We start from the raw sequence: 53,811 nt of genomic DNA, 5'->3' as shown, positions 1-53,811 counted from the left end.
CCACTCCCACCCTATGGGTGACCTGGCAACCCTAGCACACTTTGCTTAACTTGAGCATGTGTCTGGATAGGAAGCTTGGCAACCTTGTATTTGTAGCCTTGAGTTGCATACTGGAAGAAAGGCAGTGAATAAATGTCACTTTCTACTTCTGGAGGATTATGCTAAGTCATAATGAAATGAGTCAGAGCCTGGCAAGCAAATGCACGATGGATTTGTGGTGGATTTTGCTCACTATATGTTGTGTGGTTTGGGGAATGGCCTTTGCTTTAAAATATTACACAACAAGCTAGGAAAATCATAGGGGAGGAAAATCATGTTCCTCCACACTGATCCCCACCATGTCGCTTTTTCAGCTCCCCTTTCCTTTCTACCCTCCCCCTGTTTTTCCCTCTTTGTTTGAGCCCCCTCATTTCCTCATTCTTTGCAGCTGTTTCTCTACACCTGTTTTTCTCCCGCTCTGTTTTTTTAGCAGGTTTTCTTCCCTCTTACAATTTTTTTACACACTGTGTCTGTCTTCCTAGGCTTTTCAGTCTTTTGCTGTACTTAGGGTTGCCAATCCCTGGTTGAGAAATTCCTTGAGATTTGGAGGCAGAGCTTGCAGTGGGCAGACAGGAGGAGGAGAGGGCTCATCACTGCAGTAGGGTTGCCAAACATGGCCTGGCAACTAGCAGGAGGTGGGGGAAACAGGGACTTATGGTGAGCACACAACTGGCATCCCTGGCATGATGACATCACTTTTGGCACAATCTGGATGTGATGTCATCATGTTGGCCTGACACTCTAGCATTCGCCCCCAAACTCTATGGTTTAACCATAAAATTTTGGGCAAATGGTGGTGCATCACCCAAAATGATAATGTCACTTCTGGGTTGCACTGCAAGTGACACTATCACACTAGGTATGCTGGTCATGCACCGTCCATTTCACTTGCTATTTTCCTCTTGCCGCTCAGCTGAACAGCAATGGGCAGAGGCTGTGGTGTGTGTGTGTGTGTATGCATGTGGGTGGTAGATCTCCTGCCACCAGCAAGCAGCTTGCAATGCTACTTAGCAGGGATGTGATGCCATAGAATCTACCCTCCAAAGTAATCTTCTCTTTATTGTTCCAATTTTAGCATATGTGCCCTCCAAAACTGCCATTTTCTTCAGGGAAAACAGTTCCACTTGTCTAGAGATCAGTTGTAATTCTGGGACATCTCCAGGCTCCACCTGGAGATTGGCAACTATCACTGTGGCAGAGACTGCCCAGAAATCTTTTCTGTTAGCCATTGGTGTCTCAGAGGTCAAGGGGTACTGGGGGAAATGGGAGGCAGCATTACACTGGTGTAAGCTGTGTTCAAATTGGAAGTGATGTCATAATATTGGGGGCATTCCTCTAGGATTTGCCAAAAACTCCATGGTGTAAACTAGAGCATAGCCCCCAACATCATGACACTACTTTCAGATGTCCAGAAGCGACATCTCACACTGGCATGATGCTGTTGCACCTGTCCCTGCCCCCCAATCCTCCCAAGGATGCCAGGTTGCAGACTGGCATCTCTATCTACTCACCTCTTCATGTTCCCATCCAAGCCAAGCAGCTGCTTCTGGGATCTCCTAGGCCAAGGCTCTATGGTGGTGGACTGTGATCTCATGAGATTTCATGAAATCTCAGTTGGCATTGTCCAGTTCAGGGGAATTTCAGCCCTCCTCGTCTTTTTTTAACTTTCTGTATTTTTCTGCAGGGGGTTCCCCAGAACTGTAGAAAGATGCCACTTCTGTACATGGCATAAGTATATGGATTTTTGTCATGTGTGGATGGTTTTTGCACTTTGCACTATGTTCTAACAATGGTGTGAGTTGGAAAACAGTTGCCAGTTGCCAACCTCCCAACTGCTTGCCACGGTCATTTTTAAAATTGCCAATTATTAGACCACTGGAATTTGGTATCATTTTTATTTTCGCCATTAGGTAATTATCCTCGTGTCATGACATAACAACATTGATCAGCTAAAATTAGGGTGGAAATTATGGAGGTATAGCTCCTCCAGCATCAGTAAACAGAAGGGCAAGATGATCATAACTAGGGCTTTTTTTCAGCTGGAACGCAGTGGAACGGAGTTCCGGCACCTCTTGAAAATGGTCACATGGCTGGTGGCCCCACCCTCAGCAGCACAGAGGGCAATCTAAACTCCCCTCTGTCTGGAAATCAGGGGGCAGGGCCACCAGCCATGCGATCATTTTCACCTAGGGCATTTTAAACTTTAAAAAACTCCCCCCTTGTTCCAGCTGACCCAAAGTGACATCATTGTGCGATCCTGGGAGTGTGCGCACACTTTGCGCATGCACATGTGGTACCAGGAACACTACCTCTCGCCAAGAGTTGCCCCCTGTGCTGGCAACCCACTGAGTTCCACCACATCTTTTCCCAGAAAAAAAGTCCTGATCATAACCAGTGTTTTTTTCTCTTTAAAAAAAGATGTGCCCAGTACTTACGATGTTCTCCTTTCTCAGCCCAAGTCCTGAATGCCCAACAGGAGTTAGTACTCCATACTGGCTTATACTCCCTGAAAAAGAACTCTTATCATAAGAGAACTCTGTATAGATGGGAAAATCCTGGAAGTAAATTATTTCAAAACCACAATAATTCACCAATGTGTGACTCTTGTATTGTAGTTCTGCACGCAGCTAATGGTGGAACAGCTGATAACAGAACAGCAATGACTTAATGCTAGAAAATGGTCCCAGAAAATGGAACAACCTTGTTATTGGAAAAATACTTCAGCCAGTTCAAAACTGATCACAAACTCAAAATGTGCTATTAATCCAGAATGTAATTAGAATACTAAACAAGTATTATGGAATCGTTGGTTCCCTGACCTGGATAGCTCAGGCAAGTCTGCTAAGCAGGGTTGGCCTTGGTTAATAATTGGATGGGAGACCTCCAAAAAAGACCAGGGTTGCTGTGCAGAGGCAGGAAATGGCCTTGAAAACCCTAGAAGGGATAGCCATAAGTCAGCTATAACTTCACAGCATTTCCCACCAATAGGTAAAACAGCAGTATGTACATGGGAAGCTCTCATGTGCATGCCATTTTGAAATAGATGGAACTTGATCAAAAGCATAACATTGTTCCTGTGCGAGTCCTATTAATTTTGATGGGACTTGGTCAGAAGATAGTGCATGATTAGCATTGCTTAACCCTAAATCTTGATCCTCCTTTTCTTTTTTTCTTAGCTGATTTCAGCAAGCCTGTCATACATGCTGAGATACCACCTAACGCCTGTGGCTCAACATTATTGACACTGAGATGCTCTTCTCATGGAGGATATCCAAAAGCTAACATGTCTGGGCTTCTAAATAATGAGACAGTGGAATGGATTCCTATTTTCATACCTGACAACCAAACAGAACTCTTCAATATTACCAGCAATTTGCAGCAGAACTTGACTGGAGATATATTGTTCCAATGCTCAGTTTCGTATCCAGGTTTCCAAACATCCACCAGCTACAATTTCAGTAGGTTTCCCTCATTTTTATATAGTTGGTGTTATTCATTTGCAGAATGCAGTGATGCAGGAGAATTTAAAGAAAGCATATATGTCTTATATCAGCTTTCAAACAGAAAATCCTTACTTGCAAGGTAGAGGCAAACTTTTTTTTATTACAGTGTAAATTATTAATAAAATGTATCCTTTTCATGTTAATAATACTTTGATGCCGTTTTAGCATTACAAATCAAAATATTTGGTCTGATAACAATATAACATTCTCCATTTTACAAGTCCTATGTTTAGAATTAGCAGGAAAATACTAGCAAAACATAGGAAGATGTGTCAGTATTGAACTGAAACAGTGAGAAAGGTTTACAAAACAAAATAATTATGTAGGCTAGTTTGTATGTTACCTTATTCTCAGATATAGCTGGTATTTGTCCTCCTCGGCTCAGAACAAGGTATTCATTCTTTCATCACTAGAAAATCAGGAAGTGGTACTCATGTTTAGAGACAAAGGGAACTTTTAAAACATTGGGTAGCATAGTCAGTGTAAGGAGCAGGGCTGACATTAAGGGATAGGATTCCTCAGGAAGCTAAAGTCATCAGAGCCCTGGAAGGGCCCACTGTCGGGCAGTAGGCCTGTCTCACTTATCCGCCCACTGGTAGAATGGTGAATGGCAGAACTGCTCCTCCACCACGTCCTCATCAATCAGTCTATCTAATTCTCAACTGTGGCCCATCTGTGGACCATGGAGACAGAAGAGAGATTCTTTCAGCAAACTTGAAAGGACCCCACGCCCTTCCCCCCACCAAGGTTGGTGAAAAATCTGAAAAGTTTAAAAGATGTACACAATCTGTGAAAGCACACGTGTCAACTTAGCAACCCTGGGAGAGAAAGAGGAACCAGGCAACCCTGCCTGTCCTCTGGAGGCCAGCTGGTGGGTGGAGAAGAAGAGTGGGAGACATTTCCTCTGCATCAATGAGGGGATGGTGCTACAGGTGGGCATGGAAGAGTAGGCACCACTGTGGCCCCTCCCACTTCAGGTGGACAAGCAAGGGAGCCCAGGAGTTGCTGCCACTCCCATTCCCAATGAAGCAGCAAAACGAAGGACAAACAAGTGGGTGATTAGACCAGCAGCCAGCCAGCCTCCTTGGAGGCAAGCAGGTGGGCAAGGAGGAAGGGGAAGCCTCTGCCTGCCTCCATCCCCTCCTCAATAACTGCCACTGAGGTGGCTGTGTTGGAAGAGGGCAGGTGGGGAAGGAAGGGAATCTTCTGCTGCTTGGCCCAGGGAGGGTGATTGGCAGGCAGGGAGGGAAGGAGAAGAAGAAGCCTAAGTGAAATCCTCCCCACAAGACACTTGGTGGGTATGAGGAGGGGAGAACAGTGGTCAACTGCTTGGAAAGCTGATGGGATTCCTCCCCCACTCCTCCCCACGAGTATTGTGGTCCTCACTTGTGTATCTAATTCCTAACACAGCCAGATCTGTGGATAATTAAATCTGGACAGTGAAGCCATGAACTGACAAGATAAGAGAGATAAGGCAAAGAAGGTGGTGTATCTGGCTTGGCCCACGCAAGGAGAGGCAAGGGAGGTGGTAAAGCCTGGATTGGCCTATGCAAGGTGAGGCAGGAGGCTCTTGACCTGCCCCAGCCACACATAGGCTGTCACCCAGTCTGCCTGAACCTTGCCTGAGGTGCGGAAGGCAGTGCCTGGCTTGCCTGACTCTGCGTAAGATGAAGTAAGCAGCGGTATCCATCCCTCCTAAGCCCTATGTGAGGTGAGAGAATCAGCCCATGGCCCAGCCAAGAGGAGGGAAGTGGAGCAGGGTTGCCAGGTCCCCCTAATGGCAAACTGTGTGTGTGGAGGGGTCAGTTTGGGGGCAATGAATACTTTCCTCCTGCACACATTTCAGAGACTTGGCCTGGGTGCAACTCATTGCTTCTTTGTCATGCCAGAAATGACATCATTTTCCAGATACACGGGAGGGTGCTGGCCCATACTGACTGCATGCTTCCCCGGCAGAACACATCTTTCCCACTGCCAGTCAGCTGTATGGGGGGCTGGCAACCCTAAGGGGAACCCAGCCATCTGAGCCCCTCATGAAGCAAGAAAATCAATTGGGTTATGTAGGCTGCCAATTCTTTCCTCACTCCTTCTCACTTTTGGGATGGCAGACTGCCTCTCTCTGTTTCCCTTCCTCCTTTGAGGCGTAAGGCCACGGCATGCTGGGGTGGGGTCCAGTCCGGGGTCCTTTTCTAGGGTTTTTCATTCCCAGTCAACCCTGCTCACAAGATTGTTGTGAGGATATGGAAGTGAAAATAATGATGAAAGCTGTTTCGGCTTCCCATTGGGGAGAAAGGCAGAGTATAAATGAAGTAAATAAAAATAATAAATATAACTGAAGATGTGGGGCAGATAAAGGGCAGGTTGAGTGGTGGGTGAGAAGAGAAAGATGCAGGGAAGGGTAGGGATATGAGAGTTACCAGGAAGAGGGAAAGTGGTAATAGTATGGGGAGGGGGATATAGGGGGAAATGAGGTGCTCCTCCTGACACATCCTGACAGGTTTACCATCAAAAAAACTGGGTCCTGCCTGGCAACTAGCAATGTACAACTAGGCCATAGGTTCTGACAGAAGTTGCTAGGAGTAGGGAAGGAGCATATACTGAAGAAAGGATGGGGAGAATAAAGGCAGGTTGATTGGTGGGTAGGAAGGATAGAAGTCAAGAAAAGGGGCAAGGCTATAGGAGCTTTCAGGAAAGGGAAAGAGGAAATAGTCAGGAAAATGAGGTGCCCCCTGCAAGTCTTTGTGGGTTCCCACTTGTTAGTGTCTTATCTGTTGCTCACTCATCCACCAATTCTCATGGTAAGAGAATTGGGTAAGAGCAGCAATACTGAGGAGCAGAAACTGCTTTCCTAGGGAACAATGGCAACCAGTTGACCAAAAACTGGAATTGGCACTGTTAAGGATCAGCTAATGTGTCAACACCTAGGTAGGTTTGAGGCTTAAGGGAAAGGAAGGCAACCCACTTTATGTACACATTAATTATGTTTCTGCACAAGAAGCATTCAGGGACCACTTTCAGTGGGGCCCCATTCTTCATTATTGGCCTGGATTATTTTGTAACATTTCTATTCTTTCCCTTCAGCAATACCAAAGGAGTGTTCTGTGGTAAATCCTCTACCACACTGGATTGTGATTGCTTCAAGCGTGATCCTTGTCTGCCTTGTAGTTGTGGCAGCACTAGCAAACATCCAATGTAAGTACCTTTTTGATCAGTATTTATAAAGCTGTTGGATCTTCTTCAAAGGAATGGAATCAAAAGTGTTACATTTTGTTCCTTTGCATTGTTCTCTATTTCCTATGTCCTATATCCCTATCCATTAGAGATGTTTATGCATTTCCCAGTGAATGAAAAAATAAAATAAAAATGGTTTCACGTGTGAGTGATAAAGACAAAGATGGGTACCATTTGTTCATACACTGCCTTGCCCTGGAGCCTTCCTCCTTCTCTGCCACCTCTACCCTCTTTTCCTCCTTCTCCTCCTCCTCCTCTCAGCTTGCGCTTACTATATTGTAGGTTGAGACTGCTGCTGGAAGTGCCAGAGCCAGTCAGAGAAGGAGTCAATGAGTGGATGGGAGAATCTCTCACTCTCTTTCCCTGCCTCCTTTGAACAGTTTTCTGAAGAGCATCTCAGTGCATCCTGGGACATGTAGTCCTCTGAGCACCTGACAGAAAAACAGATACTTACTTCTCATCTGCTTGCCTCCTTGAATGCCTCCCCTGACCCCACAAGCTTGGCCACTGAATGAATACTGAATTGTATTCATTCAAAACATCTCTTCTCTTGCCCCTTGAAAATGTTCTACAATTACTGACCCACCTTCCTGGGCGGGAGGTCAATTTCCAAAATGAGTGACAAGGGTCAGTCCACCTCAAAGCCTTTACTTGAATCACAGATGTGTGTGAGTACGATACGTTTACCTCAGTGCTGAATTATTTGTTAACATGTAAAGATGTGCTCTGGTAATCTAACTGCACTTAGTAAACAAGAAAACCACCATGGGAAAGGTTCCCCACACCAACCTGTATCTCTCTCCAGTGGTTTTCCCCCTTCTGGGGTTTTTAAATTTGTGTCTCCTTGCAGAACATGCACTTCCCTTAGTGACAAGGAAAATGTACTTTTGCTGTTGCTCAAAGACCATCTCGTTACTATTTTATGTGCTCCCGAGCCAAGCACCAGCATTGTAAGGGAAAGTGTTCCTGGCAATGAAGTCCTGTTTATGGAAGGAAATGAATTATCAACATAGCACTGGAGAGATCTTTCTGAAGTATATTCATTCATTGCATCTGAAGAAGTGGGCTCTAGCCCACAAAAGCTTGTGCCGGCATAAAATTTAAGATTCATGTTTATTTTTGCTGCAAGCAATTAACACTGTCTACCCCAAGCCACCCCACCCCCCCAGAATTATCATCCTTTACATATTAATCTAATTTACAAGAACAGGAATGAAGTTGCGAATTACAAATGGAAATGATAAATTAAGCCATGCTTAATTGCTGCACCTCATAAGTGGTGGACTACTTGTATGGCCTTGCATATTATGCTTGCTTAGAAATTAGGCTCCATGCAGTACCTTGGTTTTTCTGGCCAACACTGGGCTCATGAAATTGTGTCCAGGCAGAAATTTAACAGGTGCAGCACTTTCAAATACTTGCTACATAGATCTCTAATTAACTTTTACCTGATTCTCACCCCTACCCCCCCCCCCCAGCCACCAATAAACATAAATGACGTCAAGTGTAGAATAAGGGAAGTTATGTTGAGTAACAGTATTAACATTTCAAGTATGTGTGGGAGGGTGAGGTTGGGTAGAATTTCCAAGGGTGGAACATAAGCAGAGTTCACAATATATTCTTGCTGAGGACTGGACAGGGGAAAACAGCATGATAGACTACCTGTTGCCTGTGTCAGTAAGGAGAATAAAAGGAAACTGAACATTATGGCAAAGGAGCTGGTTAAATGAGCGTTTGTACCTTAGGAATGATGGAAGCTGATGAGGTTAAATTGGACAAACCTGTTCATGACAATATCAAATCAAAAATTATATAAATAGACTGGAACAAGCTTTGAAATATCACAGGTGTTCTATTTGATTGGCAAGCAAACCTTTAATTTCTTTGATCATTCTCCCAACAATATTTACTAACTGTCACTCAAGCATTTATCTACAACTGATTGGTATTTCAAACTTATAAAACTCTCTCTTTATACTAGGCTGCAAAAGGCAGAGGTCTTGTTGCCACACCACCTCCCATCAGTCAATGGAAATAAGTGAAATCAATGCGGGTGCTGCTCTGACACCCCTGCAGCTCTCCAGTCACACATCAGAAGACTGACCTTCCTGAACATTCAAGGCTTAGAAGGTAGGGTGGGGTGAGATGCCTTTATAGTAAGGGACACCACCTGCCCCATATGTGTATGAGGGGCTCCTGGGAAGGACATGGAGAGCACCCTCCCTCCTCAGGTTGCAGGACACCTGAGCATTCTGCTCTTCCCAGCTCTGTTCTGCTCATAAGTAAGCCCCTGGGCTTAAGAGACCTAGTAGGGACTGAAAATACAGGAACCTGCACATCTGCATCGACATATCTTTCCCTCACACTGTAGCAACTTCTTCACACATTACAGAGAACTCAGCCTGGATCTGGGGATCTCACTCCATGTCCAACGTAACACAATCACATGTGAGTTGCAGTCTCCTGAATTCCCACATAATGGCGCTGGATTAGAATCTAGACCATAGCAAATGTGAGGAAGGGGCTTCAGTCCCCCACACCACCTTATTTCCACAACCTGAAACAGTCCCAGAGACCACTATTTGGAGAAACCTACATGTTCCCTCTGGTTGTACATGGGGTTTCCCCAACATGTCCAATGGCACCTCCAACTGTTTGAAGATGGCAGTCAGTCTGAAGCCTCTTCTCCACATGCCCCTCAGTTCGGATCCTAACTGGGCAGCCAACAAGCAGGAATTGGGGAGAACCTACAAGACGTGATGACAGAGAGTGGAGACCGAATCCCAACTTGTGTGCTTAATAATGTATAAAGAGGCCTCTCCCGTTTGTTTCTAATGACAGGCAATCATATGCACTCCTTGTTATGGTCCCTATGCTGTTTCTTGTGTAGCTCATTTAGGCAATGACCAATGCAGGAATTATTTGCAGCACATATCCCAGCATGCAGTTTCAAACAAAAGGTTGGCTTGCTTACTTCCAGCATGCTGCTTATATGGAAGACTGGCAAGGAACACTTCTGGAAAAGCTGATCTGCACAAGCAGAAGTTTTCCAGTGCATTTAGCTTCAAACTCAAGGGACTGAATTTTTTTTCTACCTCCCCCTTTTTTAAAAATGTAGTGAAACAGCCACAAACTGCTTGTGTGGTTCTGTATACCAGAAGTATCCCCTAGAGAACACTGTCTAGAGCAGATACTGTGGCTTGGATGGCTCCTACCACTTTATTACATGAAAGAGCAGCCTGTGCTACCCTTATCAACAGACACTAATTGGTGGTTTCAAGCAACACACTTGCTGGGAGCTGCTTTTTCACACCTTCTGTTATGCTGGAACTTTGCCACTTACTAGGCTGAAGATATTAAGACTGTAGGTTTCTTGTGAGTGGCTTTCTGTATAGTATATTTTACACTGTTTGTTTGTCCTCAGATCACCTCTTCTGGATTGGGCTCCAGCATTTGCTCTACAGACTCATTGGTACCTTGAGATTTTGCTGATGGAACCTGAAGGAAAGGTGTTCAACTAGATTTAGAAGGACTTGGGGTGGGGGAGAAGATGCCTTACAGTGGCAATTCAGTAGTGGTTGTAAACCACAAGGCACATCTTTATAAAATTTCTCTTTGTGTAGAATGTGAAGAAACAGTGCTGAGGATGCCAGCACTGAATACTGCATCCTTGACTCTGCAGTGTATCAGCACACTCCAGGGGAATGTGCCATTAGCCCGAAGCCATCTTGATCTTTTCTGAACTAGCCCTTAGTCTCATGGTAAAGTCCCTCAGTAAGAGGATGTGTTGAGTGAAGAGTTATTCTCATATTCATAGCCATTCCATGCCATCAACAGCAAAATGGAATATACCAGTACAGCTCTGAAGTTGGTTAGGAAAATATTATTGCCTGCTATGTAGGGGAAAGTCATTCTTTTTTAAACTCCTAGGCAGTTCCTGTAATGCAACTTGCCTATGATTTATTCTTATGTCTGTCTTTAGGTAGAACTGAGGGGTTGGAGCCTGTGCATAAAATTCAGTGTGAGAATTTGTCAGTGGAGCAGGATGTCCCTGCCTCCCCTAAAATGTTGTTCCTGGGGGAAAGGGAACATCCAGGAACAGTGTCCTGAAATCTGCTGGAGCTGAACCATCTGGCTCCTTCAGTCATAGGAAACTTTTGCTGGTTCTGAACTAATAAAAGAAAAATTCTATTGCTTTTGTAATATTTCAGCTGGTCCCTTCAAAAGGGATCAGTATAGAGATGTAATTTACAAGTCACAGTAGTTAGGAGATACTGCTTCTACATGGTTATATTTTTTTGATAGTGTGGGGAGGGGGGTGTTAGGATTGCTGTAGTTTTAAGCACACCTAACTGTGCTGAATTGTGCTCTCTGGATTAAACATGATACTAGTGTGATACACAACAGGAGGAAAAGCAAAACCTGAAGACCGAGGAGGTGGAACTGGAAGGAGTTAAATGTGGTAGCAAAATAGAGAGGAAAAGCTCAAAACAAACATGGAGCTTTACAACAGTCTGGTCACCCAGTGATTCTCACATGTAATGTAGCACATCACCAAATGTTCACACCAATGAATTTTACACCACAAGTTGCCTCACAATCTACTACCACGTGTAGTTTGGAGTGGAAGGTTTAGTGGCTGCCGCCATGGGTATTTGTTATTCTATACTCTATTAAACCTTTTATATATAAATTGTTCTCTGTAGACAAACAACAAAACAATACCTGAAATACTAATGCTTCTCTGCACAAGCCAAGGAATGCCACTAAATTTAACCAACCCACCCACATTTGTCCTGAGACAACTGACAAATCAATGTATTTCTCTAGCAAACAATTTCTTTATCCACACCTTCATACCAGACACTGTTTACATGACCAAGCATCCTAGATTTGGGAGAGACTCAAAACTGAAGCCATATTTCTAGGAATTGTTGACTTACATTCATATTCTCTTCATTTATTGAACGTAAGAGTATAGTCAGAGGCTGAGCAAGCAATCTTGTATAAAGATTTAAGCCATACTATTTGATTTGACAAAGGGCTGTGTCACTTACTGAGGAACAGAATTTCCCTGCCATGCAGCATTACCACCTTGGATTTCACAGCTGAAGTCCTCTTGGAAAGTGACTATGTGAAAATTCTACTCCCTCTTCAAAACTTACCTCTGAGATGGCGATCCTTGACATGGGTTGCAATTTTCTTGTAGGGATGTTTCCCAAGATAAAATACCCTTCCCCCTCTAACCTCTTGGGAACCGTTTCTGATCAGTTCTGGTTAGATTTGAAGGAGCACAAAATTTTCTTACAAGTTTCCAAAAGCATGTTTATTTTCTGACCAACATACATTCTAAAATAACTGAAATTGAGAGTATCATGAGCAGAGTGCAGAACGGATCTTTACTAGTCCTCTTCTTACTGCAGTTCCCCATGTCTCCTCAGAAGGAGCTCTTGGGGACTCCCAGGAACAACATGGGAGTACAGCATGAAAAGATACAGTGAGAAGGGGGCCTTGGCAGAAATTATCCCAAACAAACACCTGCAAGGGCAAGACGGGAGTTGTTTTGCCAGTTCCCTCTCCAAACAGTCTTTCCATCACCCAATCCAAAACAAGCACTGCAAGCTGTTTCCAAGGATGTCCAACTCAGAGAAAGAGTACTGAGAAGGGAGAAAGAACATCCATTCTCTGCATTCAGGCTCGCGTTTCCCAATTTCATGGTATGTATATTGATTAAGCAGCACTCTTCAATAAAAACTGTAATTATGCCAAGACACAACATACACTAACAACAGTGTTCTTCATTGAATATTTGCATAATTGTATGTCTTCAGGCTGCGGCTGCTGCTGCTGCTGCTGTTGCTTTATATTTTTACGTAGACATAACTATAAATGAAGGTTAAGTTTTGATCTTGTAAAGCATGTTTATGCCTGTTCTTGCTTTTCAGGGAAATGTATGCAGTTAGTCTCCACAAAGCTTTTCAAGCCTACTTAAGATGTGAACCTAAGTTATAAGTGAATTGTTTTCAATTTAACAGTTTTATTTTGGATTGATACAATTAAAGAAGAAAAGCTTAATCATGGTTTTTTTTTTTACTTTTCCCGAGATAGCACATGTGAGCAAGGGAAGCATAAACAATGGCGAAAAGCTCCAAAGTTCTCTAAGGAGTCCTTAGTAAGGACCAATTCACACAACCTGTAATTGCATGTGGTGGATTTGTTTCCCCTCACACACACACGTCCATTCCTCTCAATGTTTGTGGTGAATGGATCATGAGCACTATCCACCAAACCTTTCTATGCTGTCACACAATCTATGCCAGAAATATTTACACTTGGTCAAATGAGCAGTTTAGGATAGGGATAAGATAGAGTCAGGTGAACACCCCCCCCCCCCAAACAGCCACTTGTGGTTATTTGCGGTAAGAGAAGATTACATGGTAGAATTGTCTAGTTTTCCAACTACACACATGGCTAAATATTGTTCTTCTCAGAGTTACCAGATTGTACCACAAAAACAAATCCTTTCACATCTCATAGAAATCTCGGCGTCTCAGGCCAAAGAGAGAGTAACATTCACAGAGGACGTTATCCAGTAAAGTGTGCCTTAGAAATTCAGAGCTGTGTAGTGATTTATAGAATGAACACAAAACATCCCCATAAGAACAGTTGTGATACTTACAACAGACTTGGGTTCCTGAGGATATGTGGCCTTGAAAAAGAAAGCTTTAAGATTTTTTTGGCAGTGAAGCTGGAAGATGGACAGCAATGAAAAGGAGCATCTTGCAAACTTTCATCCTGCTACACTATTATTATGCAGGACTACCACCATCCCAACCTTATACACTACCTATTAATGGATTTGTTTTTATTTTCCTTCTTTTAGATGCTATCTTTCTCCCCAACAGGGACACAAGATGGCTTACATAATTCTCCTTTCCATTTCATCCTCATAACCACCCTGTGAGGTAGGTTAGGCTGAGAGAGTATGAGTGACTCAAGGTCACTCAGCAAGATTCCACAGCAGAGTGGGGATTCGAACCTGGTTCTCCCAGATCTTAGTTCAACACTCTAACCACTAAAATTCACTGGGTCTCTGGATCTGTAACTTGCCCCACAGTTCAACAGCCTTGTTAAGGTAATTAGTGTTCCAAATAGCCACAGCTTTCCGTGTCCAGCCTATATAAAGAAATTTCATACTATGAAATCTGAATATAGATATAAAACTATACAGAGTAAAGGAAATATGCAAGTTTTCTTGATCTGCCCAATTCAGAATTTGAATTACTGTTCTGTAAGCGTTGGATTTTCCAGGATTTCCCCTGTATTTATTTAACCATTTTTCATCAAAAATACCAGGTAATGCGTTGCTGAAAGTTAGTTTACTTTATTAACTTTGTGTGTTGATCAGCGTCCTTAATTTTTTGCAAGATGTTCTTCTGATCTACAGTATTCAGATGGATAAAGGGTACTGTATTCCCAAGTTATTGCTGGCTTTAGAGGGTGTTTCCACTTGAAATGAACACTTTCTGAAAATCACTCTATGCTTCAAAAAGAACCCAAATCTCTTTCTGCTAATTACGAAGACCACATCAATTTATCCATCATCATACTTACAACTTGCCCCAGTAAGACTTGAATTTTTCACTCCATTTGTCCACTGAGGCATTTCAAGCATTCCCCTCTCTAATCATTTCAAGTTGGACATTCTGAAGTGTAACTGAGCAAATGTGTGAGTTCCTTTCCCCCCAGAAGAATGCACTTTGACCAGGAAAACAGGGCAGAGGGAGAATTTTAGCTCAAGATTCTTTGACACCGATGTTAGGAGTCCAGTTTCTGCCACAGATCCCATTGCAGTTCAGTCAAGATTCAACTTTGAGACAAGATTTATTCATTTCTGTATCTTTTCATCATGTCTCTTCTCAGCTCCTTCCTGAATGTAATCGTCTATTTCTTTCGAGATTTTCTCAGTGATGCCAAGGCTGTTGTTCCTGAAGTAAGAAAAAAAGGATTAGGGGCGGGGGGGGGCACTGCTATCATCTCATTCTTCAACTATAAAACGACTAACACAGGTGTCTAAAGCCAACCCTCTATGCCATCATTTCCTGGTCTACAGTCCATCTTAGAAAAAGACAATTCCTTCAAAGAGACCTTGACAGAAAGCCAGACCCTCCAGTCAAAAATGCCTACTGGTCATCCGTAGTAATTTATCCAGACACAATGACATAGGAACCAAGCCTTTTAAATAACCATCTATGTCTTTTCATCTCTTCTTGTTAAACAATAGGGCTGGAAGGCACCAGCAATATCACATAGTGCTTAGACTCTTGCATATTCTCAAACATGATATACGTCCTCAATCAGCCCACAATACTGTTGTTTAGTTAGCAAAGAACAAACATTTGCTGCACAGAAGAATGAAATGGATAAAACATCACCTTTGAAAGGACAATAGACAAAAAGCCAATGGGTGAATGTTTTAATATCCCAGAATATTGATCAGACACTAAGGATAAGCATGAGATTTTAGGGACCAGACATAATGCAAAACTGCTGAATCAAGTGTTCATTAATATTGTTATGTATTTCTTGGTTTGAATAAAAACAACTGGTGCTTCTCACCATAAAGAGCAATTATCCCACTAGTGTTAACCAGCTTTAACACAAATATACATAAATGCATTTGGCTATCCGAGTTCCCTTAACATTAATGCATTCCTTGACTACAGCCAATTGGATCACTTACTAGATCTTCACTACTGGCAGGTATATTTTAATCTCATCTTGAAGATGATTTAGGGCCAGTGTGAAGAAAACAGGCAAGACAGCTAGAACACTCAGTTATATCACCAATGAGGAAATACAGCTAGAAACACTATCTGGTAAACATACCTGGCCCAGGTATTGGGAATGGAATTTCTGGAGACAGATTGAGACCCAGCTCTGTATTTTCATCTGTTAGAAACTCTTCTCAGTAAATTAAGACTTGCAATCATTGGATGAGGTTCATCCTGTCTCAGTGCCAGAGCTACCAGTTGAAACAGAATAGCATGGGTTCCTTACCACTCTATCAGCTGCTGTTCATATCGCTCCCTTCGCTCCTGTTTTCTTCCCTCATGCAAGGTTTCACCAGAAAGATTTTGCATTGCCATCATCAATCCTCCTGCAGGGACTCTGTTGGAGATGTTACAGGAAGCAGGAATAACCATGTGGAGACCACTAACAGCCAAAGCAATTAAGAACTCTAAGAGACCCAAACACATGATCACCCACGTACCACTCTGCTAGTGCTTTTGTCTCTTCACTGAACAAGCCCATTTTCTTTTTAAAAACAATTATAAAATGGAGCTCAATTCTGTAGACATCCAGTCAACTATAACTTGTATAAGGTATCCACACTCCTATATATACTTTTTTGAATAAAACATTAGGCACATATAATTCATCACATTAAAATCTGAACACTTGTGTAATCTGGAGAGATCCCACTGTGTTCTCTCAACCATGTAAATACGATGAAGGGTGACATAACAGAGGAGGCTCTGAACCAAGACCATGGAATTTCCTTCCCCCTGAAACCCATTTTGCTCCACCCATTTTGACATTTAAAGTGCCAAATAAAATATGGTATGAGGGTTTTTAGATTAAGGTAGTTTTTGAAGTGAAATATGATTTTGTTGACTGATTCTCTGATTGGCTGTATTTCAGTTACTGAAAAGTATTTAATATGTATTTCGATGCTTTTAAACTTTTTTGTGAGCCAGTCCTGGCTAAAAATACATTATGCAGTAGCATAGTGGTTAAGTGGTATGGCTGCAAATCAGCACTCTACTTGTTCAAATCCCACTACTGCCACGAGTTCAGTAGGTGACCTTGGGTAAGCCACTCCTCTCAGCCCCAGCTCCCCAGCTGTATTGTGGGGATAATAACAACACTAACTTGTTCACTGCTCTGGGTGAGGCTCTAATCTGTCCAGAAGAGCGGTATATAAGTGCTGTTGTTGTTGTTAGGTTAAAAATAATTGAATGAATAGATAAATAAATGTCAATCACATAGAGAAATGGTTCCAGATCTGAAAAAGGATAAAGTCGGGTTTTTAGTTTCCTATCCACACCTTAGCGTACAGGCTTCTTCAAGTGGACATTTTATCATTTTCCCCTAAAACTGATGCCTTAAATTCAGACATCACCACCACTATTAAACATTTAATTTAGAGCTGACTGGACACCTGATTGAGAAAAAAAGCAATTATTTTGAAAAATTTTAATTCTACCTTTTTACTACAGGGCTGGATCCAACGTTTAGTTTTCAATAATGAAAGGCATTCTTTCAGCAGACCAGAACTTTTATGCCTCCCTGTCCTCTTGTAGCCCACTGAGCTCCCCAAAACAGCCTCCTATCCCCCAGGAGTAGTATTTTAGGGGAGCTCAGTGGGCTGATGCAGGAGAGAAGCAGAACATTCCCATTCCAGTGTCAGATGTGCCTTCCATTCCCAGAAAAATTAGTCTGAATCCAATCCATAATACATAAGGTAAAAAAGAACAGTGCACTTTCTTGACTAACAACAGCTCCATCATAGAAAGTATCAGTTTTAAAACAATGCAGCCTCTCTGCTTCTTTAAACATTAGGATCCAAAGAAGACGAATAATAAAGAGAACAAAATCTGTATAGAAGACTGGAGTAGGGGCAACAGCTATACTCTCCAAGCAAGAAAACTTATTTGGAATAACATGGATGCTAACATGCCTAGTACAAACCGGTAATTTTGACCTTGACTGCATTGATGTGCATGAGTGTATGCATATGTGCAAACATATGAGTCAACCTACCCCAACAATGCTCCAAAAATACTGCCTGCAGCAAAACCTCCCAAGCCCAAGTGAAATCTGAACAGGCCTCCTGTAAAAGCTGAAAATAAAAGGTCACGAAAGGAGATTTGCAAGAAGTCTCAACCACAATGCATCGTGACAACTGCTCTTATCATTCCCATCTGATTTTGGTAGTCCCATATATTCCTGCGAGAAATACAAGTGTTGCTTTGTTGTTTCCTGCTGAAAATATCCAAAGTTTTGGCATCACACGCACAGGAACATGCTCATATTTGCTGTGAGAAACACCAGTGTAACACTATGTTCTCACGGGTCAGAAGTGCCACCCACTGAATAGGCATATGTTTTGCCTATTAACAGAACTGGGCACTACAAGCAATAGCCTTGCTGATTTATGTGTCTGACTGTGATGAACCGTAGTTGGATATGAGCAAGTATCTCCTACAGGTCAAAATAACTAACACTCTGCTGACACTTTTAAAGAACAATTAATTTACTGTGAGACAAGCCTTCACCTTGCCACTTCATGCATCTGAAAAAATGGGTTCTGCTTCACAAAAATGTATACCACAATAAATGTGCTAGTCTTTAAAGTGCCACACTTTACTATTTTAGCTGCAGAAGACTTAACATGGCTACACCTCTAAAAGTGGTCCCCTATAGCACATTCAAGTAAGAACGCTGGGTGGTTTTTGTTTTGTGTAAAGTTGAGGTTGCATTTCCTGCATGTTTACACTGAAAGAGCAGCTGCTATTCATACATACAAAGTACAGGTAATTATCAGACTCTCATTTTTAGAACTAAAAACAGGCAAAAACTAGAAAAGTCAACTCACCATAAACTACAGCTAGCTTCAGTAATGTATAGGAGTAATTCAAAAAACATCACATTTGAGGAAGGGCTATGGTTCAGTGGTAAAATATCTGCTTGGCACGCAGAAAGTACCAGGTTCAATCCCCCAGCTATAAAAGGATAAGGTAGCAGGGGATGTGAAAGATCTCTGCGTGAGACACAAGAATGGTTGCCAGCCTGAATAGACACTACTGACTTTGTTTCAGCACAAGGCATGTATTCATAACTAAAGGGAAATATGTTGGGCTATGAAAGCTCTTTTTACAAGGGGAATTCTACCTGCCATGAGGTTATTTTCCTAAATATATGCAGGCAAATATCTAGATTATGTCCTAAGAATTTTCGTTATGTCATGTTAACTTTTAAAACAAAGACATTGATGGATGCACACAACTGAGAACACAACATCCAAGAGAATCTGTAAAAACTCCAGTGGCTCTCTCTCCCTCTAAAAGATTACTTGGGCTTTTAGAGCAACATTCATTCATTTCAGTGGAAGATGTGTAGGACTTCTGTGCAATCCCCACTGCAACCAAACATTTCAGGCAAGCACTTGGTGAACTGTGTCCTTTGACAAATCAGCTTTGACGGTGCAATCAGGCTTACAGCCTTCTAAGACCATTGAAATAACTGTTTAGGATTGCATTGTTAAAAATTCTCACACCACTTTAAACATTCTAGCTTAGCCTCTGTTGAAGCAGGAGTTCAGCTGAGCTATTTCTATGGTGGAGATACACAGCTATTTAACAACAGCCAATATACAACAAGAGAAGATTTAGAACAGAGACTTAACTATTTTTTAAAAATGTATCTGGCTAAAAGATTTCATTTCAGATATTCTTTGCTAGAACCCAATGCTCTGTTCACATTTAACACATGAAGCTCATGCCAGGACAGACCCATGTCCTATCAAGGTCAGTGCTCTCTATTCTAACTGGCAGCAGCTTTCCAAGGTTTCAGGCAGGGATGTTTCAACTACAAACTGTACAATATTAATACTATAAACACAAGCACACAATTGGAAGGGAACTTTTTCTAAACTCAACAGACCTTTCAAGTAAATGCACTTAAGATAGATATAACCATCTCCTCAGTTTAAAAACAATATTATTTCTCATTTCAAATGTTATTGAATCAGGGTGAAAGGCTGAAACCTGGACAAACAAGATGCAAAACCAGGGAGTGCCCACACTCAGATGACCTCAAATTGGAAATAATAATCATTCAAAATAAACCAATCTCACCTCCTGCAGCCACAAAATTACTGAGTGAGTTTTTATCACGATATGCAGACAAACTAGTGCTCACAGTGCTGCAAAAGGAGCAAAAACAAGGGTTAGCAGGTAACGGGCAACTAGAGGGAACAGCACCAATTCCTGAAGGTCCCAATTGGTAGCCTGCAAGTCCCAACTCCTAAATTTTGCACAATATCATTTTTCAAGCAGCAAGAGAGAGCAAGACCATTTGGCTAGTAAAAACAACATTTAACGTGAATCGTTCCATACACAATACAGCTCACATATATCATGTAGGAAAAATTTCTGATTCCATGAATGTGTGGCAAAATGAACATCCATGCCACACAAGTGACAGCATCTCTGCAAAGTGATTAAACATAGAATGCCTATGAATCTGGCTTCATAAGTATTGATAATGGCTATGTTTTTTCACAGAGTTAGAATGACTAATGAATCAAGCCAACAGATTTCAACGATCAAGGTTTTAATACTAATTGATAGATTTCAAAATTTTATAAATGCTTACTTGTGAATCTTAGGCAAACAACTTTGGCATCTCAGAAATGCAAAGTATCTCCAATAGTTTGCATACAAACTGTTGTTGCATTAACTGATAAAAAAACACTAGGTCAGAAGTGAGGGAAATTCTCTGCAAATGCAATAGGAACATGGATGATGTTTTAATACCCTGAATATATTAATAGCCCATTTTTAGTTTATAACTGAGTTCCAAGTAGCTGGATTGCTGTGAATGAATATAATTGCTGAAGAACTACATACATTCAGAGAAAGCCACAATCTCAACCATCAAAATATTAGCTAACAATGTAGCTCTTGTGAACTACAAAACAGGTTGATTTGGCTACGGAAAGCCTCATATGGCAGGGGGGTGGGGGGAGCTGTTTGCAGGTCAAGAGCAGGATACAGCATCACCAGAAATAGAGAAAGGGGCAGACTGCAGTTAATTTAGACTTCAAGGAACTATTCAAGTAAGTGAAAATGACAACATTCTCTCCCCTATAACATATCAATGCCAAGGTACACAACAAGCGTCCCACAACTAACGGTAGGCACACTTACTTGAATATTGCTACAAAGGCAGCAATCCTCCAGCTCCAACGCCAGCCGTAACGGATGAAGCCCCGTACTGCTGCACGGTGTGCAGATTGCTATGGAGAAATTAATATTTTTTTTCATTTTGGAAGACATTCGGAGACTACAGCAAATATTTGCAGTGCAAATATGACATTGTGAATATAATAAGTAAAATAAACAGGTGTAAGACAACATTCCATATGCACCATTTCTGATGTTAATGGGAAACCCAAGTATGCATCTGATTGCGGAGAAAAAACAAAAGAGCTGAACCAGACACCAAGAAGAAAACATAGGTAAAAAGCCAATGGTGCAATAGAAGAGAGCAGATACTTATTTAACAGATTATACATTTCACATTAGCTTCATCAGGGGTCTAATATGAAACTCATAGGGATTATTGTTGAAATAAAATATCTGCTCTCTTCTACTGCCCAATTGGCTTTCTGTCTACTTTTCCACTGCTTGTGATTGTATCTCAAGCAGAGTTATCATCAGGTCTTACAGTTTTACCTAGGAGTGAAAGGAAGCCGCCATATGTCAAGCTGTACATCCATTATACAAGTTTGTACTCATCCTGTCACAAATCTGCTTGCTTTGTGTAAGCACTGCCCCAGACCACATCTATGTCTTTTGAACAAACAAAGAAACATAGATTTTACCCATTCCCAGGAAACAATTCAAATGGCTTTGATTTTGCCAAAACTAAACTTTTTTTCAAACATGCGCACACAGAACTTATGGTATTACTTGACTGCTCAACACTTGCTGGCTCATAGCTGAATATGTAAAATGCCTGCAGCAAAAAAGTATGGTTTATGGTGGTTCTGTTCTGGGTACTCAATCTATGATGCTCTTTCAGAAGCAAGTAATCAAGCAAACAGGATCTGAAAAGATTCAAAGAGCTATAGAATCAAGCACTTTAAAGGTTCTGATATTATGCATACCGCAGCATCCAGGCGACTGTGGTACATCTCTGCACCACTCTGCTCAATGTATCGTTCTTTGGCATATACAAAGCCAGGAATGCCTCCATATACAAAGCCAACAACACCTGCCGTAAATGTTGCTTTACAGATACTGACGGTTTCTTCCGGATATCGATTTAGTTCACTGCAAACAAGAAAAACTTCATGAAAATTAAATCTTTAGGAGCTGTCCAACATAAAAGATATTCTTAGACTCGCAACTTCAGTGTGACTGCATCTATTGCTGAGCATCTGGATGAAATGAAGTGTGATAAGACCCCATTGATGCTTAAATAGCTGATACTGTCTAGCAAATTTCCCATAAATAGCATATATCTCTAGCACCAACATACAATTACTACTAATTGTCAGCAGCTTTTTAAAAAGCTCTTAGCAACCATCCTCAACTTCTAACTAAAAGTGTCATTTCAGAGTAAGAGAAGCTATATTGATTTCCAGGAACTGTAACATCCTCTACAAGCAGGATTGCCTAATTTCAGACCGTCAGAGATGCACTGGATCCAGAACCCCATGCACACATTTTTAAAAATTAAATTTCTCTCTTTCGGTTGCCGACTGGTCGTTCGCTACAGGTGGGGCAGACGCCTATTTGGGTGCTCTTAAAGAGGACACCGAGGGGTTGGGAGTGCGTGACCTCAGTGCCGGCGAGTTCGGGCCCGGCCCCAGCTTTTCAGCAGCCCTGAAATCAACGAAGCAGCAGCCACCAAAAACGCAGCGCCCCTAAACGGGTCGAGGACAGGGTTGCCAACTCCAGGCTGAGCAATTCCTAGAGATTTGGGGGTGGAGCCTGGCGGAAAGAGGAGGGGCTTCAGCACTGGACCACGACTGCCGACGAGCTGCGGAGGCGCCCGCCTGCAGGCCCTCCCTTCTCCCTCGACCTAACGGGGCTCCCCTGGCGCGCCTTCGCTCACTCTTTGCGGAAGAGCTCCAAAATTCGCTCCCAGCCGGACTCCGGCGGCTGAGGCCTGCCCGCGAACCAGGGCTTGGAGCCCGGCTGCCCCCCAAAGACCGCCGAAGAGGCGGCAGGGCCTGGCGGTGGCTCCATAGCAGCCGATGGAGCACGGCGAGAGGCGCTCAAGGCCCGCCGCCCCGCACGTTGAGCCGCGCCGGAAAAGGGCGAGAGAAGAGAGCGCCGCCCTGGCGCTGTGGAGGACGCCTAGCGGCGGTGGCACCCCTGCCCAGCCTGGCCGCTTCGTTGGGCTGAGCGGGGCGCGGCGGGCGTAGGGCGAGGCCGGCGGCGCGGGGGTGGCGTGCCTCGCGACCCTTCGAAGCGCCTCCGGAGCAACCTCGCAAGGCCTCGAGGAGAGTCTTTTCTTAGTGACGCGGTTTATGGTGCTCTTGAAAGGCAGATTTACAGCCTGCCTCCCTGTGCCATAATTTCTTAAATGTTTTCACATACGCGGTCATTTAAACGTTTTAAACTGCCAGACAAGGGTTTTCCCCACCTCTTAGCCAAATCGAAGACGACAGCGGGCGTTTGTGAAAAACTAGGAATACTTTTCGGTACCCGCTCAGGTTTTATAGATGGAACTTGGAGATGCGTTACGTGTAGTGCAGAGGCCTCCACCAGACCATGAACAGCATGAATGTGGAAGTCACAATTTGATTGATCCCACCCTCTTGTTTCAGTCACATTTGAATTAATCGTTTCCCAGTTGTTGAGCCACCCCTCAATTAATACTGCAAAAGCCCGGCCTGAAGGGGCTCACAATTCACTAGCTCCTCTAATCTGCAGTCGCCATTGATTATTTCGTGGCCCACTTTGCCCTCAGTCTTCAGTGACTTGGGGACAATCTTTCCAGTAAGTGGAGTAAGGCAGATTTTTGGGGAGCAACCAAGTGACACGATCCACATTCTTGGTTTGATAAAACCTTTCCCAAACTTGGTTTCATATGATCTTTTTGGAAAGATAAGTCAAAGTACCTTCACACACCATGCAGACATGAGGGTGCATTTTTGAAGGTCCCAATGCCATGGCCACCATTTTCCCCATGCCACCAGAGAGGGCATCCACCCCTCTCCCAACTGCTGAATCTACAACACAATAACATTGGTCAATCATCAATATATGTAATTAACATAAACAAACCTCTGGTTTCTTAGAACTGGAAATGAGCTATGAACAGACAAGACAAATATTTCCACAAACCTGCGAAAGCCTCAACTTTTCAGAAAAATTTGAAAGCTTAAAAAAAATGACTGCTAACTGCTCCCTAAAATAATGGAAGCACTGCCTGTAGCTTTAAGAAACAAATGTCCTCTTAATGGCCACAGTACTTTTAAATAAACTCATTTTGGTTGTGGGAGTTACTAGGCAACAATAACAATCCCAGCATTTAAACCTTGGTCTTTATATGGTTTTTGTCAGTAAAAGGCTGGAGGAGGGGACAGGGCACTTTCCAGGGCTGTTGCAGCTTTTGAGGGATGACTCATTGGAGCCAGCCCTGGCAACCACCACCAGCCACTTGCATGACTCACCCAGGCTCAGCTACGTGCTGCTTTTTAACAGCCACCACCCCATGAGTGCCACTTTTGAGTCTAGTTCAAGTTTCGTATTAGGATTGGGGAGAAACAAGTTTGAATCACTACTTTGCCATGGTATTCACTGGGTGACCTTGGGTCAGTTATACACAGCTTAATTTACCTCACAGGATGCAAGGGTAAAATGGAGGAAAGAAGAATGATGTGAGCTGCTTTGGGTCCCCATTATGTAGAATGGCAGGGTATAGAAGTGACTCCTCTAAATTCACAACTTTCATTTCAAAAGATTATATAGCTCTTCTTGTGAATATAAGAAGTGCTCCTTTCCCCTTCTACCTTTGCAACAAGGGCTGAAGCTTTTATAAAAAATTAAAGCTGGGAATTCAGAGGAGCAAGATCCTGGCAATAAACTACCAATATTAACACGCTGTAATCAAGTAATTATTGATTTTCTTAAAATAAAAGGTGTGAAAGCAGCAAGGGGCTGAGGCAAGGAAATGGCAAAGAAAAATGCCATGCAAAGAGAATTGTTGCTACACTAGTGGCCAAGATTGTGGAAACCTTTTGGAAAAAGTGCATTTTTGAGGTTTGGTGGCTCATAACACTTAAAAAAAAATTATATATCAATGGAAAGATATTTTAATCAAGAATGTAATGCAACAAATTTTGTTCAGTTATCTGTATTCTATCAAATGTTATAGCCAAATAACCAGGAAAAGGAAGCACAGCTTGCTTAGGTTGATATGAAACTTTCCTTCATTTGAATATAGCCAATGAGCATGAGTCTTTAGAGAGCCAATCAGGTGTCATCTTGTTTTGGCAATGAGCCAATCAGGTCACAGTAGGATTCAGCTATTGATGTCATGTATTGGAGCTGAGAGGAGGCCATTTGTCAGTGTGTTATGTGATTGCTATCAAGTTGGTTGGTTTTTTGTGTTCTTTCATTTAGTGAGCTTGTAAAATGTAATAAAATTAAAGAAATGGCACAAAGAGTTGACTGGTCACCCAGAAAGCGATGTAAAATAGTACTATTAAGTGAACAAGGCTACTGTCATGAAGTAATTAGAAGAAAAATTGGTAGAAACTTAACCAAAGATGGCATTTCTAACAGGGTGGATAAAAATCAATGATTTTTTTAAAAAAATCAAAAAATCGGATTTTGATTTAAATCGGATTTTTTTGATTTAAATCGGATTTTTTAAATTTAAATTGGATTTTTTTAAAATAAAATGCTTTTTGAGGAAAATATATTACCATCCAAAGGTTATTCCATCATGAAATAAAGATTAGTTTTTAATTATGTAGAATAAGGCTGTATATGTTTAATTTTTTTCGTAAATAAATTCCATTAATCCATTCACAATGTCATGCTCTTCCAGAGGTTTTTGTAAGATTATTGGGCAGTTTCTCTGCCTACAAGATATTATTACAGATGCTTGGTTTTGCAGTTCTCAAAACTGAATTTGTGTCAGCTCAGCAGAGATCACATGCCTCTTCTTCACAGCAAAAATGTTATAACATGAACAGAGTTGAGAAAAAGACCTTAATCCTATTGTTCTACAAACCTATGAAGACAGAATCAACCCCTTCAGTGCTAAGTTTCAAGAAGTTCAGTGAATAGAAACAATATTTTTCTGATTGGAGTGGAATAGATCTGCACAAGAAGAAACTAAGTGTGAGGAGGGAGGGGCAAGCAGTACAAAATGAAAGTGAAACTTTTTGAGCACAATACTGCACAAGTCTTTGGATCTTTTGTGTGTATGACCTGAGGTTTATCACATGCTTTCCTTGGAGGAAAAAACCTATAATGGCAGCAGGCCATAAAAGAGACCCAGTTTGGGAATACTTTAATGAAGTTCCTTTACCTATCGGTAAGGCAGGCATGCGTGCAAAATGCAAACACTGCAACAAAGAAATGCGAGGCCTGGTGGCCCAAATGAGGCAACATCATGAGAAGTGCTGTGATGAAGATGACCAAAGAAACACATTTGAACAGGCAGGATCTTCAGGTTGGTAAACATTTTTATTGAATCATATTTCTAAAGACTGCCTTGAACTGTCATGTTTGAGCAAAATTATAGTTCTTATTATTACTGCATGTTACTGTCATTTGGTACAGTTATGAAGAAAAGCAAATATTCCTTTTGGGGCAGTGCTGTACAATAAGCAGAAATTGTATAAACAATAAAATAACAGCATTGACTTTTTTGTTTAGGGGAATTCATCGTCAACATTAAGGATTCTGGAAACTATCCACCTTCAAGATCACCATCCTCCTGTTCTACAGCTTCAGAGTTATCCATCCCGGATAGTGCTTCATTTGCATCATCATCAGACACCCACAGTATATCACCTAAAAGAAAGAAAAAACCCTTCCCTCCTGGAACCACCATAGATAAGTTTGTGATAAAAACTAGCAGATTAGAAAAAGAGTTAATTGATGAAAAAATTGCCCAGTTTGTTTATGCAACGAACTCTTCTTTCCGTCTGAGAACCCACATTTCATTAATATGGTTCAGTCACTGAGACCAGGATACAGTCCACCCTGCAGAGCAGGTGTTGCAGGGAAACTGCTGGATAAAGTGTATGACAGAGAAATGGAGCAATGTGCAACAGCTCTGGAGGGTAGAATTGTTAACCTAAGTATTGATGGGTGGAGTAATGTCCACAATGATCCTGTTGTATGTGCTTGTATAACAACAGAAGAAGGGAAAGTCTTCCTTGCACAAACAATTGATACATCAGGAAATGCACACACAGCAGAATACTTACAAGAAGTGGCAGTAAAAGCTATAATAACGTGAACAAATATTCAAATGTCTAGTACGCAGTTTGGTCACAGACAATGCTGCAAATGTATCCAAGATGAGAAGAAATTTAGAAGAGCAGGAAGGGAATACAAAGCTAATAACATATGGTTGCAGTGCTCATTTGCTGCACCTCTTAGCCAAAGACTTAAGTGTTCCAGAAATAAAGACTAATGTTGTTGAAATTGCTAAATACTTCTGTAACAATCATTTTGCTGCAGCAGCTCGGAAAAGGATGGGTGGAACCAAGCTAACGCTCCCACAAGATGTTAGATGGAACTCTGTGGTGGACTGTTTTGAGCAGTATATCAAGAACTGGCCTATTCTGATGACAATTTGTGAACAAAATTGAGATAAAATAGATGGCACTGTCACGGCCAAAATCCTCAACATTGGGCTTAAGAGAAATGTTGAACATATGCTGAGCATCCTGAAACCCATCTCTGAAGCTTTAAACAAAATACAGAAAAATAGCTGTTTTATTGCTGATGCTGTTGAAATTTGGAAGGAACTGAGTGAACACTTAAAAACAGAACTACACATGGACAGAATTAAATTACAAGCATTAAAAAAACAAATGGGACAAGCACTGTCTCCAGCTCATTTTTTGGCAAATATTGTCAATATCCAGTACCAGGGTCAAAACTTAAGTGCTGAGGAAGAGGAGTTAGCTATGACATGGGTATCCAGCAATCATCCATCTGTAATGCCAACTATAATAAACTTCAGAGCTAAGGGGGAACCATTCAAGAAATATATGTTTGCTGAAGATATTTTAAAGAAAGTCACACCAGTGAACTGGTGGAAGTCACTTAAGCACTTGGATTTAGAGACTGTTCAAGTAATGATTTCACTTTTAACAGCAGTAGCTTCTTCTGCAGGCGTTGAAAGAATATTCTCTTCCTTTGGACTCATTCATTCTAAATTGAGAAATCGTTTGGGACCCGATAAAGCAGGAAAGCTTGTTTTTCTTTTCCAGATTATGAACAAAGAAGAAGATGAAGATGACGAGTGAGCTACAGAGGACAGTATTTAAGTTTTTCATGTGTAGGCTGGGCTGACAGTCTAAGTTTCTTAAAATATATATATTTTGTTTAGCCAAATTAGTTAACAAACATGGATGTTTGTTTAAGCAAATAACATATGCTGTAATGTTATTGTTTCAATTGAATAAATAAAACTATCTAAATTGTTATTATTAAGGTAATGATTATTTTTCTCCTTCCAATAAAGTACAACAGAAAAGTTGTCCAAATATGAATGATTAACCTAAACTGGGGATAATTCATCTCACAATAAATTAACTATAATGTGTTTCTAATAGTATTAAAATCAATATTTTATACAACTGTAAAACTAATATGAAAAGTTACTCTAAAAATCTTCATCTACTTGCATATTAAAGTTATACCAGCAAGAATTAGTCTTTATGTAGAAAACTATGATTTAAATCAAGCCTTCCTGACTAGTGATTTAAATCGTGATTTAAATCGTGATTTAAATCAGTTTGATTTAAATCAAATCCACCCTGATTTCTAAATTTTTGAAGAGGTATAAGGCAACTCAGTCACTACAAAACCAGACTGGTAAAGGCAGGAAAAGGTGCACACAAGCAAGGGATGATAGAAGAATTGAGAGACTGAGCCTAGGTGACAGAAGAAAATCATAACAGAACGAAATGGCACAATTCAATGTGAAGTTGAGTGCAAGGACTGTTCGGCACAGACTGGAGGAATTTGGTCTTAATGCTAGAATTCCATGAAAAAAACCATTGTTCTCTCTCAAACAAAGGTTGAAAAGATTAAACTGGGCTAAAACCCGTGTTAACTGGACAGTGGAACAATGGGGCAGTGTTATTTGGAGAGATGAGACCAAAATCTCTCTGTTTGGTAGTGATGGCATAAAATACATGAGAAGAAGAGTCGGAGAAGATTTGCATACTGATTGCATTACACCTACCATGAAACACCCAGTTAGTGTTATGATATGGGGTTGTATGACATCAAAAGGTGTGGGCAGAATTTGCATGATAAATAGCAATATAAATGCTCCCAAATACATAAATGAAATACTTGAGCCCAAACTGAAGCCTTCCACACATGATCTTTTCCAAGATAATGAAGCATTTATATTTCAACAAGATTCAGCTCCATGTCATGTTGCTGATGTGTGCAAAAAGTGGTTTCAAGATAATCATATTCCACTGTTGGAATGGCCTGGGAACAGCCCAGACCTTAACCCCATCAAAAATCTATGGAGCCAACTAAAGAAACCGGTTAGTGAGAAGCAACCCAGCAATAAACTGCAATTAATAGAAGCAATAACTCAATTGTGGTTTCACATTACAACAGCTGCAGAACTAAAAAACTTGGTTCACTCCATGGGAAGGCGTTGTAAGGCCGTAATTAAAGCAAAAGGTTACCCAACTAAGTATTAACTGACATGGTGAGAATTGTTGTATAACTCATTTTTTCTATGTGTTTCAATTTTCTTCTTTATAACTACTGTTCTAAAAAAATTTCCTTCATAAAAGTTATTGTATTACATTCTTGATTAAATCTTTCCATTGATATATAATTTTATGGTATTACTCCCCCCCAAAAGTGGTGTTATGAGCCATCAAACCTCAAAAATACACTTTTTCCAAAAGGTTTCCACAATTTTGGCCACTCCAGCAACTGCCTCGAGCGCAGAGGCACTGGACGGGGCACCGGGGAGCGGGTGCACGCACTGTGGAGCAACTGAGCGGGAGGGCTGGGAGGATGCACGTATGCCAAGCATTCCTCCCTATCTCCTGCCTGTCACCTCACAAACTGGAAAAGAGCAGAGGAAAAGTTATGTTTCTTTTGGGGGACTCGGGGTGGGGGGGTGGAATAATGACAGAAGAAGGGAAAGGATTTGTTAAAGATGCAAATCCTTCTTCCAGGCGCACCCAAAGACTGTTCTGGGGTGGGCTGCTGCTCTTCTCTCCCAGGGCATCCTCGCATCGGGGGTGGGGAGGTGGGATTGTGCCTGGAAGGATTTGCATCTTCAGCAGCTCATTCAAAGTGCACACCCTGACGTGCAGCTGTTTCTCTAGGTCCTTCCTGCTTTCTCCTTTCCCTTCCCCTTTGCTTTCTTCTGTCATTATTCTATCCCATTCCTCACCGTCCCCATCCCCCAAAAGAAACTGGTCACTTTTCTTCTGCTCCTTTCCGGTTTGTGAGGCGACAGGCAGGAGATCGGAGGGAAATGCTTTGGGGCTCCACCCCCACACACAAACACACACGTTCAGAGAGGGCAGTGAGCAGCAGTAGAGAGGGGAAGGTGTCTTCTACATTTCCCAAGAAAACTTGTGTGACCCTCGTCTCGTTTGGTGTGGCTCTATGTTGCCCCATGCTGCTGCCGCCGCTGCTAGCACACAGCTGCGGGCCAGGCGCAGCTGGTGGCCGGGGTGGATCTGGGGCAACTGAGCAGTCTGGGTGTGCGTATGCGCAGGCGCGGGCAGGCAGCAACAGCCCTGAAGCTGCCCCTGGCAGCTCTGCCCGAAAACTCTGGCACCGGCCCTGCGAGGGAGACAGCAGAGCTGTTGCAATTATCCAACAGTTGAAGTCAAGACACACACATCTTTGTACACTTTTCCTAAAGACTGTAAAACCTTTTATTCGGGCTGATGTTAGGCCTGGAGTTTTAAACAGTATGCAGTATTAAAAAGAATCAGGAAATTCCCCCTCCCCACCCCCATACCCCTCCCCCATACTGTACAAAGAGGGATGAGGTGAAAACAGACCAGTCTGCACTGCTCTGGTCTGGTTAAGGGCCAGATGAGTAACTTACTATTTATTTGACTCTGTATCTTAGCTGTTAGAACTATAAGGCAATTCCATCATAGTGATGTTCAGGAGCAGGAAACTACTCATGTAACTCCAGCACTGAGCTCTTCTCATGCTATGTGGGCCAGGGGGCTCCCCAACTGTCACACACCCGCATCAGCCTTACTTGAAGGAAAGGAAGTCTATACTATTTATTTAGTTCTGTAGTCTGGGAAAATCTGAACTATAAAATATAAGCTATAGGTCCACAAAACTAAAGTATGTACGTGCACTGTATCTGGAACACCTCATTCCACTTTATGCCTAAATGAAATACTGAGCCCTATCTCAAGTGATTTAAACATAACTCAGGGCAGAAAAGAATGGTGTAACAGAACTGCTTCCACGGTCTAAGTCAGGCCTCACCTGGAGTATTGTATACAGTTCTGGAGGCCTCTGTTCAAAAAGTATATGGACAAATTGGAACAGGTACAGAAGAAAGACTGAGGGATCTGAGAATGTTCGGTTTGGAGAAGAGGTGAGACATGATTGCTCTCTTTAAGTATTTAAGTCTGTCACTCAGAGGAGGGAAGGGAGCTGTTTCTGTTAGAACAGAGGATAGACTCGAAACAATGGGCTTAAACTACAGGACAGATGGTACCAGCTGGATGTTAGGAAAATCTTCTAGGGATGTGGGTTCCCCCTCATAGACAGTCTTCAAGTAGCAGCTGGTTGAATACTTGTGGGGGATGCTTTAGGATATTCCTGCATTCAGCAGGGGGGTGGACTAGATGATCTGTAAGACCCCTTCCAAGTCTATGATTCTATCTCAAATCCAACTGTCTTATTAACTTACAGAGTTAACCACCAGAGCTTTAAAAAGGAATGGACAAATCCATGACCATAGTAACTATGATATCATATTATGACCTCCCTGTTTAGAGACAGGCTCTCTCTGTGTTTGTGCCCTGCTTATAAGGTTCTCAGAAGCAACTTACCGCTCTCTGTTGAAAAAAGATTGCCAGACTATATGGATCTGTGTTCCAAGGATTCTGGACCCATTTACCCACCCATTTCCTTATTCAATCCATGCCTTTTACACCTATGCACTTCATAAGCTCCTCCTGTTCCAAGCTGCTTGTTTGTGGAATGCCATTTTTGGCCTGTCAAATACTGTATTCTGTATTTTAAAATAACAAGTTGTTAGAAATACAGGGCTAAATAGTTATACCATGATGTGTCAGGGGATGATTCACTTACCATTTAGCCAATATAGGTAGGCCACTTGATGTGCAGTAAACTGGTGAGTCAATCAAATCTTCAGAAAACACATGTTCCCTTTTCAAAAGGACAGTAGCCATGTTCAAAAGTTACAGTGAACAATCCCCTCCTACCAGTTTTGGAAACATTTGGGAGGAATGCTGTGTGCGGCTGTGCGTGCATGCATGTGCGTGTGTGGGAGAGAGAGATTGTTCAATCAATGGTTTAGACTAGGAAGGGGACTAATGGTTGGTGCTGGTTTTGGTTAAGGCTAAACCAAGAGCGTTGTTTCCCCACCCCACCCCAGAAAAGACATAGGTGCATTTGCGTCTCCCCACACGCAACGGACTGAAACAAATAAAAAAACACAAAAGTTTGGTTCTGAGCCAGAACCAGCTGACCAAAACAAATCAGTAGTGAAACAGGATGATTCTGGGACTCCAAGAACCCAAACTGAAATAGATACTTTCTCAATGCACACCCCTAACATATATGCAGGTTTTTTGTGTGTTCATTGTAACACGTGAACAGAGCTCATGAAGCAAAGCAATACTGTAACTCAGTAGAACGTAGGCTCCATACACTTAAAATTTTACCCCCCAAAACTGAAAAAAATAAAATTCTGGGTATGATTAATACAGAATGCAATAATAATACATTAAAAAAAATAGATTTGGCAGCATGAAAAACAGCTGCAGATGAACAAAACTATGCAGTTCTCTAGCTTTCTCAACAGAAATCAAGCAGCACCAAGTTTACCAACGGATTTCTGCTTTACTTTGCTACACCAGACTAACTCAGTTACCCTTTTGAAACACCATCCAAGACTTGATCCTGAGATGAAAATGGAACAATGGCTTTTACAGTTCTGTTTTCAGTCGCTTGGGGGAAATCTCACTGTAGTTACTCTTCCGTTTAACTTTGTAAGTCAAGGCTTTGGAATATTCAGTTAGAAGTCTTTCCCAATAGCAAGAGATATCCTTCATCTGCAAATTTTCCACAATAAACTGGCGACCCCTAGAGGCAAGAAAGACCCCTGCATCAATGCTGTCCTATTTCAGAGATTAAGACAATAAAAAAGAGCAAGAATCCAGTAGCACCTATAAGACTAACAAAATGTGTGGTAAAATATGAACTTTCATGAGTCGCAGCTGACTACTTCAGAGATTAAGACAAGACAGTGCCAACACACCGTGGCAATTGGTGTCAGACTAGGACTTTGGGCACTCAGATTTCAAAAACTGCAGTTCGTTAACTTGTTAGTTGTCAGGTTCTCATTCCTTTCCTCTTCCCCTTTTAATCCTGGCTAGGAACTAGAGTTCCGGGATAGAAACAGATGTCTGTTAGTGAAGATGCTCATTTATGCCACTGTAAAATTAGCATCATAGAGTGCTTATATGTTTGTATAGTAGATCAGTTGACCAAAATGCACACATACATGCAAATGGGAGTAGGTCTGTAGTACTTTTAGTGGCAGACTTCTGCACAGAGGCAGACTGCTCAAATTAACACCAAAAAATTACATTAATGAGAAAAGATAGTGATGTTTTATATTTAAAGTACAACGGGCTAAAGTTGAACGAGGACCTTCTTGTACAGTCAATTGATCATGAAGCATTATTTCTTGTCTGCTGGGAACAGTCATCCCTGCTTAAATTTTTTATCACCCATACAGGTCCCTGTTTTGGGGCAAATATAACACATGCCTTCATTCACTGTAATTATGTAAGAAGGTATCTACTGCATACTTATGTGTGACATAACTAGTAATCAGCCATACAACTCTTTTTAGGGCAGCAAAACAGTAGAAGTATCCCCTTTACTCCTCTAACAGCAACACCCCACCATGCTGTGGACTCCGATTAATTTTGCTAATAGTTCTTTGGGGGTATGTACTGCCCTGTTCCCCACACTAGAGCACACTCTATAATTATGTGTGTTTGATTTTAGAGAAGCAAACAATGAAAAAGGGGAGGCGCACCAAGGCAAAACTAAGGAGGAACAGCAAATGGTGTAAAAGGAAGAATTCTTTAATAGTAAGTAACCAAAACACATAGGGGTTAGTTACTATTAAAGAATTCTTCCTTTTGCACCATTTGCTGTTCCTTCTTTGTTTGATTTTAGAGAATGGCAAGCCACAACACAGCAACCCCCCCCCCCCCCCGCCCATTTACTGTGCATGAATGGGGTATCATAAAAACCTAGAAGCAGCCATGCTGGACCAGTTCTTTGGAACTCCCATTACAATTTCCAAATATTCTGTAGGGATATGACCCTCTTTAGCATCCCTTTCATCTACTATTTGACTAATCTCTTTTTAGTTTCCTCTTCTGAAATCAAATGTGGTTATGTTAGACCTTTTGACCAGCTTCCCTTTCAGTCTCCTTTTGACTAATCTCTTCATTTTAGAGACATTTCCTCTTTTTAAATTCACTGTAGGTGTATTGGACTTTTGGGGCAACATTCTAATCACATAAATGCTAAACTGAGTAATATAATGCAAGACCAAGGCCAGGGTCACCCTCACCCACGCCTAGTCAGCTCCATGGCCAACCATAATCCTTTGACAAATGTCACCTCTTTCTCATGACTTGAACACACATTTATCCAGTTAAAGTTAAAGCAGCTGAATTCACCCATCATTACACATATTTCTCTTCTGACTGCTCTCTTTATTTATTTCTTTATTTCAAGATCATTCCTCATGTTTGGGTCAGGTAAACACCAGTATGTACCTAGTAACCTTTCAGGCCCAGTAATTCCACCCTTAGGAACTCTGTGGAGAAATCTATTCCTTGAAGTGTTCTAAGTTTACTTGATGGACCCTGCCCTCTCTGACATAAAGATCCACCTCACCTCAATACAGACTTCCCCATCCTTTCTACGCAGGTTATATTCAGGAACAGCTGTATCCTAAGTGATACTCCTCATCACACTAAGTTTTTGAAATGCCCACTGTATCTATATTTTCATTTTATATAGTAAAAAAATGGAATTTGGGTTAATTAGTATAGCAAATAAAACAACTCAGCACTCACATACAGAACTTACTTCTCTGCGATTTCTTGGGCTATGCCATCATTTTCTTGCACAAACTGCAATAGCTCTCTAAAACAAAGTTGATACGTTATGATGATTGTGGATGATATATATGATTACACCGATAATCAGCTACTGAGCTAAGACTTGACAATTAGGACCAAACTGAGACGATTAGTTCTAGTCCATCTTAAATCCACACTGATTGCTTTCCTCACTACTTAGTGATAAGCCTGAAATAGGAAGGCTCCCCTCTTCAGGCTATCCCCATTTCATTTGAACACATTGTGGTATTTACTTGCTCATATCAACTGGCTCAGCAAACTTTGCAAATACCTCAGTGTAGTAATGTTTTATGTTCACTTCTACCCTGCTCATTGGGTGCAGATCAAGCAGGCAGGTTGAGGGAGACAGAACAGGTGGAGTTAGCACATTCACTTTGATTCAGGTTTGTAGACAGCCAACAAAACTACAGTTGAAGGGGGCTGAACTCTCTTGGTAAAATATTAAACCTTTTTAATTTTAAGAGCTACTTGGGACATTCCAGAAAAAGTGGCAAAAAAAGCAGCAAGAGTTATTTGCTCTTCCTTGCACCTTACTCCTTCACACCTGTCTGAATTTACTGCATCACTCTACCAGTCCAAACATGTTGACTCTTCTTTTGCAGATATTTTGCAGAATACTAGGATCCAGGAGACCCAAGTTTCAATCCCTACCCTGCCAAGGAAGCTTGCTTGGTGATCTTGGGTCAGTCACATGCTCTCAGCCTAATCTGCCTCACAGCGTGTTTGTGAAGATAAAATGGAGAAGACAACAATGTAAGTCACTCAATGGGTATCCATTGAGGAGAAAGGCAGGGTATAAATAAATACATAAATATTGTGATCATCCCTGCGCTAAGACACAAGAGAAGGTACAACGCTACTCAAGTTTTAATTTTTTTTACCTCACATCAGAAAGATCAGACTTGACTGGGACATAGTGAATCCAGGGTTTCAGCTGTGGGTAGAAGAATTCCTGCCAGTCTTCCCCGACATGAAAAACCAGTGAGCCACACAGGAAGAGGTGCTTAAACCGGAAACTGGCTGCTACACCTCGGAAGTTAAAAAGGTATCTGAGTAATACAAAGAGACAGTGTTTTAGAATACTGCCACTCTTCCAGTAATCCGCTTGTATTAATACAAGCCTGTCTGCTTTTCATGATCTACAATGCTGTGATTACAAAAGAAGGTCAAGACTTCCATAGGTCAGTATGTGGGATAGCCTATGTTCTATACTGAGTACTAAGGGAAAGGAATGTACATTCTATTGGAACCTTCCCTCAGAGTAGCCGAAAACAACCACAGTACAAAACGCTTAACTATGAAAACTATGATAAGGGCTTGAACATCCTTTCTGGTTTTAAACTTTATTCCATGAAAGCTTGTATCAAGAAGCTAAAATTAAAGCTAAATCTTTATACATGTTTCAAATAGCTGCCACCAGCACCTGAATGTTTGCAACTACAATATATGTAGCTCCTGTGGAAAGAAGAGAAGTTACAAGAATGTATCATCTGAAGACAATAAGGCAGCATATAACCAATTTTAGTAAGAACTTCCAAGTCTAGGTCCTTAATTTACATTCCAGGTATCATTTTGCTCTTCCCAAAAGACTTCAGGGAAGTCATTTAATGTACTAGCATTTGAATAGTGTTATTTGCATATAGCACAGAAATATGTTACAACGATACCCTAGGGACTTGAGAGATGACAGCATGCCTTAGGTTCATTGCATCAGATGGACTGCAGACACCCCATGGAGCATAGCGTATCAGATACTTAATATCACTGAGCAAAGCCTATGAAATTATGGTGGTTCTCTGCAATTTCTTAAATATCATACACAATGTATGATAAAACTCAGTATTGCTACAGATCTGACTCCTTTTGTAATGGTGGAGAGGATAAATAGGAATGTGATAGATTAAACGATTATTTAAGAAGTTACATTCATCTAGCATTAATTCAGTATATTTCTCTCTGTTAAACAATTCAGGGCAAGAATTGGGTTTTTTTTTTCTTCTGTTACAGAGTCCAAAAGGGGGAGATGGCAGCAATATGAAGCTAAGAACTGTGGAGCAACCAGGCTGGCACCCAGGTTAATGGGGAACCATCACAGCCCAGCCATAACTACAGACCTTCTGAGAGCCCAGTATTTATTTCAGTGTTCCCATCATACAGAATGGAGAGAGGAAAAGTTTCAAATGGATTCTAGACCAAAACGATTACTTACTTGTACTTGCAATGGTCCACTAGAGGAACTTCTTTAGCCGCTGGTTTTCCAAGAGTATCCTTTAAGAGAGAGAGAATATTTCTTCTAAAACCTTTATTATAACGTCTTATTGCTGACTGTACAAAGATGATCTGAAATAGGCACATCTACAATTCTATTCAGATTTGTAATTAATTTTTGGTCGGCCATGACATTCTGTACCACAAAATGCAAATCATGAACATTTTTTGCATCTAAGTAGAAAAGTCTCAGGCCACCTCCATGTATGAACAAGCTACATAATTCCATTTACATTACAAGCACTAGTATAATAAGGAATAGGCAGTATGGACTGTTACCCAGGACCCAGACAACCAGAAAGCAAAATGGAATTGGCATGCTATAAGACTGAACACCTTGAACACAAGAGTGTTTGTTCACTCTTCAAGGTTAACACAGAGTTATGTGCTCATCTGTCGTAAAAGTGGGAGCCCTCTTACTGCTGTTGTCTCTTCTGATACAGAAAACACCCATTTCTAATATAAAGGAAACAGGTGAATTTAACAATAGTTACTCTTTCAGATTTCCAGGCTTGGTTTTTAGTATATTCTGCATCAACAAGGTCTGGATTTTCTCGAGAAAGAAGGATAAGGGGGTCTCGCTCGGGACTTGTCCTGTCAGAAGGGGGGGAAAATCACACACAAATCTATCAACAAACACTATAATCTAAAAAAAAAACATATCCAAACAAAGAAAAGCCTGTATAATTTGAAAAGATGTTACAATTGCATCAGAACACTTCCTGGTAAGATACCAAATAATTTAGGACACTAAAGCAGTACAGCAACGATGAAAGTGTCAGGCTTGGGGATCACGCAGTGTGGCAGACTTTGAACCTTTCCCAGGCACCCTGATAGCCTTCCAGTGGCTGCACTACCACGCTTGGGGCTGTTTACAGCACTACCTGTGGAACCACTGTAACTGCTTTAAGGTGCAGGCATTAGCTGAACCCAACCAAAAACCCTGGGGAAGGAGGCAGGCTCAGGGAGCAGCCACACATGGGGCCTACACCCCTGTCAATCCAAAATGTGGAAGTTCTGTTTCAGGTATGATGTGATGAAGAAGAACAGGGATGGAAAATTCAGTACATCAGCACTTCCTACTAACCCACAGAAGTCACAACTAAAGTGACTCCATGGACTGTGAACTTGTCAAAAACTACTCAAATGCATGAAAAGCACTGACACTTGAGAATGTTAGTAGTACAGCTGCTTTTGTAGACAGTAAGTTACGTCACTAAAATTATTCTTCAATACTCAGAAACAACAGAGCACGAAGAGCACCATTTGTAGTGTACCTTCAGCCTGATATACAGCAACCTGGGATCAGCAGACAGATTTCCTTTTATTTAGGGGAGCTTTGGATGTTTCATCAACTATCTGGATGTTTTCAATACCATTTCCTGACCTCACACCAGGATTGTGCAGCACATCTAAGTTTCTCCTTGTAAAAAGAACAGCAAGTCTCCTATCTGCTAATGATGAAATTAGGTTAAGCATTATTTTATTCGTAAGAAGCAGATCTTTCTGGTTCCATTAATCAATTGCTATGTTTAAGCCTTGATTCCTGTAGCCCTGACTACAATTCACATCAAACCATTTGGAACTAAGAAGGTGTGCTTACCTCGATCCCCGGAAGTAGGCTGTGGGAATTTTCTTCTTCCATGACCATTTTTCTGCCGAACTAAAAATATTTTTGAGAAATACACAATATCAAGGGGGCCATTTTAATAACTGCTAGACATAATTCCTTATTTCTCAGAACTTCTTCTTAGGTCACAGGTTAATGACCCCACTATATTTGTAGTGCCATACATTATCCTAACAAAATATTTTAAAATCCTATACATGCTCCATAAGTTGCATCACTTCATGTGCACTTGAAATTCAAGACAACCAGAAGAAACCGCTCAGTTTTTTCCTCATGTAAGAGAGAGCAGACGTATTGAATTTTGAAAACCAACAGCTCTTAGGACTGGCCAAATGGCTACGATATAAGTCAATTATTGTTATTTTTAAAGATATAAAGAGATTTTTTAAAAAATACTGATTGTAACCATGGCAAGGCTTAAACCAACAAAGTGCCAATCACATTTAAAAAGTAATAGACCACACTTAAAGGTACCCAGAAGTATCTGCCACCCTACCCCACTAACCACAACCTTATGCCCAATGAATAGGGCTGTCACCTTTGCTCCCTTGTGCTCTACAGTTATGTGACCAGAAGCAAACATCTCAGCTCTTGTATCTTTAACTTCTGTATGGAACAGAATTTTAGTAGGTTTAGCTTCTCACTTCAGTCTGACAAGTTGAACCTGCTGAAGTCCTCCTCTCTTCACAACCATTAAGAATATAGGATCTCTTTGTGCCTGGTGCCCTACATCTTTGTATCCAATTAGATTCATGTGTCAAATGCTATGTGGTATCTGCATGGATTTCAATAGAAACCCAATCAGTTCAGCCTTTTGAAGTCCAAAAGACTACCATGGCTAACATACCATAGCTTGCAGATCACAAAGACTACAATTGTGTACACACTTTTAAAAAATAATAAATGTGAATTATTTCTCAGTTATTTCTCAATATCAATGGCTCCATACAAGTGCAAAGTTCAGTGAACAAACATACTGGCATACTTTGAAGGCAACATATTTCTTTCCTTATAACGTACCCTTGGAGGTCGTCTCTCATTATGTCCCAGCGTCCTAGGCCAGTTGGGTAAATGGGCCAGACAGCTGGTCCTCCTTCCCAAAATGTCCAGGCAGGATACATAATGTCATAGTATTCTGAAGTCTCCCAGAAAATAAAATGAAAAAGCAGGTCAGTAATGGAAGCGATACAATTACATGTCACAGCTGTCCATATTAGATCACAGGACATAACAACTCTCCCCTCTTACCTTACTGAAGGAAAAGACGGGAACAAGAGGTTTTATCCATTTGGGCACCTGGGGGTAGTCCCGCACATTGACCATTAGCTCCATATCTGGAAGATGGTCAATGATCTCTAAGATGAAGTGCTCAATTCCACTACACCTGCAGCATGCCCAGGAGAAGCACAAGTTATGTCAGACATTAAATATGTAATATTATGAGACTAAATACCAAATCAAGGATGTAAACCCAATTATATCATCTATTTAAACTTATTTACAGAAAAAATTACCATATATTGGGCAATAGTTATGGGGGGTGGTCCACTGGCGAAATGTTCTAAAATAATCCAGAAGATTCTAGAACTGGGTTTGATTCCCTACTCCTCTACTTGCAGCCAGCTGGGTGACTTTGCGTCAATCACAGCTTCTTGGAGCTCTCTCAGCCCTACCCACCTCACAGGGCGATTGTTATGGGGATAATAATATACTTTATAAACTGCTCTGAGTGGGCGTCAAGTTGTCCTGAAGGGCGGTTAATAAATTGAATAATGTTGTTGTTGTTGTTGTCGTCGTCATTATTATTATGAATATGACCTCAACTTGTAACTTGGCTGGCCTTAAGCAAGATACTTCCCTACCATGACCACACTTTCATCATATTCAAGACAGCTGAATATGGGATAATAATACTGGCCTACCACGGTTACTGTTAAGGATTAGAGATGGGCACGAACCGAAATATGAACCAAAATTAAGCACAAACCAGGCCAGTTTGTGGTTCGTGAACCATGGTTTGTCGGAGCCCATTTCTGATGAACCGCCATGAACTTTTAGGCTGGTTCATTTGGTTTGTTTTTTGGTTCGTCACTGCAGACAGTCTGGTGCCAATCAATCAGTTTCCTAGGCAACAGGGGATGGACTTCCTGTAGACCTTCTGTTTACTCAGAAGTGAACTTCTGCTGGCCCAGAAGTGACTTTCTGCTTACCCGGAAGTGATGATTTTCTGACCTAGATGTGACGTTTTCATGAACCAAACGAACCAGTTCGCGAACCAGGGGTAGGTTCGTGAAAGGTCGTGGTTCGTGAAATTTGACGAACCACGAACCACATGCTTCGTTTTTTTTCCAGTTCATGCCCATCTCTATTAAGGATCATGGAGATTGTATATAAAGAAAAAAGCTAGTGGGTTTTCAAGGTAAGCCTGAAGAGAAAGTGGCCAGATAATTGGGGGAAAGGCACAGGAACAGCATGGTGTTGGGAAAGGCCCATAGACTGAACTGGCAGAGAAAAAACGAGACCCAGGGGCTCTGTGCTGATGACCATGCACACAATGACTCACTGCATGGGGTGGGAGAGGGCATGAGCACTCTGGCCCCTACTGAGCCACTCCCCCGCACAACCATCAAGTCATCTGCATGGTGCACACATACAGAGCAAGAGCCCATGTATACATGCCCTCCCCAGGATCAGTGGTGCTGCTTTCCATATGTTCCTCACAGGAAGGGTGTGTGTGCATGGCCAGCGTTAGACCGTCCAGAGCTAGCCAACATGGCGGTGTACTCTTGATTAAAATGCTAGTAATGAATATTGCCTATGAAGAAGTGATTGGACGAAACAGGGCGGAGGTTCTATGCTGGCAAAACCCGTAGGCGTGGCTTGGCGTGGCTTGTCTATATGCTGACTTCTGCAGGCAAATGCTACAGATACTGCTTCTCATTATTTTCGCAATGAACTGCCTTTGAATGCCTGCGTGCATTCTAGAGATTGTATGAGACTGATTTGGTACTATTTGTATTTTCCCACCAGTTGGATATGTTTACAACTTGTATGGATTAATGAAATTGATAGTCTTCATTGAGCACTCTTGCACTTTTACTCATTAAAAGGGTTATATATTTGTTATATACTGTTCACTCCAGATAGCTAGTGTGTTCTGTGTTACCTTCTGATCAGGGCCGGATCTAGCGCTCCCGACGCCCGGGGCAACGCTTGCCGGCCCTCGCGCGCGCGCAGAGCATGCGCATGCCCCTGACGCGGCATGATGACGTCATCACGCTGCGTGCCGGAGGCAGCACGGGGGGCTGAGAAGCTGCCCGCGCCATTCGCTTCAGAAGCGAATGGCGCGGTCGGCTTTGCAGCCCCCCACGCTGTCTTTCGCCTGCCCCGTGGGACAGGGGGCTACCGGCTTGCCGCGCGCCCTCTGCCCTGCGGAGGAAGCAAAAGGCAGTGCGGGGGGCTGCGAGGCTGCCCGCGCCATGCGCCTGCTCCGCGGGACAGGAGGCGGCCGGCTGCCCCCTCTCCTGCAGGGCAAGCGAGTGGCATGGGCAGCCGTGCTGCCCTTTGCCTGCCCTGCAGGACAGGGGGTGCGCTGCAAGCCAGCCGCCCCCTGTCCCACGGGGCAAGCAAAAGGCAGCGCTGGAGCCTGTGAGGCTGCCCGCGCCATGCGCCTGCCCCGCGGGACAGGGGGCAGCCAGCTGCCCCCTCTCCTGCAGGGCAAGCGAGTGGCATGGGCAGCCGTGCTGCCCTTTGCCTGCCCTGCAGGACAGGGGGTGCGCTGCAAGCCAGCCGCCCCCTGTCCCACGGGGCAAGCAAAAGGCAGCGCTGGAGCCTGTGAGGCTGCCCGCGCCATGCGCCTGCCCCGCAGGACAGGGGGCGGCCAGCTGCCCCCTCTCCTGCAGGGCATTGAGTGGCATGGGTGGCTGCGCTGCCCTTTGCCTGCCCTGCAGGACAGGGGGTGCGCTGCAAGCCAGCCGCCCCGTCCCGTGGGGCAAGCAAAAGGCAGCGCGGGAGCCTGTGAGGCTGCCCGTGCCATGCACCTACCCCGCGGGACAGGGGGCGGCCGGCTGCCCCCTCTCCTGCAGGGCAAGTGAATGGCGTGGGCGGCCGCGCTGCCCTTTTCCTGCCCTGCAGGACAGGGGTTGCGCGGCAAGCCAGCCCCCCGTCCCGCGGGGCAAGCAAAAGGCAGCACGGCTGCCCATGCTGCCGCCTGCATGCTCTGGGAGCTGCTTCTGGCGCCCCCTCCCTGGCGGTGCCGGGGGCAGACTACTCCCCTGCCCCCCCTCTAGATCCTGCCCTGCTTCTGATACTTAGACAAATCCTGTTTTAGACAACTCGGCAAGTTTTGCCTTTCAATTATCCACATTTCCCAGAGGCATTTATTCTTCATTTCTTTCAGCTGCTAACCCATATTGCTTCCTTGTGCAACTAAAGTGCAGTGTCAATACTGATCTCTCACAAAAGCAAATGCAATTTCAACATTTCGAGCAAGGCAATGCTTCATCAGTTTCTTCCTCTTATACTGGAATTTAGCCCTTTCAAACATTTCCTGAGTGATGACCCATAGATTAAGGAGGTTAGGGAGTTTTCCCTGTTTCTCTCTCCTATGGGTAGATCTTGTATTGCTCTCACCTTGCAGGGAACATGCAATCATGCTCACGGTACAACTTCTTCCCGATAATCTGGTAGTGTGTCCCAAGCTTTCGACTGATTGCTTCTGACAGCAACTCCTTGGAGATCCCCTCTCGAAAGGGAGCCAAGTCCTGTTCCCTAACTCTAAGAGGAGAGAATTTCTACCCATCATTAAACACACTGGGGAAAGTTATTATAGTAACAGTTAACAAGGTAACGCAGTTTGTTTGTTTGGGGAGTCTCTTACGCACCAAGTTTAGCAGATCACTCAGCTTGCCCCCTGAAGTAAACAGATACAAACGGAACCAAGGAGCTGCCTCATATCTTAAAACTATTGACTAGCTGAGCTCAGTACTGTCTGTTCTTCTGGCAGTGACTCTACAGGGTGTCCTGGAAGAGATGCTTTAGCCAGAGATGCCATGGATAAAGCCTTCCATGTGAAAGAAGCTCCAGGGGAAGGATTAGTTAAAATAGGGTATAGCATGTAACACGGATGGGAAAACTTACAAGTGGGCGAGAGAGAACTGGTCACAGCATTAGGAAATGGTATTCTTTCATTACTTTCTGGAATAAGAACAGTCCTCTAGGAAAGATTAAAATGAAGGCATTAAAATGTGTCTGAGTTTGAGTTAGGGTTTGTAATACAATTATTATTTGTAATATAATTGTAATAATTATTATTTGAATTCACAAATGAAAGGAAAAGACAAGGACAGTATGCATATGATGGGATTCTGGGTGGTTCAACTAATGTGATTTTTTATTTCTGTCTGAAAATTTTAAAAAGTTAGATAAAACCTTCTGTGTGCAAAGCACTGATTTTTGGCTGTGCTCTGTCATAGTTTCTACCCATGGAACACATTCATTATTTGTCTTATTTTGTAGACAAGACCTGTTGCCTTATGTTACTCCAAATCTTGTGTAAGAACAGAATTTATTTGAATTGAGCAAATAGAAGTTGATGCTATGGGGCCATCAACTGCAAATAGCAGTTGACGGCCCCATAGCGGTTGATGTCCTAATACATTTTAGGAGTAAAACGCAAATTAGTTGCTGTTTAATAGACTTGCTTCCATCAGCAGTGTACGAGTATTTATGCTTTTAACCTAACACATCATTCTTCTTTCAGCCAAAAAGAAAAGTAGCCAAAACGCTCTTCTCACATTACATGAGCTACAAGGTAGCAGTTTCTCCATGATAGGATCCCAAACCATTTTGGTAACTTTCTACATACAAGAATGATATGAGCAAAGCGCAGGGTCATTCTCACCCAGATGGTACTGCTCTACTCTGCTCTGGTTAGACTTAAGCTAGAGTATTGTGTTCAGTTTGGGGCACCATAATTTCAGAAGGATAGAGGCAAGCTGGAATGTGTCCAGAGGAGGGCAACAAAGATGGCGAGGGCTTTGGAGACCAAGTCCTATGAGGAAAGGTTGAAGAAGCTTGGTATGTTTAGCCTGGAGAGGAGACAACTGAGAGGTGATATGATAACCATCTTCAAGTACTTGTAGGACTGTCATATAGTGGATGGCGTGGAATTGTTTTCCGTTGCCCCAGAAAGTCAAACCAGAACCAATGGGTTGAAATTAAATCAAAAGAGTTTTTGGCTAAAAATTAGGAAGAACTTCCTGACAGTTACAGCGGTCCCTCAGTAGAACAGGCTTCCTCGGGAGGTGGTGGGTTCTCTTTCTCTGGAGGTTTTTAAGCAGACACTAGATGGCCATCTGACAGCAATACTTATTCTCAGAACCTAGGCAGATCATGAGAGGGAGGTCAGGAAGGGTTACATCAGTGTTTAGTTCTCTTGACCCCTTCTTACATGATGTCCAAGGTAATGCCAATCGCCACCTTGGGTTCAGGTAGCAATTTTCCCCAGGCCAGTTCAACTAGGGATCCTGACAGTGTTTTGCCATCTTCTGAGCATGGAACAAGGGTCAGTGGGTTTGTGTGTGGGGGAGGTAGTTGTGAATTTCCTGCATTGTGCAGGGGGTTGAACTAGATGATCCTGGAGGTCCCTTCCAACCCTATGATTCTATAATTCCTTCCTACTTAGGTTATTATTAGATGGGGAAGGCCCAAACAAACTGTTCCTGCAATGGTGAGGAATGCTGCTACAGGGAAGGAGCTCCCACAATACTGATATAAAGCAAGAAAGGGCTTATATCTTCCACTACATTAAGTATAAGGAAAGTTATTAATGTAAATACTTTAAAATTCTCCATGCAGCATATTCACTAAATGTAGTAGACTAGCTTCAGAGTTACCCAAGAAGTGACCTTTGTGTGTCACATGAGCAAGTGCATTCAAGACTGTATATGTAAACAAAAATGGAAAATTTGCCAAAGGTTTGTTGAAATACAGTGTGCAGCATGGATTTAAAAGCAGCTCTACTAAGACACAAGAGTACGCACTCAGAGCCGCAACCACTTGGCCAAACAGTGGCATAACAAACCTGTTTGTTAAGCACATAGGGCTGGTGAAGCACAGAAGGTTAAAGCTTCCTGGACAGGTTCAGGTACCAGACAGATCTAAGGAAAGCCCCTGAGGCACTGGCCATGCTGTTGCAGCTCAGCTTGCTCCTAGTATATCTGGCCAGGTACATTCCTTATCTTTCCCCCTTCTTCCTTTGTGGCATACATTATGGCTTTTTCAGAACTGTGGCCCAAAAAAGTTGTCTGTCTGTAAACAGATTTACTTGGAAGCCATTAACTTCAGTGTAACTATGACAGACCCCTCTTCATTCCCCTACTGTGATACAGACTTTTCTGTCAAAATTCAGTTTGCCTGCTTTTGCTAAGCAGCCCCAAGTAGCATGTTTAATCTTTGTGGTATGAAAGTCTGTTTGTCCCACCCTAACAGTCAGATATAATTTTAGGCTTTTTAGCCCAGCCCAGGAACTTGACGGGGAGAAGCAGGAGCTCTCTTCCTTTTTGTTGGAGATGGCACTGTGGACTGTATAACATCCAAAAAAGAAATAACATTATTTAACAGGCAGGGACTGAATAAGCGTAGTCGAGGAATGAAAGTGCTGAGGTAAAATTTTGTTGGTAGTACAGAATACACTTTGAATTACAGGCAAAATAGTTTCCTTGAAGCTTAGTTTCTTACATTCTTGGTTCTTAGCAGTGAGAAGTGTTTTACTTAATACTCTAGTTACAGCAACAACGTTTCTTCACAGACTTTCCTATGACAGCTCAGGTTTCCTGGAGTTAGTTTAAAACTGTTTTCCCTTCACAAGTGACCTGGGGTCCTCCTCAGAGCCAAACCCCTTTTAGGAACTGGGCACGAATTAATATTCTCCTAAGAAGATATAACCCTTTTCTTTTGGCTTGAAAGAGAGTCTAACCCACTACCCAATCACTCTTGCCAAAACACTCTTTCAATTCCATGGCAGGGTGGATAAAAATCAATGATTTAAAAAAAAAAAATCAGATTTTTTTAATTTAAATCGGATTTTTTTAATTTAAATCGGATTTTTTTAAATAAAATGCTTTTTGAGGAAAATATATTACCATCCAAAGGTTATTCCATCATGAAATAAAGATTAGTTTTTAATTATGTAGAATAAGGCTGTATATGTTTAATTTTTTTCGTAAATAAATTCCATTAATCCATTCACAATGTCATGCTCTTCCAGAGGTTTTTGTAAGATTATTGGGCAGTTTCTCTGCCTACAAGATATTATCACAGATGCTTGGTTTTGCAGTTCTCAAAACTGAATTTGTGTCAGCACAGCAGAGATCACATGCCTCTTCTTCACAGCAAAAATGTTATAACATGAACAGAGTTGAGAAAAAGACCTTAATCCTATTGTTCTACAAACCTATGAAGACAGAATCAACCCCTCCAGTGCTAAGTTTCAAGAAGTTCAGTGAACAGAAACAGTATTTTTCTGATTGTTTGGAGTGGAATAGATCTGCACAAGAAGAAACTAAGTGTGAGGAGGGAGGGGCAAGCAGTACAAAATGAAAGTGAAACTTTTTGAGCACAATACTGCACAAGTCTTCGGATCTTTTGTGTGTATGACCTGAGGTTTATCACATGCTTTCCTTGGAGGAAAAAACCTATAATGGCAGCAGGCCATAAAAGAGACCCAGTTTGGGAATACTTTAATGAAGTTCCTTTACCTATCAGTAAGGCAGGCATCTACTTGCATATTAAAGTTATACCAGCAAGAATTAGTCTTTATGTAGAAAACTATGATTTAAATCAAGCCTTAATGACTAGTGATTTAAATCGTGATTTAAATTGTGATTTAAATCAGTTTGATTTAAATCAAATCCACCCTGTTCCATGGTATCTGTGTCAACTAGGCTTCAGCTTCTGCTAACACTTACATTAAGAATTTTATTATTATTATTATTATTATTATTATTATTATTATTATTTCTTAATCTTGTATTCTGCTCTCTCCGCTTTTGCAGGCTCTAAGTGGCTAAACAACAGTATAAGGTCACATCACATTTAAAACAATAAAACATAGAGTTCAATAAAATCATTTCTTGATGGTGTTGCAGGCAGACCCCACATTACCTAACCCCAGCACAAAATCCCATCAGAATGGGGGATGGAGAAACAAATCAACTGGTGAAAAGGCTGGGATGGGAGGGCACAACGCCACCCCACAGGAGACTGGCAGGAAGAACTTGCCCATGCCCCACCGCAACCATATGCCTGGAAGAACATCTCTGTCTTACAGGCCTGGCCAAAAGATAACAAATCTGTCTGGGCCCAAGTCTCAACAGACAGAGTTCCACTAGGCTGGAGCCAGGATGAAAAATGCCCTGTCTCTGGTCGAAGCTAAGCAAGCCTCCCTGGGGCCTGGGACCACAAGCAGCTGTTTGCCAGCAGATCGAAGTACCCTCTGGAGCACATATGGTGAGATTCTTAAATAGAATTCTTCTTTAGGACACTGATGTTATGGTTAAGGCAAAAAGAACCAGTTTGGTGTAGTGGTTAAGAGTTTGGGACTCCAATCTGGAGAGCCAGGTTTGATTCCCCACTCCTCCATTTGAAGCCAGCTAGGTGACCTTGGGTCAGTCACAGCCTCTAGGAGCTCTCTCAGCCTCACCCACCTCACAGGGTGTTTGTTGTTGTGGGGATAATGATAGCATACTTTGTAAACCGCTCTGAGTGGGTGTTAAGTCATCCTGAAGGGCAGTATATAAATCAAATGTTATATAAATCGTATGTTATTAAAAGATTCCTCTTCCCTCACTCCAGAGGGGAACCTGTCTGACCTTCCCTGTCAGATTTACTCACAAACTCTCCCTCTGAACAATCTTATAAGAAAATTAACTGTCAGCTGGATTCTAACTGACCAATCAAAGAGGAGGAATCAGCCTGTCACTCAAGCTCTTATTCCAAGCAAGCGTTAACTCTTTCCCTCCAGCTCTCTGATTGCTGCATTTAGGAAATCTATTTTAAAGTGCAGTCCATCACAGTAACTTACTTCCAAGGAAAATATATTTGATAACCTGTTACTGTATCTTCCATAGCCCAGACAGCTCATGATAATACTGCTATTATTCCAAATCCAAATCCAATTTATTACAGCAAAAGCCAGCAATATAAAACAATACGATTACAAGCAATAAATCAATATTATCAATACAGGAAAACCAAAGGCATAAAGGGGATAAGAGTTAAAATGGAATAACAGTAATGAAAATAGAAAAAAAATTATAATGTGTTTTTCACTAAGAGAAGTTTACGTTTTCTGATAGCTAAAGAGCAGAATTTGGCCACAGCATAGGTTACTGAGCTCTGAGAATCTTCTAAAAGAAATCTGCGCAGAACTTCTGGTCTAAATTCCAAATAGGATTGCAAGGGGATAAATTTAGACAAAAGAGGTAGTATGAGGCGAGACCGTTCTTCACAATAAAATTCACAGAATAAAAGTATGTGAGTAACAGATTCCACCATACTGGACATGCATGGACATAAGCGCTCATGCATTGGTATCCGTCAGAATTTGCCGTACAATACAACTGAAGGTAATGTCTCAAACCGGGCTCTAGAAAATGCCCATCTGTAGGACTCATGGGTAATACTGGATAAATATGGGGCAGCTGAAAAATTAGGCCAAGATTTTAAACACTTGAAGTTCTTGGGAAGTAGAGCTTCTTCATTTTGAAGTTCAATATCAAGAAGCCTCTGAGTAATAGCTGTTTTTGCCATATTCAGGGTTCCATTAAAAAGATCTTCAGGATTTAGGCCAATTTGCTTGCTCTTGTTAAAGATTTGTGTGAACCAAGGTGGATAAGGGTCTGCAGCTAGGAGATGAGTTATCATTCCCTTTGGATTATAGTGAATTTTCAGCCAGAGGAATATTGCTTGTTCCAATACTTTTAATTCAACTCTGGGTAATCCTGCCTCTTGTCTAAGTATTACATTAAGATGTACTCTTGGGAGCACCAAATAAAAATCTAAGAAATTTTGATTGGACTGTTTCAAGAATCTTAAAATTGGCAGAGAGTCCAATTTGTGAGCCATACAAAAGTTGGGCCAAAGATTTTGCCTGGTAAGTTTTTAAGGCCATAGGGAGAAAGTCAGCGCCTTTCCTTCTAAACAATTTAAGGATGGCATTTGCACTTCTCTCTGCCGAAGTGGCTGATGAGGTCAGATGTGCTGAGAATTTGGCACTATAGGAAAAAGTTATGCCTAAATATTGAAAGTTCTTAATCTGATCTATGACATTTCCTTTCATATTCCAGCTATATTTCCTAAATGAGCTGCCAAAACGAACAATTTTGGTTTTAGAGAAATTAATTGTTAACAATTCAATGTTACATTGATCATTAAATTTTTCTAAAGCTCGCTTCAAGCCAACTTTGGTCTGAGATAAAAGAACAGCATCATCTACTGCTATTATTCTAACACCACTGACTGTTAATGCAGCAATATTCTGTATAGTTACAGCCGAAGTAGGTTCCTCAAGTGCCGACCCAGTATAAACACACGACACTGCTGCACGGAATCTGACAACTGGCCCACCTAGTCCTACATGCTGACAGATTCAAACAGAGGCCTCTCCCAGCCCTACAACACTGTGGTCCTTTTCACTAGAGACATCAGTGACTGAACCCAGAATCTTCTGTAGGTAAAGGATATGCTCTGTCACTTCACCATCACCCCGGTAAATAAGAATCAAAGTGTTAGGGATATTGCCCCTTCCTTACTTTTGGTGACAGCTGCAGTTTTCCTTCACGCATGGTTTGTAGTTCTCCAGAGCTTTTTCAATCTGGACCAGGAATTTCTTCCAATTTGTATCTGAAACATAACCTAGATCAACTTCTAGACAATTATACAACAATTACCAAGAGATAAAAAGATAGGAACCCTTTGTGGCCACTCAGACTACAGAAGAGATTGTCACATGTGCAGATAAATGGTACATAAACTGGTATGAACATCCGTGGGAGAACACTTCATGAACCACTTGTAGGTATACTTGGTAATAATGAAGGAAAGCATCAACAAGACTCCTTCAGTATCTTGGCAATCTGGTATTTTTGAGACTTCAATAAGGAAACCATTGTTTCCCTATTGTTTCCCTTCTCAAATGTCTGCCTCTATCAATTGAGACTTTCCTCCATTTTATCAAATATTTTTATCCCATTTGTCTGAACATCCAAAAGTAGCTTACAGTTCTTTAAACAAATCACCGAATCCTTTAAAACCCCTTTAAACAAGCACCACCTAACAAAACAGCCCATCATAATTGCCAGTAATCTTAGTGACAAGAAGACAAACCCATACAAAATTACTCAAGATCTATCTGGATTTCAAACAGAAGCTCACTGAAACAGAACTGCTTTGCAATCCTTGGACAGATAGTATGTCTAAATATTTTGCTTGAATTTTCTTATATCATTAAATGGGGCAATGGAAACTGCCCTGAGGATTTTGGAGAAAGGGCAAGATATAGACCAGGGCTGTGCATATAAACCTTATGAAGGGCTGAGCGACAGAGACACTACGTTTTGCCTGAAGTTTCTAACTTAACTAACATGAGGAACTTTGAGCCATTTGCTCTAAAACAACGCTTTGCTGTAGTACACCAGGTCTCACACGCTTCATCACTTAGGCCAATCTGTGAAGCTGCTGGACAAACATGCCTGAGCAGGAGCGGTGGAACAGATGAGCTTCTGGAGCTCTTCCATTATTTGCTATTTCACATAGGGTTGGAGCTAAGCTAAAACAGAGTACACCGTTAAGAGAAATGTAGCCCTCTGTAGGATCCAGGTAATGTGTTTTGACCCAGAGAACCCATATAGTTCAGAAGAGATTGAGGAAAGATACCTCTGAGGGGATTTTGAGTGAAAACAGAGAACAGACAAACGTGAGTCATCCAGAAGGGAGCTGGAAGAAGGAAAAGCAAAGAAGACAGCCATGACTTTTTTACTCCATTGTCCACAATGCTCACCGGCTTAGCACCTAACCAGACTGGAGGACTGCCAATTTATCTAGGCAAGGACTCTGCAGCAGTCACTCTCAGGGCCTGGAGGGCCCATCTGCCATCCACTCAGAGCACACCTCAGCGTAGCAGTTCCTTTTAAGACCTTGGTGTGATAAACCTTACCTCTTGATTTCACTCCTTCAGCTAAATAACATTTACCCCCATTAGCTATATAAAAGGAATGTTGCTAGCCCTGTGTCTAGAATATCTAACCTTTTTCTTATATACAGTTGGTCTATTGGTTCTCCCACAGCAGGTTAGGCAATCTGGTAGCAGAAGGAGTGCAGGCACTGCATTTTTCCTTTGGAACCCCATTCACTGCAGCAGCTGCTAGCTAAAGCAGGCCGTTGCAGTGCTAGCATTTGTCCCAGATGCAGTCCAGCCTAAATGAGATGCTGTGCAAGTTCAAAGGTGCCCAAGAGAGTTCTTTGGGATCACCAGCATCACACTCAAATCAGACTGGACAACAGCATTGAGCAAAGGTGTATTTTTCATTCCTTCTGATTGTATACCCCGCTTTTCTCTCTGGTGGGGACCGAAAATGGCTTACAACATCCTCTTCCATTTTATCTTCACAACAGCCCTGTAAAAAAAGTAAGCCTGAGAAAGTATGACTGGCCCAAGGTCTCCCACCATCACAGAGGAAGGATTTGAACCTGGGTCTCCCAGAGCCTAGTCACAATAACATAGTTAAGCACTTTATCAATAGGAAAGCAATTGAGAACAATAAGGGGTAGAATCGCCTGCTTCCTGGAAAAGGGGAAAGCTAAAGAGGGAATCGTGTGGCTTAGAACCTCATTCACTCTTTATGGAATGCCAGTTTTGTTTCTAAGCTAATTAAGAACATTTGAGGGCTAAATGATCCAGGAGCTATTACACTTCCCCATTCCACCAGAACCAGGGTTTGTGCAAGAAGCAACTTCGGGGTGCTGGTCAGAAGTTGCAGGAGGCGTTTCAACTCCTGCAGAACAAAGAGAAGGGAACCGGTTAAGGAAGATTAGTTTGGCCTGGGAACGGGAATCAGAGAGTGCCGAAACAACTCTGCCGGCACAGAGAAAACGCCTCTACACCACACACAAAGACCTTCTGATACCGACACACAGCAAAGCAAAGAACTGCGCAGAAAAGACAACCAGGCGGCACACGCTTCCGGATGAAGTTTCAGTTCAGCGCTACTTACGCCCGCCTGCTGAGCCACTCCCCCAGCAGCAAAACAGAAGCAGAGCTGCAACTCGCAGCAGGCGAAGCGCCATGGCGAGAAACCCAAGCACGGCACCGGCGCGCGCCTCAGCCAGCCACGGGGACTTCCATTCAGTGGAGAGGAAAGAGAAAGACTCCACCCCCAGCACCAGCTGCGAGGACACATACACTTAAATCAGTGCCTAGAATGCCCCCATTGGTTTCTGGGATTTGTAGTTTTCGACTGGCAAACAGAGCAAGGGGAACTCTTGTCGCGCCTCCTCCTACGCTTGACACAGTAACATAGATTTTGCTGGGCGAGGGCGAGGAGCCCTGTAGGCATTGATTCGGCAGCGACTCCCACAGAAATCCGAGGGCTTCCTTCCCGGTAATATTGCGCCGCACATCAAAACACCGGATCAGA

The 53,811-nt window shown here is 42.2% G+C and overlaps 3 protein-coding genes across 4 annotated transcripts in view; 1 reads left to right on the top strand and 2 right to left on the bottom strand.

Annotated features, from left to right (window-relative positions):
- CD80 (CD80 molecule) overlaps window positions 1-8,876 on the top strand; it is a 12,216-nt gene extending 3,340 nt beyond the window's left edge. The window contains exons 3-5 of the mRNA XM_054974424.1: window positions 3,216-3,497; window positions 6,624-6,734; window positions 8,755-8,876. Coding sequence (XP_054830399.1) covers window positions 3,216-3,497; window positions 6,624-6,734; window positions 8,755-8,876 — 515 coding nt within the window. The remainder of the gene's footprint in view (window positions 1-3,215; window positions 3,498-6,623; window positions 6,735-8,754) is intronic.
- Window positions 8,877-14,141: 5,265 nt separating this feature from the next.
- Window positions 14,142-22,874, bottom strand: TIMMDC1 (translocase of inner mitochondrial membrane domain containing 1). Of its 2 annotated transcripts, XM_054973877.1 has the most exons (7): window positions 22,686-22,874; window positions 21,733-21,898; window positions 20,771-20,859; window positions 19,697-19,764; window positions 17,601-17,679; window positions 15,834-15,944; window positions 14,142-14,761 (listed from the first exon to the last, which is right to left on the bottom strand). In XM_054973877.1, the coding sequence occupies exons 1-7, from the start codon at window positions 22,817-22,819 to the stop codon at window positions 14,662-14,664; spliced, it is 747 nt and encodes a 248-aa protein (XP_054829852.1). In that variant the 5' UTR covers window positions 22,820-22,874; the 3' UTR covers window positions 14,142-14,661. The 2 variants fall into 2 exon arrangements, with proteins under 2 accessions (XP_054829852.1, XP_054829853.1); XM_054973878.1 differs by lacking the exons at window positions 17,601-17,679; window positions 19,697-19,764.
- Window positions 22,875-28,103: 5,229 nt separating this feature from the next.
- POGLUT1 (protein O-glucosyltransferase 1) lies at window positions 28,104-53,512 on the bottom strand. The gene is made up of 11 exons (XM_054973956.1): window positions 53,389-53,512; window positions 50,929-51,019; window positions 43,748-43,891; window positions 40,364-40,499; window positions 40,136-40,257; window positions 39,089-39,148; window positions 37,980-38,079; window positions 37,427-37,485; window positions 36,099-36,266; window positions 35,165-35,221; window positions 28,104-33,130 (listed from the first exon to the last, which is right to left on the bottom strand). The coding sequence occupies exons 1-11, from the start codon at window positions 53,459-53,461 to the stop codon at window positions 32,974-32,976; spliced, it is 1,167 nt and encodes a 388-aa protein (XP_054829931.1). The 5' UTR covers window positions 53,462-53,512; the 3' UTR covers window positions 28,104-32,973.
- Between the last annotated feature and the right edge of the window lie 299 nt (window positions 53,513-53,811).

Source organism: Eublepharis macularius, chromosome 3, assembly GCF_028583425.1.
Source record: "Eublepharis macularius isolate TG4126 chromosome 3, MPM_Emac_v1.0, whole genome shotgun sequence".
NCBI classification, from domain to species: Eukaryota; Metazoa; Chordata; class Lepidosauria; order Squamata; family Eublepharidae; genus Eublepharis; species Eublepharis macularius.
Note: the sequence above shows the minus strand (reverse complement) of the source record. Positions and strands in the feature narration are given on the sequence as shown.

What these genes read in the sequence shown, in the direction of transcription:
- TIMMDC1 (XM_054973877.1), bottom strand. Translation starts at nt 22,819, where the DNA reads ATGGAGCCACCGCCAGGCCCTGCCGCCTCTTCGGCGGTCTTTGGGGGG. An exon ending in ACAGTCGCCTGGATGCTGCG is followed by an intron (nt 20,860 to 21,732) that starts GTATGCATAATA and finishes ATTTCTCCATAG; the next exon opens with CAATCTGCACACCGTGCAGC. An exon ending in GAACAGCAGCTGATAGAGTG is followed by an intron (nt 14,762 to 15,833) that starts GTAAGGAACCCA and finishes TTCTTACTTCAG; the next exon opens with GAACAACAGCCTTGGCATCA.
- POGLUT1 (XM_054973956.1), bottom strand. Translation starts at nt 53,461, where the DNA reads ATGGCGCTTCGCCTGCTGCGAGTTGCAGCTCTGCTTCTGTTTTGCTGC. An exon ending in AAGCCTGGAAATCTGAAAGA is followed by an intron (nt 37,486 to 37,979) that starts GTAACTATTGTT and finishes TCTCTCTTAAAG; the next exon opens with GATACTCTTGGAAAACCAGC. An exon ending in GTGGACCATTGCAAGTACAA is followed by an intron (nt 36,267 to 37,426) that starts GTAAGTAATCGT and finishes TGTATTACTCAG; the next exon opens with ATACCTTTTTAACTTCCGAG.